General features: G+C 36.2%; 2 protein-coding genes and 1 non-coding gene across 6 annotated transcripts; all 3 read left to right on the top strand.

The window, feature by feature from the left end:
* Positions 1-9,643: 9,643 nt before the first annotated feature.
* On the top strand, positions 9,644-18,220 carry LOC114285749 (RNA-binding (RRM/RBD/RNP motifs) family protein). Of its 4 annotated transcripts, none has more exons than XM_028228852.2 (12): positions 9,644-10,353; positions 11,668-12,221; positions 12,306-12,395; positions 12,501-12,740; positions 13,200-13,421; positions 13,505-13,805; positions 13,886-14,199; positions 14,320-14,429; positions 14,535-14,638; positions 14,731-14,807; positions 14,902-14,995; positions 17,575-18,220. In XM_028228852.2, exons 1-11 carry the CDS (start codon positions 10,014-10,016, stop codon positions 14,992-14,994), a joined length of 2,445 nt encoding a protein of 814 aa, XP_028084653.1. In that variant the 5' UTR covers positions 9,644-10,013; the 3' UTR covers position 14,995; positions 17,575-18,220. The 4 variants fall into 4 exon arrangements, with proteins under 4 accessions (XP_028084653.1, XP_028084660.1, XP_028084647.1 ...); XM_028228859.2 differs by having other exon boundaries at positions 18,021-18,220; XM_028228846.2 differs by lacking the exon at positions 17,575-18,220 and adding an exon at positions 15,095-15,487.
* A 5,588-nt stretch (positions 18,221-23,808) lies between these two features.
* On the top strand, positions 23,809-23,880 carry TRNAW-CCA (transfer RNA tryptophan (anticodon CCA)). The gene has a single exon. It is a non-coding gene; the product is annotated as a tRNA-Trp (tRNA).
* A 9,344-nt stretch (positions 23,881-33,224) lies between these two features.
* On the top strand, positions 33,225-54,679 carry LOC114319834 (protein FAR1-RELATED SEQUENCE 5-like). The gene is made up of 3 exons (XM_082871920.1): positions 33,225-33,365; positions 53,848-54,191; positions 54,334-54,679. The coding sequence occupies exons 1-3, from the start codon at positions 33,225-33,227 to the stop codon at positions 54,677-54,679; spliced, it is 831 nt and encodes a 276-aa protein (XP_082728046.1).
* The last annotated feature ends 17,410 nt before the right edge of the window (positions 54,680-72,089 follow it).

Genomic DNA, 72,089 nt, shown 5'->3' on the forward strand with positions numbered 1-72,089 from the left:
TCTCACGATTCCAACGGCACCTAGCCCGTTCTCAGAACACCCTCCACGCGCCCACACGCGCCGCCTTTACCTTCTGCGCGTCACCAGCTCCGCCACCACTCTCACACGCGCCCGCACGCGCCATCTGTTGCCACTCACCTCCGCCACGCGCCTCCACGCGCCCACACAACCGCGGCTGACGTCAGCCCTGCCACTCCCGTACGCCGCGCCTGCTATCGTGCGCCTTTCGTGCGCCGCTTCACTACATTGCACCCGCGTGCGCCAAAACGGCTATTGTGCGCCGCGCCTGCGCCTGTTTCGCTACCGTGCGCCGCCGCCTTTCTGCTAATGTGCTCCTCCCTGCACTCTGCTAACGTGCGCCGCTGACATCATCGCTGACATCATCTCTGTCCAGCAGCCTTTTCTGGCTATTTTCGACCTTCCGGACTCACTGGTACACTCTGTTTTACCAAATTTTGCTCCTACAGGTCTCTTCCTGTTGCTTTAATCCTACTTAACTAGTATTATGGATCGTCTTGACACCTCCCATCCCATTTCCGTTATTCTGAATGGTTCAAACTATGTTCTGTGGGCCCAAGCCATGTCTTCCTTTCTTAAAGACAAGAAGCTCTGGCGAATTGTCACCGGGGATGTGACTAAACCAGTCAAAGACAGTGCCACTACTGAAACTCCTGTTCTTACTGCTACATATGAAGACCGACTTGAGGAATGGGACAGTAAGAATTACCAAATCATTACCTGGTTTCGTAATACCTCTGTTACCTCTATCAGTCTTCAATTTGGCCGGTTTCAGCTTGACTCTGTAACTACTCCTGCGAAAGACATCTGGGATTTTTTGAAAGAACGATACCAGACTACTGGTCTTGCCCATCAATATCAACTTCAGAACCAACTTCACCGCATGCGTCAAGAATCCACTCAGTCCATTAATGACTTCCTTTCTCAAATATACTCTGTTTGGGATCAGCTTGCTCTTTCAGAACCAACCTGGCATGACCCCGAAGATGCAGTTTTATTTACTAACCATCGCAACCAGCAGAGGTTGGTGCAATTTCTCATGGCTCTTACCCCCTCTTTTGAGCCCGTACGTGCCTCTCTGCTTCATCGCCATCCCTTGCCCACTCTTGAACAAGCCATTTCTGAGTTGCTATCAGAGGAGACTCGTCTAGGTACTCTTCAAACTCATCATGTGGACTCTGTTCTTGCCACTCCTCCGTCCCGGCCATCATTTACCCAGCGGACAACTGCTTGCCTCTATTGTCAGAATCGGGGCCTTCCTTCAACCCATCTCCTGGTCAATTGCCCCGTCAGATCCTGCCGCTACTGCAACAAACTTGGTCCTGGACATCTGCAACAGGATTGTTTTCGCAATCCATCTCGCTCATCCTCCAATAGCCACTCCTCTCGCGGTGGCTCTTCCCGGGGAAGTTTTCATCGTTCCGGCAACCAGTCTCATCACACTGCTACTTCTGCTTCCGGGAATCAGTCTTATCACACTGCTGCTGCTGCTTCCGGGAATCAGTCTCATCACCCTGACACTGCCCCCTCTGTAGGGTTCTCTGAGTCACCTGCTCCATCTACCCCTCACTTTTCTCCAACGGATGTAGAGGCCATGCTCAAACAACTTCTCTCCTCATCTGGTACACCTCCTCCTACTGCTTTGTCTGTCATCCCAGGTAACTCTTCTTGGTATTTTGACTCTGCCTGTTGTAATCATATGACCTCCAGTTCTACTATCTTTTCTTCCTTATCTTCATCTCCTCATATTCCCTCAATACATACTGCTGATGGTTCCCTCATGTCTGTTCGTCATGTTGGTACTGTTTCCACCTCTTCTTTATCTCTACCTCACGTTTATCATATCCCTGCTCTTACCTTAAACCTTATTTCCATTGGTCAATTATGTGAACTTGGTCTAACTGTCACCTTTTCTGCTACTGATTGTTTGGTACAGGACCCTCAGACAGGGCAGACTATTGGGATCGGCCGTAAGCGTGGACGTCTCTATGAACTCATTCACCTTCATGTTCCTGCCTCTCCTCAGATTGCTGCTCCTACATCTACTTCCTTATTATCTCCCTTTCATCTTTGGCATTGTCGCTTAGGGCATATTTCTGTTACTCGTTTAAGGTCTTTGGTTTCTAGTGGACAGTTGGGTCATGTAATTCCCGATAATTTCGATTGTATACCCTGTCAACTTGCCAAACAACCTGCTTTATCATTTAATAAGAGTACTTCTGTTTCTCTTGCCCCTTTTGATCTTATACATTCGGATATTTGGGGGCCCTCCCCTACTACTACTATGGGGGGATCCCGCTATTTTGTTGTTTTTATTGATGATTTTTCCCGGTTTACTTGGCTTTTTCTCATGAAAAATAGGTCTGAACTTAAACACATTTATTATCGATTTGCACAAATGGTTCACACCCAATTCTCCAAAACCATCAAAATTTTTCGCTCTGACAATGCTATGGAATATCGGGATTCAGATTTCCTTTCCTTTCTTCAGCATCATGGTACACTGCCTCATCGTTCTTGTGCTGGCACGTCCCAGCAAAATGGCCGCGCTGAACGGAAACATAGGCATATTCTTGACACTACTCGCGCTCTCCTTCTCTCTTCTTCCTATCCTGAAAACTTTTGGGGAGAAGCTGCTCTCACTGCTGTTTACACTATCAACTGTGCTCCTACCCCTGTCATCCATAATCAAACTCCCTTTGAACGTCTGCATGGCACTCCCCCTCCTTACGCCAATCTCCGGGTTTTTGGCTCTGCTTGTTTTGTTTTACTTCAATCCCATGAACACACCAAGCTTGAACCTCGCTCTCGTCTTTGTTGCTTTCTTGGGTATGGAATTGAACATAAAGGTTTTCGCTGTTGGGATCCTCTCTCTAAACGTCTTCGTATCTCCCGCCATGTCGTTTTCTGGGAACACCAAATGTTTTCCTCGCTATCCTCCTTTCACTTACCCGGACTTTCCACTACTGCACTGTTTACTAATCCTTCCATCGATCTTTTCTCTGCTGAATTTGATACAGGTTCCTCCTCCATCGAGACGCCCTTGCTCACCCCTGATCCTGTCCAGCCTGCTCTACCTGAAGGTCTACCTCTGGTTGCCACACCTCCTTCTCCACCGACTCTTCCTCCCACCGATCCTCCTACGGGTCGACCCCGCCGGGTAACTCAACCTCCTATTCATCTTCGTGATTATATTGTTGGATCTGCTGCCTTCTCTACTTATGAACCTACCTCCTATCGTGAGGCTTGTACTAATCCTCTTTGGCAGCAAGCTATGACTGATGAACTCCATGCCTTGGACAAAGCTCATACTTGGGATCTTGTTGATCTTCCTCCTGGCAAGACTGCGATTGGCTGCAAATGGGTTTACAAAATCAAAACACATTCTGATGGCTCTATTGAACGCTACAAAGCTCGTCTTGTTGCCAAGGGTTTCAACCAAGAATATGGCATTGATTATGAGGAGACATTCTCTCCTGTTGCTCGGCTTACCTCTGTTCGCAGTTTACTTGCTGTTGCTACTGCTCGCCACTGGGGGCTCTTTCAGATGGATGTCAAAAATGCTTTCCTCAATGGTCATCTTCTTGAAGAGGTCTACATGCAACCCCCACCTGGGTCCACTTTTCAACCTCATCAGGTTTGCAAACTACAGCGTGCTCTCTATGGTCTCAAGCAAGCGCCTCGTGCTTGGTTTGCTAAGTTCAGTTCTACCATTCATGACTTCGGATTCACCTCTAGCTCCTATGACTCTGCTCTTTTTATACGGACTACTTCTCATGGTACTACTCTTCTTCTTCTGTATGTGGATGATATGATTATCACTGGTGATGATCAAGCTGGTATTCTCCACCTCAAACAATTTCTCCACCAACAGTTTGAGATGAAGGACCTTGGTACTCTTAACTACTTCTTAGGCCTTGAAGTCTCTCATGATTCTACTGGTTCCTATTTGTCCCAGGCCAAATATGCATCCGATCTTCTGGCTCGAGCTGGTCTTACTGATTGCAAAACTGCCTCTACTCCGGTTGATCCCCAGATTCGTCTCACTCCTCTCGATGGGACTCTTCTCTCTGATGCTACTCTTTATCGCCAGCTCGTCGGCAGTCTTGTCTATCTCACAGTCACTCGTCCTGACATTGCCTATGCTGTTCACATTGTCAGTCAGTACATGTCGGCTCCTCGCACTCCCCACTATACTGCTCTACTCCGTATCCTTCGCTACCTCAAAGGCACTATGTTCCATGGTCTTCACTTCTCGGCTTCTTCCTCTCTTGACCTACGTGCCTTTTCTGATGCTGATTGGGCTGGGGATCCTACGGATCGACGCTCCACCACGGGCTTCTGTTTCTTCTTAGGGGATTCTCTTCTTGCTTGGCGTAGCAAAAAACAATCCCTCACTGCCCGCTCTAGCACCGAAGCTGAATACCGAGCTCTTGCGGATACTACTCAAGAACTTCTCTGGCTTCGCTGGCTCCTTGCTGATATGGGTGTTTCTTCATCTGCTCCTACGCCTCTCTACTGTGACAATCAGAGTGCCATTCAGATTGCTCACAATGATGTTTTTCATGATCGCACCAAACATATTGAGATTGATTGTCATTTTATTCGCCAGCATGTCACCTGTGGAACTGTTCATCTTCTTCCTATTGCTTCAGTCGATCAACCCGCTGATATCTTCACTAAGGCTCATCCTCCTGGCCGCTTCAATGATCTTGTTTCCAAACTCAACTTGGTTGATGCTTTCCCTCCTTGAGTTTGCGGGGGGCTGTTAGAATATTGTATAGTGTTTACTTTCGGTGTTAGAATAGCTTTAGCATAGCTTTAGCAGACTTCATTATATTGTCTTCATTATATTGTTAATTGAGTAGTGTTTGCTTTCGGTGATAATGGTGGTATCCAATGCCCCTTTCTCTCTCTATAAAGAGAGCCTTCATCTCTTTGTAAATCACACAATATAATAAAAAACATTTCAGAGTCTCTCTCTCACTCTATAGCTTCTCTCACTCTCTCAAACTAATCTTTCACTAACAACACATAATATAACATATCTCTTGTTTTTGGCAATACCAGTTAAACAAGCGGACCCATTCCCCTGCATATCCAAGGCTTGCAATAACATGCTATTGTTATATTGTCCTTTAAGTCATATATGGTCATGAGAGGAACTAGAGACTTTCAAACGAATATATTTATTAGTTTTATATTTTTCAAATCATAAGTCATAAGTAGTAGTCTTTGTTGCTTTATTAATAATATAAGGGGGCCCTCGAGTTTGATGCACAAATAAAAACAACAAAGGAGTCACAAATCTCTAGCCGTAGAGCAATTAGTTCGCGTGAGTTACATTCGTTCACTTTTTTTTTGATCAACAAAAGCCCACTTTATTGATGAAGAAGTATAACATACACAGCTTACATCAACAAAGAGAGAAGAGCAAGAAGCATAAGACCCTAAATTGGTGAGGAACCAATAAAGGAAACAAAGAGAAAGATAAAAGAAAGAGTAGAAGACAGAGCAGGATAAGGGGATCCTGAGAAACTACACCCAGTTGTGACTCCAGATACACCTACAACCAACCCCTACAGCCAGACCAACAGCATCATCAAAGGCACAAACCAGTATAACATACACAACCAACTCCAGTTACATTCGTTCACTTAATAAGCAAAACAGATGAAGTATTAGAAAACCCTAAAGAATATGCCTTTTGGGAGGAGAAAAAACAAAGAAAAAATAATGAAAGAGTACCTTCCACAAAGAAAAAGATCAAACCTCTTTATATATATATATATATATTTATGTACATATAAGGCAATTGATGAAATAAAAATTATTGGTCATGCTATCCAAGCAGATCATACAAACAATGATACACAAAATTCCCAAGTAATAAGCAAGTTATATAAAGCAAATATGGTATACTTGCATGTGTTCTGTCATCCCAACCAGAACAAACAAGAATATACATATATATATATATATATATATCAATTTTCATTTTTGCATTGTCTGGAGAGTATGATCTGAGGCCATCCCTTCAAACATCCACTCATTAGGGTTTTGAAAATTAGGGAAAACAAAAAAAATGGTTTTGAAATTAGGGAAAACAAAGGAAAATAGAGAAATTGAGCGAGAGAGAGAGAGAGAGAGAGAGAGAGAGAGAGAGAGGACCCATACTTGATCTCGGGGTTATTTGAAGATAGGCGAACTGGTAATAGCAAAAAAATGGCGATGATGGTGTTGTTAGGTGCGAAAATAGAGAGCAACCATGTGAATAAGAGGAGTAATGGAACACAAATACAAAGATTGAGAGAGGAAGAGAGAGAGAGAGAGAGAGAGAGAAGAGAAACATAGACAAAATACATACCTAACAATGGAGGCCCAAGTACTTCTCGAAGCGCCTCTGATGCTTGCTCGAAGAAGCGACACAGGTGACTGCGATGACGGAGGGGGAGCGACTTTGGTGACTGCAATCGTGTGTCCTATCGACGATGAGATACATGTGAGGAGTGGTGCACGGGAGTGGTGCGTAGTATATACTGTATAAAGAGTTTGAAAAATTCACTCTGCTGATATAGGCCAATTTTCTCTACAAAACTATCTGGTCGGTATTATCCTTCAATTTACTTAAATAACAATCAAAACGACGTCGTTTTATTATCTACGATCAAATTACTTTAGTTGCTGAAAATTTTTCATTCCCGTTTTTTTTTTGGTCTTCCATGTTTGACTTTTGCCGACCAAATTTCAATTTTGGTCGCAGAAAAATTCTATTTTGGCAACTAAAAAATATTAGTCGGCAAAACTCCAAACCTGTGCCAACCGAACTTTAGTTTAGTCGCACAAATGAAAACTTTTTGTGACTAAATAAAAGTTAGTCGGGAAAAATGTAATTTCAGATGGGCCTTTCCAAGATTCTTCAGCCGAGGAATTCACTCCTCCAAATGAAGCCACTGCAACATTAAGCCCACCTCCAATGAAAGTAAACAAAGTCGAGAAGTTAGCAGCGGAGGCTTCACCAGCTCCAATCTCCAACCCAAGAAGATCAAGCGTGGTCAGCTTGTTCCCATACAACGGCGGTGGACCTACTATCAAATTAGTCAAATCGGTGGCTGCTCAATCGATGTGGAGCCCTAGCCCTAGCCCAGCTGCTACTGATGAGTTGCTCTCTGGCTTCACCACCACAAGGCATATAGTCAGATGTGCTGGCAAAGATTGCCGGTGGTGTCGGCGATGGTGGCAAGGACATATAGAGCGGCTTAAGGGATTAAGATCGATGACCTATAGATGGGGAAGAGAAACAAATTCAATTTAGGGCAAAAAAAAGGGGAAATAAGAATATATATATGGTTATTGGTGACCAAAATATTTTTAGCCGGTGAAAATATTTTATAAATTCCTCCAAAATTTGAAATGTCTCCCTTCAAACATTTTAGTTCTTTGGCGACTAAAAATTGTTTTTCTCGCTGAAAATAAATTTTTGGCAATCAAACTTTTAGTTGACAAAAATAAAAAGTAAATTTTTGTTTTTCATTCAGTGACTAAATAATTTTAGTAGCCAAATACAACGACTAAAATATTTTGTAGTCGCTAAACATAAATTTTTGGCGGCCAAAAGCCAAAGATAAAATGTAATTTTTTGTTTTTTATTTGGCGACTGAATAATTTTAGTAGCCAAAACTAGCTATACAACGACTAAAATATTTTTTTAGTTGCCAATTGTGGTATTTTTAGCGACTAATTTTTTTTTTATCGCCAATAATCAATATTCCCCAACTAAAAAATTTTAGCAACTAAATATTGTATTTTTGCTGACAAACATAATTTTTGGTCGCCAATTCTACAACTTTTGCAGACTAAATTTTTTTTAATCGCCAAATTTAATTACCAAAAGTGCATTTTGTTATAGTGATTGTTAGCTACAATTTGTTGCTGCCAAGATTGATATGATGGTTTTGAACATTGCTAAAAATGTTAATGTGGTGTTTAAAGATATTGCTAACCTATGGTATCGACCACATAAAAATGTTTTGTTATGAATATCTTAATTTTTAATAGCTTTTCCTTTTAGTAGCTTTTTTTTGAAATAATGTAAAAATTCAAAGTTCTTGTAATGATAGTACAATGCCTCCTATTAAAATATTCTTTTTAGAACTATTTGAATTTAGCACATAATAAGATTATTTGATTGTATACTGTGTTGTTTATTCTTCTTTAGAAACAAGTTTGGAAATTTGCTAACGAAATATATCTTCATTCTATTGTTGACATAGTCCACATAAACCATGATTATCTATAGCAAATTATTCTATCTATTTTATTTTATGTATATGGTATTTTATCTATTTTAGGATTAGGTCCACATAAATTTTTCTTTCTTATTTTTTATAATAAAAAAAATGTGAGTACTACTTCAATTAGGCAAGTAACAAAGACGTGATAACTATCGATATGCTTCAGCCTGTTTGTCATGTTGGTAGATTTTTATAGGGTATGGCTTCTGTTCAGTCTGTGATTGGACTGGATCGTGCTGTTAGGCCTGTAGGGGTTTACCATTGGTCCTGTTTTGATAATCTGAACCGTTCAATGTGTAGAACTCGTCGAGTACTATATGTTTGTAAAAAATCACGTTGATCGGATATCGATAGCTATATGATCAAATCAGTTTCGTATTAAAAAAATTAGATGGTGAACAAATTAATGGTTGACAAAAACTGTTTTGATCGTATAACTATCGATATCCGATCAACATGATTTTTTTTAATTATATAGTACTCGACGATTTCTACACATTAAACGGTTCAGATTATCAAAACGGGACCTGTAATGAGCCTCCACAGGCCCAATAATACGGTCCAGTCCGATCCCGGACTGGACAGAAGCCATACCCATTTTTATACTCTTTTGTAATTTGTTTAATATAATTAGGATGATGCTAAAATTGTTATCTTCGAAATTTGTTGAGGCTGTTGGTGTGCAAATTATGCTAGTGTTGCATGCTTCAGTTATCAACTCCTACAATTGCTATTTGTCAATTTATACTACAAAATGAATTATTAAGTTATTAACAGTTAATATCTTCCTTTACTCACTCACAATTGCTATTTGTCAATTTATACTACAAAATGAATTATTAAGTTATTAACAGTTAATATCTTGCTTTACTCACTCACAATAACATGCATATATAAAATATAAATTCTTTAAAAATGTTTTTTCTTTTTTTCAATAGTTGAAACTAATAAAATTTCATAAAATATTTAATTTTAAAGAATAATATATATGTTGACCACCACTAATATATTTAAAAAAATTGAGATGACATTTTTGCCCATAATAAAAATCCGAGTTACATTAAAAACTTTAAATAATTTATTAAAATTTTTTATTAAATCGTTCACATAAGTGTGATATCTATACACATAAATTTATGTAACTCTCATTCATATAAGAGTTTTAATAAAAGAATTAATAAATTATTTAGGATCATAATATTTTTCTAAAAGAACAATGATTCATAATTTTAAATTTGAAACTCTAACAACAACATTAATGATATGGTATGAAGTAACCAAAAAAAAGAAAAAAAAATCACATATATCAAAATCATTTATGAATGAGATCTACAACCCTATAAGTAAAGGTCTCGTTAGAACTCCACTTAAAGTACCCTTAACAATTTTTGTTTCTTAAAAACACCCAACCCAAACCTTTTCTAAATATCTTTTAATAAATAAGATAAATAAATACATTTCTGAACTAGGGTTTCGTTCCATAGATCCCCAATCTTCTTTTTCTAGGGTTTTTTCGTCTCTCTCGGATACGCCACCCTTCTCTCTCTCTCTCTATAACTACTGCATCTAATTTCCCTCCAATCCTCCTCCCTTTTCCTCTATTGATTTGGTCCTTTTCTTTAATTGGGTTTCGTTTGATTTGCATCTTCTGTAAAATTTCTTATCTTTTTTGTGTTTTTGATCCGTTGAATATCTGAAACAATGCCTCCGAGAACGGCGAAGAAAACCGCCGCTGGGCCGGGGACGAAGCGAGGCGGTAGAACCACCCGCGGAACTCCCAAGGCGCAGAAGGAGGCGGCCAAAGTCGAGGAGGTTCCAATTGACGTGAAGGAGGAGATCAAGATTCCGGAGATTGTTGAAGAAAAGCCTGTGGAGAGCAAAGTGCCCGAGCCTGATACCGAGCCTGAGGCTGATCCCGAACCTGAACCTGAACCTGAGCCGGAGCCGGAGCCGGAGCCCGTGGCTGATCCTGAGCCTGAGCCTGAGGTTGATCCTAAATCCGAGGTGAAATTGGGGGCGAATGGCCTGGCTTCTTCTAAGAGTAAGTTTTTTTTATTTTGATTAGATCTTGGTATGATTTGAATTCTAGAATTTTGTATTTTGATGTTAACTACAGGGTAGGAATTGGGTGTTTTCAAGGTTGTGTTTTTCTTGATTTGATTGATTGGGTTGTTGAATTGGGGGCAATTATTATGTCTTCCTTGCTGGGTTTGTTTATGATATTCGATTTGCTCGAGTTAAAGATTTGAACCCTATGACAATGATGATAAGGGTGGTTCAAATCTCAATTGAACGGTTCGTATTCCCTTTTCTGTTTGTTTGGTTGGAAGATGATTAAACCGTGGATGGTTTTTGTTTTTGGTTAGCTGTTTAATGTTTTTTGGCCTTAATTAGATTTGATTTGATTTTTAACCAATCTCGGCTTCTGTTTTATCCTAACACTGTGTTTGGATTGAGTGATTTGGAGAGAAAAGAAAAGAAATAGAGAGAAATGTATTTCTCTTCCTTGTTTGGTTATCTTTAAGTGGAGAGAAATGGAGAGAAATAGAGAGAAATGGAGAGAAACTCATTTCTCTCATAACCCTTATTTTCAATCTTCCCAAAAGTGGAGAGATTGGGAGAGAAAAGAAATCCACAAATGTTTATATTTTCATAATACCAATTTTACCCCTATAAAAATAAAAGAAATAAAATGATTGAAAATATAAAAAGGTTATTTTGGTAATATAATATAAAATAATTTCTTTTCTTTTCTCTTAATGAAATCTAACCAAACAAGAAGGAGAGAAATCACAATCATTTCTTTTCTTTTATTTCTTACTTATCCAAACAAAAAGGAGAGAAATTACAATCATTTCTTTTCTTTTCTTTTCTCTTATTACTTAAGTAATCATTTCTTTTCTTTTCTCTCCTAAGTTACCAAACATAGCGTAAAAGGCTTCTGAATTGTTTGTTAAACAATTGAACACAAAAAAATTGCACCATACCATACTATTAAAAAGGGTTCTGTCTTTTCCCCCATGAATTGGTAAACATGGCTGGGTGGATGCTAGTTGCATATACCAGCTGTGATCTCTGGTGGAAAGTATTTCTTAGTAATGGAGCATTGTATGTTATTTCCTTTAACCATATAAGTGAGCACTAATTGCTGACCAAAGCATTCTGAAATTTTTTTTAGTGGTTTAGAACTTTTAATTGTTCTACAGCTCACGACCTAATGAATAAGTAGGTATTGAAGGATATGAAAGATGTTTGTATATGTTTATATTTGATGGTGCTGGAGACCATGTCGGTAATCCAGAATTTCACTTTGTTGACTGGCTGGATGTCTTGATATCTTTTTTTTGCCTGACAGAGGGAGACGAAGTGAAAGAGTCTGTTGATGAATATGAAAAAGGTGAACGGTTGGACTTGGGGGATAATGAACCTGAATCTGAACCTGAACCGGAAGAATACGTTGGTGTAGATTATGATGAGAAGGAAATTGAACAGGAGGATGTTCAGGAAGAGGGAGATGAAGTTGAGGGAGAGGCTGAGGGGGATGTAGGTGAAGAGGAAGAGGGTGATATGGTAGAGGATGAAATGGAAGATGGTCCTGAGGAACTTGAGGGCGAGGATGAGGTGCATGCTGTTGAGGAGCATGCCAATGTGATTGATGCAGAGGAACAAGAACACCATGACGTTTTTAAGGAGAGGCGCAAGCGGAAGGAGTTTGAAGTTTTTGTTGGGGGCTTGGACAAGGATGCTACTGAGGAAGATCTTAGGAAAGTCTTTAGTGAAGTTGGTGAGGTGACAGAGGTCAGACTAATGATGAACTCTCAAACTAAGAAGAACAAAGGATTTGCTTTTTTGCGTTTTGCAACTGTTGAACAAGCAAAACGAGCTTTTACTGAGTTGAAAAATCCAGTGGTATTTCCTTGACCTGGTCATAATTTTCTGGCAAATGATTTTGCTTATATGTTAATAATCACATAATCTTAAAACAAATTCCAGGTCAATGGTAAGCAATGTGGTGTTACTCCTAGTCAAGATAGTGATACCCTGTTTTTGGGCAACATATGCAAGACATGGACAAAGGAAGCTGTAAGTAGATTGGGCAAACTAATATGTCCCTTGAGCATCAGATTATCTCTATTTGGTAATTGAGAGTTCTTTAATTCCTAACTGACTTATTAAATTTGATTCCAGTTGAAAGAGAAGTTGAAACATTTTGGAGTTGATAATATTGAGGATTTGACATTGGTTGAAGACAGTAATAATGAGGGATTGAATAGGGGCTTTGCTTTCTTGGAGTTTTCTGCTCGTTCGGACGCCATGGATGCCTTTAAGCGTCTACAGAAGAGAGATGTTGTGTTTGGAGTTGACAGGCCTGCAAAGGTTTCCTTTGCAGATTCCTTCATTGACCCTGGTGATGAAATCATGGCTCAGGTAATTTCTTGGACTAACTTCTCTGCATGTAATTATAACAACTGCAGTCTGTTTTAGCTCTGTTTAATCCATTTGTGCTAGAAATAACATCTTCCTTGTATTCAAGCTTGCAACCTCATGTTGTTGTATTTTTGGGCAATTTTGTTGTGGATATACTTCTGTCATCATTCTTTGTGGTCAATAAATGGGATCTTGGTATAATGTATGCAATGGCATCTGCAATGAGCAAGAAGAGGGCAAGTTACGGAGACGACTTTATAGATTTGGTTTCCATTCCTTCATGTCTTGTTTTTTGCTCATTCTATGAGCATGCAGGTCTGTTAGGGTTTGAGATTTTATGTGAAGAGCATGCTTGTTCTGCAGTTGTGATTTTTGTGAATCGCACCCTCTGTACCATTCTGGTAGGCACTTTTTGAAATGGTTTTTGTTGATTGCAAACTAAATTTATTTCTGATGTAGGTTAAAACTGTGTTTGTGGATGGTCTGCCTGCTTCATGGGATGAGGACCGTGTTCGGTTACTTCTCAAAAAATATGGAGAGATCGTGAAGATTGAGCTTGCTCGTAATATGCCATCTGCCAAGAGAAAGGATTTTGGTTTTGTTACATTTGGCACCCATGATGCTGCAGTGACATGCGCTAAATGCATTAATAATGAAGAGTTGGGTGAAGGAGAACACAAGGTGGTTCGTCCATCTTAAGTAACTTGAGATTTTTGGTATCAATTATGGATTGATTTTTTTCCTAAAAGCTAGTTATATTTCAGGCTAAAGTGCGGGCCAGATTGTCGAGACCTCTGCAGAGAGGCAAAGGAAAACACGTTGCTCGAGATTTCCGACCTGGACGTGGGGCTGGACGAGGTGTCAGGGCTCCCTGGGGTCGTCCAGTTCCACGCAGCCTTCCTATGCGTGGGGTTAGAGGAATTGGAAGTCGTCTGCCACCTGCTGTTAGTCGTGGGGTGAAGAGACCAGTTACATTTAGAGATAGACGTCCTGTTATGACCATGCCGGTGAGAGGCAGGGCCTTAGCTCCTCCCCCATCAAGGTCTTATGAGAGGAGGCCACCTGGTATGTGTCACTTCTCTATCATGTTCAGTTGGCTACATTTCTTCTGCTGTATGGTTGATTAGTAAACACTCTTTCTGCAGTTCCTTCATACCCCAAGAGTAGCTTGAAGAGGGATTATGGTCGTCGTGATGAGCTTCCTCCTAGGGGCAGAGCTGTTGCTGAGTATCCTTCCAGGGTTCCCGCAGAGAGGCGCCCATCATATAAGGATGACTATTCCTCCCGTGGATCTGGATACTCAGATTTGCCTAGGACTACGTCTCGTAATGCAGCAAGGAGAGCTTATGTAGATGAGGGATATGGGCAAAGGTTTGAAAGGCCACCTCCAAGTTACCGTGAAGGACGCGGTCGTGATTATGACCCTATGTCTGGGTCAAAACGGCCATATAGTGCAATGGTATGTAAATTGCTGCACCATCTGGTATTGTGACACTATAATTGACTCTTTAATTCTTTGTCCTTTTGGGGCCAAAAGCGCAATATCTGAATTGCTTTGGGTATATGTCAATTCTACTAGGATGATGTTCCTCCGCGTTATGCTGATGCTGGAGTACGCCAGTCGAGGGCTCGTTTGGATTATGAACTTAGTGGTAGTGGTTCACAATATGGGGATGCTTACAGTGACAGGTTTTACAAGTTTTCATTATAATTGTTTAATTTACCTCCGGTGTTGGGATCTGTATTGTTGCCTCATCTTACTATGTCTTACTTTCTGTGTCATGGTTGTGTTAGACTTGGGAGGTCTAGTCTGGGATATGGTAGCAGCAGAACTTCTCTCTCCAGTCAGGATTCACATGGGCTTTATAGCAGTCGTCAGGGTATGGGTTATGGTGGAGGTGCGTTTTAAGTTATGACTAAGATGTACATGCAACATGTCACCATTGATATTTGTCCTGTTAAATGCATTTGTGCTCATTTTGTTGTGCAGGCTCTTTCAGTAGTAGTGATGTTGGTGGGATGTACTCATCAAGCTATGGTGGAGATTATGTGTCTCGTGGATCTGATGTATGCTTCTGTGCCCAATCTTCTGCTTATTGCGCCTTTTTGCTGTTTAGAGTCAATACTTAATCTTGCATATATTTCTTTTTTGACATTGCAGGTTGGCGGTAGCTCTTACTCGTCAATGTATTCTGGCCGTGGATTGGGTGGCGGTAGTTACATGGGCAGCGGTGGTTCTGGATCATACTATTGAGGTATGTTTAGGTGTAGTTTTATTTCAATTTGTTTGTAAGGCCACGAGTAGTTAGATGTTTGTTTTGGTTTTATTTGTTGAAGACCTTGGTTGTCATTAGGCATGGCATCCGTATCTTCATCATAAGAGCTGTGCTTGGAAAAAACAAGGGTGCATTGTGGTTACTTGTGAATTTATCTATGGCACAGATTTAAGTTGACAAAGAGGCTGCCATAGGATGTGGATTATTCAAAGGTTATGCACTATGATGCCTACGGATGTGGAGAAGCCTATTGCCAAGCATAATAGCCTCTTTTATGGTTGAGAAGAGGAGAATTTAGCTTTGAGTAAAGGGGTATCTGTTACTTCAGGCCATTGTAGATCTAAAGTTTGGATTCTGTCTACTCTTATTTTGCTGTTGTAAGGAAATCTGAGTTATATTTAGAGATTAAAACAACATATGCTTAGTACGTTCCTTTGTGGTTTTTATGAATGCAAGTTTTTATTCGCTCCATCTCCATGTAATATTTTACCTGATGGACAAAGAGGAGGTATGCGAACCATATGTTTCTATGGGAAGAAATTTATGACAAGCTGCAAGGTGCCTTTAATGTGGTTAAGGAACTTTGAATATGTTGAAATCATTGGATAAGTATCAGCTAAAGAATGCTGAAGGTGTGAAAGTCTGCTGACTAATTCTATATACAGTTTACGACACTTGAAACCAACATCGAAGAACATTCAAGTTAAACAGCAAAGAGAATTGTGAGTTGTTATATCACTTTATCCAGATTAAGTTCAACAAAAGGTTTGTGATGATGTTAATTGCTTGAGTATTTTTTTGGAACTCACTTCATATTCTGTCATAACGACAGAGAGGTTAAGTTGCTATTGGAAATTTAATAATATCAGGAGTGACTACAGTATTTGTTACAAACTCAAGTCATATTCTCCTGTGCACCCACTGTCGCTTTCCACTGGCAGAAGGGTTTTAAATGGACCTTATGTTGGGGCATTGAATCATTATTTAATCTTGTCAGATTAGTCCATTCTGTATGGTATTTATTTGGTCAAAAAAAACCACACTCCATGTGTAAATCGCAACTTGTCAATGGAGGCAAGTTTGTAGTTCTTGGGCAAAGAGGAGAGCCTGGTTTTTATGTATTTGTTACGAACTTTCTCAATCGTCTCTGATCACAGCAATTTGTTTGGATGCCTCTTGTTTGCTGTGGTAACCCTACCGAGTACAGTGCTACTATTTGCTGGGTTCATTTTTTCATGTATATATAATATGCTACATCTATCAGGTGTCCAAACAGTTTGAAGACCTGCCTGTAATACCTCTCGTTGTTCTTGAATGTTTTTGGTATGAGGTCATGGGATTTTTAAGTTTGGTTTTGTTCATTGTTTAGTATTCACTGTGTTGGAAAGAGACATGGACGTAGAAGACAGAATTCATGCTTTCTTCTTTAATTTTTTAAATTTAAAGAAGTAACTTGTTGCAAGGAGCAACGACTTTGCAAGGGGCTTGCTATGATGAAAGGAGTTGTAAATTTTTTGGAATTGAATTGAAGAATGCGAGGAAACATGAACTAGATTGCTAAGTACATTGCAATCTGTTAGTTAAGATGTGTGAGTCACTTGGAGAATGCACACATTGGTATGAAGTTTGTAATCATGCGAAGAAGCTCTAGAATATTTGGAAAATTGGTAAGAAAACCAATTTATTTTGCATAGAAACTGATAGTGAAATGTGATAAATGGAGAAGTGCACTCGTAAATTAGTTGAGATTAGATGTGTAGTGGCACTTTGTAAGAGGTACTGCTAAGTACATAGTAGTAATTGTCCTTGTTTTCTAACTGAGTCCTACTATGGACTGTCGTTAATGTTGTGATGCTAGTTCAAAGCTGTGTTGTATCGGTGTGGTTATTAGAGTCAATTGTTGACTGTCTAGAGCAATTTGAATCAGATTAGTGATTGCTGATGCTTAATGCTCAGTATGTAAGCATTTTTTCCTCTTATTTAGAGGCTTCTACTTTGTTTCTTTAAGCTTCTAGAATGGCTTTGTAGTTATCACTAAACTGGCTGTTACCATTCTTTGGTTTGGCTTACTCAATTAGGATATCATGGTGGAAGGTTTTGGGGACTTTGATGTGCTCCTTCTTGTTTGAGGGGGTTTGCTGTTTTCTCTAATTGTTGTGACTTATGAGGAATGCCCAATGATGGTTGAACCTTTCATGTTGTTTCAAATTAGTAAGCTTTATGGATGGTTTTGACCTTGAATAGCAATGTCCAAATTGGTGCGTCTTCTATTTCTGGACCTTGCACCATGGATATCCATTTCTGTTTTGTTTTTAATTTCTTGAGGAAGTGAAACCTGACAACAATAGGAATATCTTGTTTAGCTTACCAGGCTTGATTGTTTTGAGGATTATCTTTGAGTATGTACCGTTCTGTGTGTCTGCTTTTCATTGGCTTCCGTTGGAGGTAATAGCCTTGTGTATTATATGAGAATTTGCGGATGCATTTGCAAGATAGACTCGCATATATGCATTTTAGAAGATGTTGACTGTGGTGGGTATCTTTGTTTCTTATTTTAGTTTATGTAAGAACATCCTATAGCTATCTAAGGGGGACCTGGAAGGGAGTGCTGCTGTGGGACAGATGAAGCTCAAACACAGGCTAATCGACTGGTGAAGCAGCTTATCACCTGGGGCTAACCCCTTGGCCTCGCATGACATATTTGGGATATGGAAGGTTGCAGTAAATTTCAAAACTACTTGATTAAGCTAGGCTAGTAGTATATCACTGTTTCTAGTACTAAAAGATAGAAAAAACAATAGATGTGCCACTTTTGGCCTCGGTTCACTATCGTTCCATACCTGGTTTTGTGCAATTCTGAAGTGTGGTGGTTCAACTTTTAGGATAGTTTTTTGTTTTCAAACGGACAGTGAATAGTTACTGTTTCACCTTTTCAGGGGAAAATATAAGCTGTGTGATTTTTTATTAGCGTATCTCTTGTATCCTCTTACTCATAATTGTACAGGGATTGAAAGTCCTCGGATGTCTCTGCATTTCATGCTGCAAAGTTCTTGTTTACGTTTGCCTGTTGATATCTGCTCATGTTTGTAGTGTTGCTTTTATATTTTCCTGATGTAATGAGATATTGTGCATGTTACCAGAACAGATTTGACGATAAAAAGGAGGAATTTAAAAAAATGGAAATAGGGATCAACATTTTGTTTTTGTTTGTTTTCCCTGGGTTTGGAAATTGTGATATTGCATCTATATTTCCATTTAACTTGCAATTTAGGAACTTTGAAAAGTGGATTGTTGGAAAATTAGTGAAGAAATGTTGAAAAATACTTGAATAGGTGGTTACATGGGAAGCAAGGTGGGAGTTGAGAGTGATCTGTGTGCAATTCAGAGTTATTAAAAGACATTTTTTATGCATGGCACGGAGTTTCGTGCTTGTGATTGCTTTCTTTTTTTCTTTTTTTGATTTTGTTCATATTTTTTTTGTCTGTTTAATATTTTCAGGTTAAATAAAGAGAGCCATGCAAGTGGCCTTTCATTAATTTAGTCCTTTTTGTGGTTTCTTGATAACCATAATTGCTAACAAAGAATTTAAATAAATGAATTAATAAAAAAATGATGTAATTATATATTTTGATAGCGTAGAACTTGTATGCAAGTAATTGCAATTTGCGCTTAGGGTTAGTATGTTGAAACTTGATTTGATAAACTAATGAGTTTAAAATTATGTTAGAACTTGACTTGTTTACCTAGCGAGTTGATTTTGAACGAGCTTTTAACGATCCGAACATGATTTGAGTATAGTATCTTGATTATTTATTTATTTATTTAATAATGAATATAAGCTTGTCAAGTTGAGTAGCAGGCTATTCAAACTTGATTAGAAAATTTAACAAATTTAAAATCATGTTTAATTTTAGCTTGTTTGTATAATCAATGGATGTAGAATGAGTTTTTAACGAGTTGAACTCGAGTAGTTTGGTTTGTTTAACGGTCATATTTGCTCTGGATCCACCATATAACACTCCTTCAATTGTCAGGTTTTTGTGAAGAAGTTTGTGAGTTATTTGGTTGTGATTTGTTGGTGTATATGTTTAACTTTCTTAAGACTGCTAGGTTGTGGAGTTTCATTTAAACCTTTTTCTAAATATATTTTGGGAAATTTAATGTTTTAGGTATTGATTTAACCAAAAAGTGAGATTTTTCGAAACCTATAATTTATAATTTTTTATTTTAGCTTATTTGAAACTTTAATTAATCACTATGGACATAATAGTTTCAAGCCCTTGATACCAACTATATGAAGGACCTCTACATTCACGGTCATCTCAATTCAATGCAGTCTGTTATTTTGAAGCTTCTGCAGAAGGAAACATATAACTTGAAGGAACTTGTGAATTGCTTATATAACTTGTAACAATATTTGCTACAAGTAATTTACCCTATTAAAATTACCCCGACATACAGCTTTTCATCGAAGTTTAAAAATACTACATGAAATGCAAATGGATGAGCCATTGTGATTACCCACAAGGGTGGAGGTTAACCTTTAGGAGTAATTCGTCAAATTGGTTAGGTCAAAAAAATGACATCTCCTTCATATGCTCCCATTAGAGATATCAATATGCATACGGATGCGTCGTCTTTCTATTTCAAACATCTGCCAATCATATGATTCTGTTTGAAAATAGTTAGAATTCATTTATCCATGTATCATTTTCGGTATGCATAAGAATTCCGCAGAAGCCACATGTTATATCATATTCTACTAAATAGATATTTGTGTTATCGAAAGGGCTTCCACTTCCTCCCACTTCCTCGGTGAATGATTTGGTAGAAGATAGAATTTCTTGAAATTGAGATTTATTATTTTTTAAGTAGGTAACTGGACAAGAAATTTCCTTATCTGTCAAATTTCTAATGAATCAAGATAACCATCCGTTCCAATATAAATAGTTATTATCTATTCCTCTACCGGAAGAAGAGCTGATTGGGATTTGTTTGTTATTATCTATTCTTCTACCGGAAGAAGAGCTGATTGGGATTTGTTTGAGCAATTCACGTATTCGATGATTGATAAAAATTATAGGAAGTGAATAATGTATAACAAAGTGGCCTCTTTAAAACTAAGAACCTCTCTATTAAATTAAAAAAAAAATAAATAAATATAAAAATGTGTACAAACCAAGGTTTAGTTCTCAAACATGATAATACATTTAGCTGAAATATAAAGATACAACCTAGAGCATGGTAAAGAAATTAAAACTTGCATAAGTAGTGTGACTTTTCTTTTATACATCCCAAATCTGGGCAGGGTCAAACTCAACTCAACTCAGACCAAGGAAAGTTAAAAAAAAATATGAACTTCATATGCATCAATTGGAATACAACTTCCAATTATCATAAACAAAACGCAAGCAAAGTCAATTTTTGATACATAGAAATAAAAAATAAAATAAAAAAAGAGAGAAAATTATCACAAAAAACAAATTACATAAATGTGTTGCGGACTTGTAGTGGTGTGGCCGTGAGGGTTAGAGAGAGAGAGAGAGAGAGAGAGAGAGAGAGAGAGAGTACCTTGGAGGTGACGCATGAGTGATTGGATGATGTAGCGGCAACCGATGGTTGGATAAGTTTGAGGGGGTGATTAAAAATTGAGGTGACACAATGTAATGCCTTTTAAGGATTAGGATTGCTGGATTATAGGATTGCTTAATTATGAGAAATATATTAACCAAAAGAGCTCAATTTCTTATTTTGTTTGGAAAGGTATTATGATTGTGATAATGATAGAGCAAAACAAAGAGAGAGCAACAGAGTAATGGAATGACTGAGATAAGAATTAGGGTTTACGACTTCCCATCATTGCTTTTGTAATGAGGGTGTTGTGCAGACACTAATGGGAGGCAGATGTCGGGAGAGAACGAGAGAGGAATCTCTCGTTAAATAGTGACACAGCAAGAGAGAGAGAGAGAGGGGAACAAAACATAAGATTGAGAGTGGGAGAGACAAACCATATGAATGAGATACAGGCCCGGCCCGAGAATTCGAGGCCTAAAACCAAAAATAAACTAATAAATATCACTAGATTATTTGGAGCTTTTCACATTTTTTTTTTTATTCAATCAAAATTTTTTTTTGAAGATAAAGGATAAAAGAGTTGTGTCAAAAGAGTTAGGGTTATGAATTAGATAGGGAGAGAGAGTGGGCCCTTTTAATTTTGAATGAGCCTTACAATTTTTTAATGGGTCAATTTATTTTAAATTAATTTGAATTTTTTTTAATTTTTTTTAGACTTAAAACATACTTAATATATTACAGTAAACTATAATAGGAGGGGCCCTTTTTTTTAGTGTATTTTGAGGGGCCTTAAGCCATGGCCTGATGGGCCTATGTCTAGAGCCGGTCCTAACGAGACATATGCTATTTTGACCATGTTTGATTTACAAGACTAATAGTGAATGTATTAATAATCCTACTAAATTAGTGTGGTATTCATTATTCAATTGGTTTAGTCGGATAAATTATCCCATTGTCCATTGTTTGATTTGCATTGGATAAGAAAATATTTAAATATAAGATTATAATTATATTTATCTTCTTTTCCAATCTTACCTTCCATCAATGTTTCTTCACAATTTTTACTTTATCAAAATTTCTTCATAAATGTGGTTTCGAAAAAAAATTATAAATAAATAAATAAAAGCAAAATAAAAATACAAAACACAAAGGCTATGTTTGTGGTTTGTTTTTTAATTTTTTGAAAAAAATATAAACTAATTTGATAAAATGAATATCAAAAAATATTTTTAAATTTGTAAAAATTATTTTTAGCCTTCTAAAATATAAAATTATATAAAAATAATAAGTGTTTTAGTTTTTAGTCAAGAGTAAAAGAGTTTTTTTAATTTTATTTCCTAATTCAAGATATATAATCTCACTCATACTCCATAACTAATAATCATACAAATTTGTTGGATCAATCCATTAGATTAATAATCGTGAAACAAAATTTCAAAATAAAAACAGAATTATTGTACTTACGAATTAATAATACCAATCTCATATTCTAATTTTGCCAATTAAACAGGCCCTTTGGGTATTGTAAATTAGGGTAGGACAATCATACAAGATTTTATGCTATGGTATTTGTGACACAGAGTACACCGTCGTAAGAGTCCAAAAACAAATAATACTGCGGCACTTCAATAAATAGTTTTGACGAAGGCTAAATCATACCGTAAATGTAAGCAATTTTTACGACTGGTAGGAGTTTTCCATGGCCAAAGATATTTTTTATTGTCATCGCAAAATACTATTTGGTTTGAATTTTCTGAATTAAGATTTTTGAAAATTAAATTTTTTAGTTTTCGTATTTTTTTGTTTTTAGTGAATATTTTAAAATTTTAAACATTTTTTTTTTTTACTTTTTTAGATACACCTTACTTAGATGTATCTAAAAAGTAAAAAATTTGTGAAAAAATATTTTAAAAAATTAATAAATACATAAAAATATAAAAAATATACTAAATTTTAGTATTTTTTTTTTGTATTTTTGGTATTTAGTGAATTTTTAAAAGATTTTTTTTTATATTTTTTTTACTTTTTAGGTATATATGTTAGATGTGTCTAAAAAGTAAAAAAATTACTTAAAATATTACAAAAATTTAGTAAAAATAAAAAATACAAAAAAGAAGAAAGTAAAATTTTCTGAAAAATATTTTTTGAAAAATAAAAACAAGCAAGCTCAATTATTAGCAGTGGGTAGTTTTGTTGTTGCAAATGACGGCTTTTTGCAATGGCATGGATGTTGCAAATAGTTCATTGTGTCTTTGACTTCTTTTCTAAAAGTGTGTTAGTTTTTTTTTTTTTTTTACAATGAAATGTATATTTTATTTTTATTTATTATGTGTTTACACAACATCTATGTTAATTCTAATTGTTTTAGCTTTATTAATTGGGAGATAAATATAATTATGTTAAATTTATGAGACTTATTGTAATATTTCTAAACCTTATGGTCTCTTTAATTTACCCTTAAATTAAAGGAGATCTTATTTTGAAAAAAAAAAAAAAGTGCATAAATCTCAATCTCTCCCTTGGAATGAATTTAACACTTAGAATTTCCATAAAAGAATAATAATCAAAATTGAACGCCTGAGCCAATTTGGTAACATTTATATATGCAAGTTCATGTTTAAGTTTTCAAAAAGTTGTAAATATTAATTAAATTTATTTACTTTTCAATATTTTTTTTCTCCCACTTTTTCTGACAATCATCCATTACTCATCCCTGTCACCGACCACCATCTGCAATGATCTCCTCTGTCAACCACCTCTCTCGGCCTCGGCTACTAATACCTTAAGCAACCGACTGACCACTATCGACAATCACTTTTAACTACCAATTTTTGTGGTCGACAATCATTTTTGGATATGGCCAATCACGTCCCATCAATTGCAACTACCTTCAACGATCGATGATCACCTCCATTTACCATCGCTAATCGTCAACATTCACCTTCCGCGGCTACCTCCTTCACTTGTTTCAAAATAATTTTTTTATTGCAAGTATTTATATAACAAGCATATTTTTTTATTTTAGTTTTTATTAAAAATAAACACAAATATGTGTAATATATTATAGACTATAAACAATAAATTGCAAGTGTTACGAAAATGGCGCTCAAACATTTTGTCAAGTTTATTTCCGTTGTATCAACCAAAAAAACAAAAAACATTTTATCAAGTCTAAACTATTATTATATATAATATAAGTTGACCATAGACGACGTCTAGGATCTGTGGCGCAATGGTAGCGCGTCTGACTCCAGATCAGAAGGTTGCGTGTTCGATTCACGTCAGGTTCAATTTTTTTAAGGAAAATGAGTGAGAGCACTAATTAGTGCTATCGCTAATGATGTAGTAGTGGGTCCTACCAAGAATGTTTTGATTTTTGTGTTGTATTTTTTTTTTTTTTTTTTTTTTTTATTGAGTGCGATGTCATTAGTGGTCTTTTAGAGCTCCAAAATTAATAGTCTCTATCATTGTTGCTTTTTGAATTATTAAAGATTGAGCTCTGATTTTTGCTCTCTAAAATGTAGCGAGGACAAGAAGTGGGGTATGTGAAGTGTGTGTTTATATTTTTATTATTATTATTTTTTTTTGCCACATTATTAGAGCGGTCTTTAGAACTCTAAAATTAAAAATTTCTATCATTGTTATTTTTGAATTATTTTTTGTTTTTTGTTTTGTTTTGTTTTTTTTCCTTTTTCCTTTCTCTGTATTTTGTTGTTAAGGATTTGTATCACTCTCTGTTTTGGTCACTGTAAAATGGAAGAAAACACCAGGTTGAAAAGGGCAGAAGTTGTGCATTTTTCAGATTTTAACAAGAAAACATTCCCAGCATTTTTTTAGAGTTAACAATTATACCATTTTTTTTTTTGATTCAAACAATTATACCATTTGAGAGATGGAAGGGTGAGATTGGATTATTAATCCATCTGGACTAATAGTCCATTATTTAATTCAAAATTTTTACATTGGACTATTAGTCCCAAATTCATTAGACTATTGTGTCCCATAAGGGGAGGTGGGACATAAATGGAGGGATAAGGGAGATATGAGATTATGTGGTGAAATGATCATTTTGACTCTCTATTATTTAATTATGTATTATATTTAGTAAAATTCAATAAATTTAAATGTCTCAATTTAAAAGTAAAATAATTTAATTTAATTTTTAGTGATGTTTTATTTATTTAATTTTTTAAAATAATTTTTTTACTGATGTTTTATCTTAAAATTTGTTTATATTTTATTTAATTTCATTATTTAAATTTTAATTGATGTTTTATTTATTTAATTATTATTATTTTTTAAAATAAATTTATTTAAAATTTTAATTAAAAAAAAAATAAAAAAAATAACAGTCCAGTGGATCTTGGGACTTGGGCTTATGGCTTGAGGCTGGACTCGATTGAGTGTGGGGGTTGGGCTTAGCCCACCGATCTTAATCTTTTTGGGCCAAGCCAGTGTTGTGGGCTGTAGAATTATTATACACATTACACGTGTATAAAATGTGTATAATTCCTCTATAATGATGATGAATTAATCCATCAGTTTTGCAGATTAATATAGAATTCGTTTATGCATTTGTGGGGGTCTTGATGGCAGGAGCCTTTTTTTTTCTCCCTCCATGTGTATGAAAGAAGGCCCTCTCCTTCAGTTTTCAAGACCAAAAAGTTTGCTCTCTTTGTGTTCCAGAATTTTTCCTCCAGTTTTTATATTCTTCATAGTGAGAGAGTGCTGCCTGAGTTTTGTTCGCCGAAGCTACTTAGTAGGTGCCCTGCTGTAGCTAGTCCAACCGTCGTATCTTGGAAGACAAGCATCGAACAACCTCCAGTTCCCAACCGGTGAGGCGGTGAATCTGTTTTAAGGAATCTGTCTAGTGCAGGCTTCGGTTTGCTTTCTTTTTGTCATTTTAGTTTATTATGTAATTTTGTTCAATTGTTACGTTTAGCAAGTTTCATGTTCTGCAATCCGAATTGTTTATGAATCTACTTGTTTGATTTAATTACACCATTGATACAACAAGCTTAATATAGATTATATATATTTTTCATGAAATTGGTTAAATAGATTCTTCTGGAATAGGATGGTACACTGGATTTGCTCTCTCTGTTTCATAATAATAGAAATATGAAAACATGTGTTGCCCGGTTTTGTTTTTTGGTTTTGGTTTCCGTAGCTAGTACATTGATTGCTATATGCATGCTACTGTTTCTAGCTAAATGTGTAGATATTCAATTGAGTTCTATGCATAGGCTGTTGTTTCATATTTATTTAGATGAATAGATTTCTATATTTCGTATGCCATCAAAGCAGATTCATGATTGTAAATTTTACTGTAACTCATGTTGCTATTGCAACACAACAGTGTGTTATTTGTGTATGTAAAGTGCATTCTTCTAGGAAATCAAAATTATTCTACATCAGATGTTCTTATTTATTTATATAAATTTATGCAGTTCATGCTGAGATGTTCTACTTTAGTTCGGCACGTAAATACATTTGCATGCTATTTGGTTCTAGTATGCTTTTAATTTTTTAAAACATGATTCCTAGTATATTGTCCTGACAGTTTATTTTATATATATATATATATATATATATTTGTATAATTCGCATGTGTATTAAGTTCCAAGAATTGTAGAAAAATGTGCATGTTATTTAGTTTTCTAGTTTTTATTTTGGTACATGCTTATTGTTTTCTTGAATATTTGCATGATTTTAATTGTTAGAGTTATTTGCATGTTTAATGTGAACTAAATTCATATGTAACTCATGGCTAGAATTTTAATTAATTATTTAGGAGTTATAAGGCTTTGTAACTTGTATAATAATTATATATATAAGTTTTGACTATTAACTTTTAATTTAATTCCTAGAGTTATAGGTTTATTTTTGTAACTCATCTAGCATTTTAAGGGATTAGTTAATTTTGCGATTAACTTGGTTGCTAGAAGGTTTAACTTGATTTATTGCTTTTACTCCCCCCCCCCCCCCTATTATGTGTTTTGTATTTTTGTTGTGGTTTTTCTGCTAACTCGCTTTACAGGAATACCTAAGCGAAAGAGAATGGGAAAAAAAAAATACAAATCCAAATTCGAAAAAAAAAAAAAAATGGACTACTAACCTTTTTGTTGAACATGAATACCTAAGCATGGACAGAGAATTTTGGACTAAATAGGATTCATATGGATTGACTATTTAACTTATATACAATTGAAGCAATTTTTTTTTGCTTGAGATTTAGTAGTGGTTAAGTGCCAATTTTATTTAAGAAAGTTTTATTTTCTTGTAATTATTGTAGCAATTTTTTTACATTGCTTGTAATTTGGTTAGCAATTTTTAAATTGCATACAAGTTTGGAACTTGGTTTTAACCTAGTTTATCCCTTGGACAACTTAATTCTTAAAATTGTTTCCCACGGATTTGGAGTCAATATGCTCTTGAAAGTTTTGTCAAAGGTTAACTAGGTTTTAAGTGGGATCGGTGTGACTCCTCTAGTCTTCTTGGAAATATTCCTGACCATGTTCGATTCTAGATTAAGTGGTGAGACTAGTTTTGAATTAAATTTCTTACTCTGGGATTTTCTAGTGTTAAGTTTGATTTCAGGAAAAATAGAATAGTGAAATTCTATTGTATTTTTCAGAAATAGAAACTGTCATTAATGTTGCTACTGCTACTGCTACTGCTGCTAATGTTGGTGGGGATCATAATCTCGAGGCAATTGGCTTGCCAACCCCTACTGCTGTGACCTCTGTGGTCAACCTAGTTGTTGTGACCTCTGTGGTCAACCCTATTGCTGCTCTTGTTGTTCCGAGAGGCCTGCTCAACCATCATAAGTGCCCGGAGAAGTTCACGGGAGTGAATTTCAAGAGGTAGCAGCAGAAGATGCTATTCTACCTGACTACTCTTAGCCTTGCAAGGTTTTTGAGTGAGGATCCACTAGCTATAGAGGAGAATGAGCAAGACAAGCAGAAGCTCATGGCTTTAGATGCTTGGAAGCAGTTAGACTTCCTTCGCCAGAACTATGTTCTGAATGGCTTGGCAGATCCACTTTTCAACGTGTTTTATGCCAAGAAGTCGGCAAAGGAGCTGTAGGATGCTTTGGACAAGAAGTACAAGATTGAGGATGCTGGGGAAAAGAAATTTGTCGTCAGTCAATTTCTGGACTTCAAAATGGTGGATTCAAAAACCGCCATTAGTCAGGTCCAAGATTTCCAAGTGATTCTGCACGAGATACATGCAGAGGGAATGTTTTTGAGTGAATCATTTCAGGCAACTGCTTTGATTGAGAAGCTACCTAACAGCTAGAAAGACTTCTAGAACTACTTGAAGCACAAGCGAAATGAGATGACAGTTGAAGTGCTCGTTGTTAGGCTTCGTATTGAGGAAGACAATATGAAGAAAGGAGGGAGTACCTCCACTGTGAAAGCAAATGTGGTTGAGCATGGCGAGTCCTTAGGGGTGAAGAAAAAGCCATCGATAGGAAAAAGCTCAAAGTTGGGGGCTAGAGGGAGAGTCTTTATGAGGCTGGTCTATAAGCCGAAGGAACCTACTTTTAGGTTCAATGGAAAATGCTTTAACTATGGAAGTGATGGGCATCGGGCAACTGATTATGGGAAGAAGAAGAAGAAGCCCTACAAGAAAACCCTCGCTCACATGGCTGAAATGGAGGATCAGTCACAAGATGTAGATGACATGCGTCTGTTAGTTGTCACCTTAAAAGTGAACATGGTAGGGTCTAACCCGAAGGAATGGTGGGTGGACACTAGGGCCACTTGCCACATATGTGTTGAGAATAAGATGTTCTCAACTTTTGAACCGGTTTCAAATGTGGAGAAGTTGTTCATAGGGAATTTTGCGATGTCAATTGTTGAGGGTAAAGGCAAGGTGGTCCTGCAAATGACTTCAGGAAAAGAGCTGACTCTGAACGATGTCCTATATGTGCTGGACATTCGTAAGAACCTTGTCTCGGGGTCACTCTTGAGTAAGCATGGCTTCTGTATGGTTTTGAGTCTGGTATGGTCGTGTTAACCAAAAGCGGGGTCTATGTGGGGAAATGGTATATGTTGGGCGGTATGTTTAAGCTCAATGTAATGACTATTATCCCCACAATTAATGAGAAAGCTTCTTCTTCTTCTTATATGCTTGAGTCCCCTAATTTATGGCATGGTAGATTGGGTCATGTAAATTTTAATTCTTTACGTGGATTAATCAAGTCAGATCACATACCATTTTTCAAGATTAATCCAAATCATAAGTGTGAAACTTGTGTAGAAGCAAAATTGATAAGGACTTCTTTTTATTCTGTTGAAAGAAGTACCGAGTCTTTGGATTTAGTGCACAATGATGTGTGTGACTTGAAAGTCGTACAATCACGTGGTGGCAACAAGTATTTCATCACTTTTGTTGATTATTGCACTAAATATTGCTATGTATATTTGCTGAAAAGCAAAGATGAGGTGATTGATAAATTTGTTCTTTTCAAGAATGAAATTGAGAATCAACTAAGCCGTAAGATCAAGGCTTTAAGAAGTGATCGTAGTGGTGAGTATGAATCCTTGTTTTCTGAGATTTGTGCTCAATTTAGGCTTATCCACCAAACTATAGCGCCTTATTCCCCTCAGTTGAATGGTGTTGTTGAGTGAAAAAATAGGACGTTAAAAGAAATGATGAATGCAACGTTAATAAGTTCTAGGTTGCCATAGAACTTATAGGGGGAAGTAGATGAGCCAAGAAGGAGTAAAAGGGCTAGGATCGCAAAGTTCTTTGGTACGGACTTCTTGACATATATGTTAGAGGGAGAATCTCGAACTTTCCATACAGTTGTGACTTCACTTGAAAGTCCTTTGTGGAAATAAGCAATTAAGAGTGAGATTAACTCCATCTTACAGAACCATACTTGGGAGTTGGTTGATCTACCCCTAGGCGATAAGGCCTTGGAAAGTAATTGGATCTTTAGAAGAAAGATGAAAGCAGATGGATCGATTGATAAGTATAAAGCTAGGCTAGTTATCAAAGGATACAGGTAGCGAGAAGGCCTGGATTACTTTGATACGTATTCACCTGTGACAAGGATTACATCCATTCGCATGGTGATTGCGATAGCAACTTTACTATAATAACCTTCATTCTTGTCTTAGTCATGCTTATATGAATTTACATGACTTGGTCTTGTTAAGCTTGCATCTGCAGACTTTCATTTGAATTGTCTAAGTAAAAGTTCCTGGTTTGTTTTGTGTTATTATGTTTTGCCTAAGTGTTATATGCATGCTTTGTTCCTTATTTTGTGTGTTGAACCTAGGCAATCTATCTTTGCTATCTCACGCCTAGGTCACACCTTTGAACCTCTTACACCTAGGCCGTTGAGCGTCAGTGCCAAGGATCATCTAGGAACCATCTTGATTGACCTCAACCTTTACCTTGGCATCTTAGCAGAGACGTGCATCATCTAGGCTGAGGTGTGCATCACTTAGGCTGAGATGTGTATCATCTAGGCTGAGATGTTTATAATCTAGGCATCTGAGATCTTTGATCTTTGAACCTTGCAACCTTGTTGGGCACCTTAGCTAACACCTAGCAATCATGTTCTTTGACTTGTACAACCTAGGCCAAGGTATGGCACATCCAGTCCGAGTGTTATCCTTCCTAGCCGAGATCAGGGAAACCTTACTTGTTCGAAGCTTTGTTTTGTTCTAGGATCATTGCCTTGTCAAAGTGCCCATGCCACCTTACTTGCTATACACACTTTGACCTACTCTTGTCTTTTCATTCTGGCACATTTTTTAAGAGATTTGATCAAATGATGCCACATGTCCCAGTAGTGGTTTAAGTCAGTTAGTAGTTGAGAAACCCACATCATTTACCATATCTTTGTCTAAGAAGAGAGATAAGCTCTAGGAGAAAAAAGAAGAAGTTCTGAGAGTGAGAACTAGATTTCCAAGCTTGATTATTAGAGTTTGAACCATTGGATTTGTGTTTTGAGGTTATATTCTTGATCTACACTTGTTGTTCTTTATGTTAATCTGATCACATTGCATGGTCTGGCATGATTCATGAGTCATGCATTGATTTAAAGTTTTGTTTTAGAAAGAGAAAGTGATGTTCTTGTGTTCTTAAAGAAAAGCTTTATTTTGATCCAAAAGTTTGTATCAAGTTCCATGTTTTTGTGTTTGTTTTCATGAAATCTTCAAGTATGGGTATCCAGGTCCATGTTTTTGAACTCATATCATAAAATCTCAGATTTTAAATAAGAAGTTATGATTTTTAGCATTCATGTTCTTCAAAGGGAAACCCAGATTTACAGACTTCACCATTTCCCTAAGTGTGGTCATCGAGACCCACTCTTGCCCAGACCTCACACCTAGGCCAAGCATTGTATCTCACCTTGGCCTACCTTGCATGATCACTTGCACCTTAGTCTATCTGGCATATATACCTAGGCTGACCACTGCACACCTAGGCTGACCACAGCACACCTTTAACAGTGCCTTGTAACATCTCAGCAGGTAGCCCCATACCAAGGACAAGAAGACCATATCTCGGCCAAGACCTCTTGAGTTCACCCAACTCAGCCATTTCGGCCCAGCTCATCTCTATGGACCCATTCCGAGACCTGGTTTGTACCCAACATGCTTTTCCAAGAAGAAAAACAGTGATTGGACTCCCAGCACATGTTTTACTTTGCCTTGACTTGGTTTTGGAAAGAAATGCCAAGATCTATTTTACTCATTTGAAGCTTGTTTTGAGAGTGCATTGTATATCCATCTTTGAGCATCTCTTCTTGTCTTCTTGAAATGCATTCAGTGGACTTTGTTGTGTACTTGTAGGTCATGGTTCTTTGTCTTAATGCCTACATCCGAAGAGCTACTATGTGTGGTATTTTTAATAAAGTTATGTTATAATGTTTTGATAAAAGCTTTGCTTTGTTTTGGAAAAGTATTTGATCAAACATGAATGATTATCCCTTAGTTTTTCTATCAAGTATTATGTTTGTTTTGATGACATTCTTGAAAGGTCCTTAGTGCTAAGGGACTCTAACGCAACTAGTACCTTTGTTTGAGATATCTTCTTTGCCACGGATGGGTGGGCTTGTCTAATTGATTCCAGGTCGGTTATTCCTTTGTTTTGTCAATGAATGTCATTCTTTGTATTATGTAAATGTTAGTAAACATCCCAAGAAGCATTGAAAGCCTTTGATTGATGAACTTGGTTCATCCTTTGTTTTTTACAAGCTATGATATGTATTGTTTTGGCAACAAGTCTCGGATATCATTCGTGCAAACCTTTATTACTTATATTATCCACTGAGTTATCAGCGCACCCCTCTCCCTTATATATATATATGTGTGTGTGTGTGTGTGTAGGTGATGAGCAAGAAGGTGGTGTCCCCTAAGCTTTGTTGGAAGATGTGTTTTGCTTTATGTTTTTGTAATCATCTTGAAGATTATGCTTCTTAGCTTGTAGTTCAGCTGTCTTGTATGTTTGGGCTTGAGAAGCCTTTTGATTAAGATATAATTTCAACTTTAATTTATTTGTATCTAAGTTGTGAAACCATGTTAATATGTATGTCATCTCATTCAATCTATGCACATCTCTTATGGACTAATTAGATTTAAATTTATTGCTTCCGCACATGTATGCCCCATATGTATACTCTGTTGTGTGAATCTTTGTAAGTTGTCCTTCGGTAATCTCAGATTACTAGCTATCACGACATTATTCTAATAGGGGCGGAATGGGATCATGACATTTATGTGGCCTGGAGATACATTTGATGGATGTAAAGACAACTTTCATAAATAGAGATTTAGATGAAGAAATCTACGTGGAGCAACTTGAGGGGTTTTCAGCTACACGACAAACAAAGAAAGTCTGTAAGCTTGTTAAATCATTGAATGTATTGAAGCAAGCTCCTAAGCAATGACATGAGAAGTTTGACAACGCTATGTTGTCTAATGGGTTCAAAATGAATGAGTGTGACAAATGCGTATATGTCAAAGACACTAACAGAGGTTATGTCATTTTGTATCTATATGTTAATAACGTACACATTGTTGGTAGTAATAATGAGATGATTAGAACTACCAAAAGATTGTTAAACTCTAAGTTTGACATGAAAGATATGGGCCTTCCAGATGTAATTCTGGGTGTTAAGATTACCAGAACATCTGATGGTATTGTACTTTATCAATCTCACTATGTTGAGAAGATATTTGGAAATTTTGGTAAATCAGATACAAGTGTGTCTAGGACATCGGTAGACTTGAGTCTACACTTGACCAAGAATAATGGTGAGAGTGTCTCTCAGCTAGAATATTCTCTGGTTATTGGGAGTTTGGTGTATTTGATGAGTTGTACAAGGCTCGATATAGCTTTCTCGGTTAGCAGGCTTAGTAGATACACGAGCAATCCTGATGCCACTCATTGGAAGGGTATCGTTCAGGTGCTAAGGTATCTCCATTTCACCAGGGATTATGGGCTGCATTACGCCAGATATCTAGCAATAATAGAAGGCTATAGTGATGCAAATTGGATATCTGATGTTAGGGATTTGAAATCCACTAGTGGTTATGTGTTCATCCTTGAAGGGGCAGCCATGTCCTGGAAATCTTCCAAGCTGACGTATATCTCATGATCAACGATGGAATCGGAGTTTATATCATTCGATAAAGCAACAGAAGAGGCAGAATGGCTTTGCCAATTCGTTGAAGATATTCTACGTTGGTTGAAACCTGTGCCAGCCATTTGTATTCATTGTGATAGCCAATTGGCTATTGGACGGGCATAGAGTAGTATGTATAATGGAAAGTCTAGATATATCCATCGTAGACATAATTCCATACGACAACTACTCTCTAACAGAGTTTTCACTTTAGACGATGTGAAGTCTAAGGACAACATTGCGGATCCGCTAACCAAAGGGTTAAATTGGTTATTAGCAGAGAAGTCATCAGAAGGAATGGGTTTAAGACCTCAGGGTAAGGTGTTACCAGAATGAAAACCCAACCTAGTTATAGCTTGCTTTTCGTGCTCCTTGGAGGGGTTTAGTCTCCTTGGATACGATAGCCTTATAGTTCGAACTTTCATGGTTCTGAATCTGATTTCACAAGTGCAATGTGAAACAGAAAAAAAAAAAAAAAACACAAATGAGAGTCCAAATCTGGAAAATCTTAGAATATCCATTTATCATCAGATATGCCAAAAATGGATTGCATTGCCAGATTATAGAGTCACCACCTAAATATTTTTAGAAAATTTAGAAAACCCGTGACTCGTGCCAAAGGCTACTTGTCCGTTATAACTAAAGTGTCTCGGCTTGGGAATTTAGGTATAAGAGGGGAAGGTCATGAATTGAGCACCCCGCTCACCTGATCAAAGATTGGTCTCTACTAATCATGATGTGATCTTTATGTACATTATATGCTCTTGTTTTGATTATTATGCTAACATTATTATGTGAGGCACATAAGTATAGACTATTTCACCCATTTTAGAATGCTTTGATTTCTTGTTTGTTTGAAAAGAGTTTTGAATATGTACTACTTGAAAAGGTAAGCTCATATGTACATTAATCAAATTCATTCCAACTTAGGGGAAATAGCCTTCGTCCACAGGCATTCGAGAGGTATATCAAATAAGCACTTAGCCTCATGGTAACATGCTTGATATGACAACACAAACACACATGCAATATGCTAAAGCAAGAAATGCTCACCTAGTACTCAACCGAGGCAAGCCAATAGAGAAGAAAATAATTAGAAAAATGCATGCTCTAATATGCAAGTGACTAATGCAACACATACAAAATGCAACTACTAAGTTCGGTTTTTAACATGTCGTATGAATCAATTCAAAGCATGCGGTAGTGCGCACGTATTCAATTAAATAGGAAATGATAACAATATTAGAATGAAGTACCGAACCCAATGCATGCAAAAATGGATATTTAAGCATGGTGATGATATTAAACGAAAAATATGATACTACCATGATAAGCACCTAAATAAAAGAGAGAAAGCAATGGGGATTGGAAGACATACAAAATATTACAAGTGTTTACTAGTTTTCCCTCGCACAAGAGGGTTCGAATAAAATGTCCTAATTAAACTAATTATTACAACGCAATTGAATAAACTAAATTAACTAGCTATTACAAATTCAAATGGAGCCAACTAATTAATTACAACACATACTAAATATTTAAAGCACTAATGTAATCGAATGGGAGGCGAGAAGCCACATGTGTGCAACTGAAAACATCCTCTCAGAAACCTCTATTTGCTGTCAGAATCTGCTCTATTTGCCGTCAGAAATTTATTCTGTTTTGGCCTCAGGTTCTGCTCTGTTCTACCACAAAAATGCTACTACTAGTACAAAAATGGGTGGCTGGCCGACCTTGAGAAGTGATCGGCCGTACAGAATGGTGGTCGGGCTGGCCACTATTTTTGGGAAATGCCCTGCTGCCACAGGTTGAAACAGAGCAAAAACAGAGTATTTCCAAGAGATGTTTATCCTCTCTGCCCTTCCCTATCATGAAGATGATCAAGAGAGGAGTAGATTCGATTCACAAATCATCAATTTTTGCATGTTTGTTGTGTGATGATCTTAGAACCGATAGAATAAAAGATCAATAAAAGGAAATGAAAGACCAACAACACCTCCTCCCTATCATGGAGTTACCTCAAGGGAAGGGGTAGACATTACTTCTCGAATCATTGAATATCACTAAAGAGTATGTAATGAGTCAAGACCTAATAGGTTCAATATAATGTCCGATTGAACCCAACTCAATTTTATTACCTCTTTACCTCTTTTACTCCAATTTGATTGCCTCTTTTATATTACCTTTCCATTTCTTATCTTTTCTTCCTTTTTGTCCAAAAGTGTAGATTATGTCCACTAAGTCCAAATGCGATAAAGATAACAAGCATGACTTGCCTAGATAAATGAGCTTTTCAAGCCCTTTTCTATGAGGGAAATGGCAAAGGAGGAATCAAACTTATTTACGAGCGATAATGAATTTAGAGTCAAGCCCGAAAGGGCGATAATGACCCTAAATCTAAACCCGATAACAAGCTATAATGAAACCTTCATTTATGATTTCCAAGGGTCTATACTTGAAAGCTAGTCCCTTAGAAGTAATGCACCGGCGATAAAGAGAAGTGTCAAACAAGAGATCGTGCTTAGCATGAAAGAGATGTAATACCTTGGCAATGAACCTCCGAAGAGATTAAACCATTAAACATGAAAGGTCTCTTTCTTATGCGTTGAGTAACAATCTTTTGTTTGATTCAACTCTTTATCAAAATAAACAAAGAATGGAGGGAGGTTGCAGAGATGATTACAATAGTATGAACATGTTTGAAAGCTATAAAAAAGTGCAAGAAAAGACTATCAACTCAAATGGATTGAAAGCTATATCCATGGGGACTTACAACAACATATCTACAATATTCAAAGCATATTTTAACACACAAAACAACACTGAAACAGGACAAAAACAGTGCTGAAAATTGAGTTTTTTTAGGTGGAAAAAGTGAGGAAAGATAGGCTAAAGCGAAAAGGTTTCAAACAACCAACAAGCCTAAGGAAGGGTGGTTAGCCCCTCCTCTTTTTTTGTGACTTAAAATCACATTTTTGAGCTAAAATAAACTCTGAAAAATAGTATGAAAAGAAAAGAATAGACATAGGAAAGATGGTACAAAAGCTCAAAGTATACCTCTTTCAAAGAGAGAATTCTTTTCTAGTTCACAAACCACAAGTTGAACAGTCTCAAGAGCTAAAATTTGGATTCAAGAATCTCAGCAAGAGGCCCCAAGTTTAGGCTTAGGAAGTGTATGTATGGTGTATGTGTATTGCAAGAGAGAGAGGTAGTGTGTTAAGCAAGCTATAGGCACTTGGCAAAATTTTCTCACCTGAAACCATGAGGGGTGGTCATGCATTTATAGAAAAACACTGTCTTACATCGAAAATATCTGTATTGAGCCAGCTGGTGCAAGACATGCACATGGGGACAGTTGGCAGCAGAAAATATCTATTGGCCATTGAACATGGCCGGCCAGCCATGAAGGTGGATGGCTGCCCAACCAAAAACGGCCTGCTGGCCACTTGTTTAGCAGCAGGCCTCTGAGTGGTCAGGCTAGAAAAAAAAAAGGTTTTGGTTCAAAGGGGGTACATGGTTTACGTTCTGAAGCTTGAAAACCAAAACCTTTTGCTGAAGAAATTGAATGATTTGACAACGTAACATTTCATCATCGAGTATTCAACATAAGGCGCCCAAGTCTTAAAGATGGTCAAAATAGGGTGCCTACACTAGTTGACTAGAGATCCCAAGATCTAGGTTCAATGAACAACCTAATTGCATGTAACGGTGGTATGTCACTGAGGAGGTTAAACCTCCAACCATTCCTTTTATCAGTGATACTTGCAAGTGTAGAGGTTAAGCTAAGCTTTTAATGACTCTAGTGTGTTGAGCTATTGAACTGAGTCTAGCAGGATACTCAAGTAGAGTAACCTATGTGAGTGTGAAGTGGGGCCGCTTCTATAAGAATTGGCAGGGTCGAATTCTTTAAACCACTCATTGAACCAGGCTAGGTTCCAGGGCCAAACCGGACACAACAGTGAGAACAGAATAATGATTAGAGTAATTCTTATGTGAGGTATGTTGTCTTGGTTTATATAAACAGCAGAACAATTCAAGACTTTGTGTTCACTAGGTAGCCAGTAAATCCGATAGACTTCACTAAGAGGGGTTCAAAGCCAAAAGCTACCTTTTCCAATGCAGGGGTTATTTCATTGCACTCTCTCTTCGAGTCTTTGTTGTTAAGCATTGTCCATTTGTTGGTATTCGGTCAACTTTTATTCATGTGGGAGATTGTTGGAAAATAATGGTTTTGTAGTGACTTTAATGCAATATTAAAGTGGGTGCCAATCCTTAATTGAGGCGGATTAAAGTGGGTTTAGATTCTTTGTAGTGAAATCTTTACACCACAAAAAGAATGACCAAAAAAGCATTAAGATTTGAATGAGAAATTAACTCATTAAGTTGGCCTCATGAAAGAGGTGTTGGGAAAGGTGTAAAACCTTCTATCTCACATTAATTGTAGAGGAGAGCATTGATGGGTATTTAAATCCTATTTTTTGCCTAGGGTGTGAGCCCTTTGGGGCATCCAAATTTTTTGAAGGAAGGGAGTTATGGATGCTTCAAGGATGGGCTTGAGCCAAAACTATGGTCCAAGTTGATTATGAAAAAATTGCCACACGTGCGTGTGCACCACCCGCCTGCTTGAACCGAACCGGACCGGGTCCGAGTCTGGGTCTGGGTCTGGGTTCGTGTTCCGTGGTTCGTAGATCTTGGATCTTGGATCTTTGGGACTTAGGACTTGGGATTTGGGCTTGAGGCTTGAGGGTTGCTGGACTGGATTGAGTGTGGGGGTTGGGCTTGGCCCACTCATCTTAAACTTTTTGGGCCAAGCCAGTGTTGTGGGCTGCAGAATTATTATACACATTACACATGTGTATAAAATGTGTGTAACTCCTCTATAATGATGATGGATTAATCCATCAGTTTTGCAGGTTAATACAGAATTCATTTATGCATTTGTGATGGGCCTTGATGGCATGAGCCTTTTCCTCTCTCCCTCCATTTGTATAAAATGAGGCCCTCTCTTTCAATTTCACGACCAAAAAGTTTGCTCTCTTTGTGTTCCAGAATTTTTTCTCTAGTTTTTATATTCTTCCTAGTGAGATGGTGCTGCCTGAGTTTTATTCGCCGAAGCTACTTAGTAGGGGCCCTGTTGTAACTGGTCCAACCATTGTATCTTGGGAGAGAGACGTCGAACAACGTCCAACATCGAACTGGTGAGGCCGCAAATCTGTTTTAAGGAAACTGTCTAGTGCAGGATTCAGTTTACTTTCTTTTTGTCATTTTAGTTTATCATGTAATTATGTTTAACTGGTATGTTCAGCATATTTCATGTTCTGCAATTCGAATTGTTTATGAATCTATTTTCTTTATTTAATTACACCATTGCTACAACACCGATTTAGTCAAGAATTTGCAAAGAAGGACCTTGGGTATCTTCACTACTTCCTTGGAGTACAAGTAACACAATTTGTAATGCCCCCAAATTATTCAAATTAAAATATTTCTCAAAAACATGTTTAATCCAAAATCTTATTGTGGCCATAATGACATCATCCCAAAAATTTCTCTTTCTCATTGAACTAAGGTTTTAAAAAATACAAGTTCCACGTGCACCTGTTTATGTATAACATACTTGAGGATGAAATAAAATGCCTTAATGGCTTACAAATAAACAAGGCATGGCCTTGAACAACAAAATGGACTCAAAGTCCCAAAACATGTATGCTTGGAGCTTCCATATATTACATCCAAGAGCCATCTTGCTCTATCAACAAAAGAGTTTCCCCTTCCAAGTCATTGAGGCGGTTGCACATCACCAATTCTTGAAATTGTTAGATAGGAATGAGCTAGATGCTCAGTAGAAAACTTTTAACAGAGTATCTAATTATTCAAATATCCAAGTGACATTATCACAACAAAAAACACTTTCCAATTCAATACAAGTTAAAACTTAATCAAAGAAAATTTAGATATTAGGATTTCCATAAAATCACATTTCAACACCCAGAGTCAATACACTGTGAAGTCCCTGAGGAGAGTTCCAATACATATGTATACATAGGTTTATATTCAAAAATATTCCCACATTTGCCGGCTATTAATACGGTAGGAAATGGGCATCCAAAATCATCAATTTTTCCACTTTTACTGACTACAAGACGGCAAGACCAGTGGACGCCCAAAAATATTTCCCCACATTTATCTGGCGATAAGATCAAAACAAGGCAGCTGGGCACCTAGACTTCTCCACGCGAGTACCAACAATACACAACACTTTCTCAAAACCGACTCTTTACCCAGGCTCACACGCTATTTACCTCCCCCCATAACTAATCTTTCCAAGGTTTTCAAATGTTCATGCTTTCAAGAAGATAAAATAATTTCTCATCATTCAAGCAATTAAGACAAAATAAAGTAACAATCCCCAAAATCTTCCAGTAAAATCTCAAGAACATCCCAAATTTCATAATTCTCCCTTGAAATACCACATTAGTATCATAATCAAATCATCAATTTAAAGAATTAAGGATCAATTTCATTTCTTCACAATATTTTTAAATTTTCAAAATTTATTTCATAAAATTTGGGGCTTTTGCTTCTCCAATGTATATAATATAAATGTTCATCTAAAACTTCCATAATCCAAGACTAATGGTAGAAATCTTCAGAAAATTTGTAAACTCAAACATTCATGAATTCATTAATGTCATGTCAATACCACATAAACATCTTCAAATAAAAAAGATACAAGGTCAAAAGTAGTCCTACCTCAAGAATCAAGATCGAGAAGCTAGATTATGTGCTTTTCATAAAATCCCAATTCAATCAGTACAAAGTTTTGTGAATCAAAGTAAAATGGAAGATTTCTAAAGAGATATGGCTAGGGTTTTCGGAGCTAGAGAGAGAGAGAGAGAGAGAGAGAGAGAGAGAGAGAGAGAGAGAGAGAAGAAGAAGAAGAAGAAGAAGAAGAGAGGAAAAGAAGTGAAGAAAATGATCTAAAAAGTCACTTTTATGTAGCTGATATTGCGTAGACCACTCGCGTTGTCTTTTCACCGCTAGAGCGATAAATGAAATCTCTCTATATCTTTGCCAGCAAAACGAGATATTGGGGACCCCTCTCATTCGATCGAGCACTCCTTCGACCTGTAAAGCAAACAACTAGGAGTACCTTATCTCCGCTCGAGTGGTCATTTGGAATGAATTGTCACAATCTCTCTCCCTTAAGGAATTTCGCCCGTGAAATAACGTCAATTCAACACGTAACAACAACAATATGATAACAATAAAACAATCGCCAATTCCCAACAGTTCCAAATAGCGAATGAACAACTTTTAATAGTAAATATAGTAGAAAAGGCACATTAGATTTTGTTTTCTACGCATTAGGGAAAAATAAATCAAAGAGAAAATGTTGCATATTATCGAATAGATCTAGGTATTTCTCTCAGACTTCGGCCTCACGCTCCTAAGTTGCTTCCTTAATTCCATGATAACACCAAAGCACTTTGACTAACGAAATGGCTTTACCCCTTAGGACCTGTTCTCGGGTGTCTAGAACTTTAATTGATCCCTCTTTATAAGATACATCCTCGTCAACTTCAATATCCGTTTAATCTAACATATGGGAAGGGTCAAATTCATACTTACGAAGCATTGACATGTGGAATACGTTGTGGACTCTCGAGAGTTGTGGTGGCAAGGCAAGACAATACTAAACTTCTCTTACCCATTCTATGATGTCAGAAGGACCGATAAACCAAGTAGATAATTTCCCGCCTTAACCAAACCTCATCTGTGACAACCCTATTTTGCATATCATGATTGTATTTATTTAATTATGTGAAATTTGATTTGTAATTGTGCGATATGTGTTTGATTTGGTTGTATCTGTTTGATTTGTGGAATATCTGTTAGGAAATTCGATCTGAATAAAAAATTGAAAGCCTAGATGATTTGAGAAACTAAAATTGACGAGCTTAATTAGCTTAATTTAATATTTAGAATATTATGGAAATTTAATTAAAAATTTAATTCAAATTAAAAATAATTAGAAATAATCAATTAGGCAAATTATGATTAATTAGTCAAAAGTGTAATGAATTAACTAAGCTAATCCTATACTATATACAACTTTAGAAAGGGTTTTCAGCTCATTTTGTATCACTTGTGCTAAGATTTAGAGAGAGAGGGTGAGCAAACTCTAGAGAGAGAGAGAGAGAGAGAGAGAAAATTGAAGAATTGTGAAGAATTGAATAAGAGGCTCAAGAATTTGCTAGAATACAAAAAATTAAAGACTCTAGGTAAGAATTATAGCCTCAATTCTTTTAGATAATCCATCTAAGAGTTGAATTAATGGAATAATTAGAATTATTTGCATGTAACTTATAAGGTTTTGTCAAGAAAATGATTGTAACGATCCCAGTTTTGCCACTTCGCTGAGTATGTTAGAGATCGAGTTGCTCGGTCAGCTTGCAGGGGTCCAGGGGGCAACGCCCCTTAGCGGGTCCTAGGGCAGCGCCCTGGGGGGGATCGAGTTGACCGGTCAGCTTGTGGGGGTCCAGGGGGCAGCGCTCCTTAGCAGGTTCTAAAGCAGCGCCCTGGTGGGGTTAATGGGCAGCGCCCCCGAAGCAAAAATGCAAAAATGCATTAAAAGTTGCTTGTCCACTCGAGTGGCCGTTTATCCGCTCGAGCGGAGAATGTTTGGTTCCAGAAGTTTGACCTATCTGCAAAAGTACTGGGAAGGTGTATTTGACGCTCGAGCGGGGCTTTCCACGCTCGAGCGGACTATGTTATATCAGTTCGTGAATCTGATATTTCAGATCACTTTTGTATATCTCCCTCCCTCTAAAAACCCTTTCCTCTCCCTTCTTTCTACATTTCCCTACGCTAAATTGGATCAAAACCTTGATTTCTCAAGATCCATTAGAGTTCTGCCATAGGTTCTTCATCAAAGTTGGTTAACTTCTCGAGAGCTTCGTTGTGTGCGGTGAAGATCGAGTTTCGACACCGTTGATTTTGGAGGTTTCATCTCATTTCTTCTTCAAAACTTGAAGTAGAGATTTTCTTTGAGTTATATATATTTTTTGCAAGATTTATATAATTTTCGAAATCATCTTTTGATAACCTTGAAAATTGATTGTTGATTCAAGAAGTTGAGCGATTTTGAAAGTGGGTTTGCCTCTTGTTCTTTTAAAATGATCTTATGGGTTTTGATCTTCGTTGATTGAAGAAAAGATGATTTTGAAAAGTTTTCTTTCAAAAGATTTGAGTTGTATAGTTTTGGTGAGAAAACCTAGAATTTGGAGATTTTTTTAAGAAGACTAAAAATCCATGAATGATATTGTTATATTTATTTTGTGTGTCAAAATAAATAGATGTTTGGAAAATTTCTTATTTATATTTATATAAATGATGAATTTCAGTGAATATGAGAATTGTTGTTCATTTTTGAAATTATTGTTCAAAACGTTGAAATAGTCTTGAAATAACTAATTGTTGAGGATACTTGGGAAGAGGGAATTGTGTTATTCCTTGGATGATGAATTTGAATAAAAGTATTTATATCCATCTTGTGAAATTGGCATATCAATTCATTTGATTAAATTTTGAAAGTTGATTTGAAAACTTGCATTGAGAAAAGAATGTTGAGAAACGAGTTTTCATGGAATGACTTTGGGGAAAATACGTTGGTAAATGTTGATAGGTGGTGTAGATGATATTGAATAAGTTGGCCTGAGAGTCCGGGGTGAAAGACCGAAAACCCGCGCGAATAGGTGTCGAGCCTTCCGGTTAATACCGATAAAAATGACAATTTGGTAGTACTTGTATAGTCTACTTGCAGACACCGACCTAGGAATTACCAGAGTCATATTTACCACCCTTGAAATAAATTGTTAAGTTTTGAACAATTGAAATTGCATGATATCATTGAGCATGATGGTTTTCAAAAGATGAAAATGTGATTTATTTTCAAAAAGGGCATAGCATGGCATGTGCATTTCATTTCTTGGAACTTGCATAGAATATATATACTTTGTTAAGAATTTCCTGCAGGATTTTTGTGCAGGAAAAAGATGTGGTGATCGCACCCAACTAGGGGCGTGGAAGGATATGTGTTGGGAGTACAATGCTCTCATTTTGCTGTGACTCTGTGTGTAAGCCAAGGGTTGTGTTTGTGTGGGTTTGAATAACCGTTTTGTGTAACTAGGCTTAAGCCTTGGAAACTTGTAAACCCTTGGGGGTATTTATTTGTTTATTTACTTGTTGGATTAATGTATTGTTGTATGAAGATTGTATCATGTAATGTAAGTTTGAGATTTATATTCGGTTTTCCTTGAAAGAGCCATGATTGTTGTATTATCAATTGGGCTAGAAATTTGGGGCGTTACAATGATGAAATTAAGCTAGGTTCATGATCATGGTTGAAATTCTCATAGTTTTATCATTTTTGTTTTGAAATTTGTCATTCTAACATGCATGGAAGTTTAAACCTTGTATATTTTTAGGAATTTTCTATTAAATTTGTTCTTTATTGCATGTTCGTGTTCTCTAAGGTGATGAGTGTTGGAAATCCTACATGCATGAAGGTTTTGATATCAATTTTGCTAATTGATGATGTTTTGAGTTAATGGTTTCAAAATTGGGTAAGAACTCATGTTTTTCAAAGTATATTCACGTTTTTGAATAAGCCATGCAAGCCCTCAAGTCTTGAAAATGTGTTTGGAAACTCAATCTTACAATTTTGAAAAACAGAATTCGTCCAGACTGCTCGAGCGATGAAGTTACCGCTCGAGCTCACATTTCGATCATCCAGCATTTTTGCAGACTTTGTGTACTGCTCTAGCGAACAAGTCCTCGCTCGAGCCTACTTTTGTAGCATCCAGAATCTTATTTTGTAGACTTAGATACTGAGAGCATGCATTCACCACTCGAGCGACAAAAGCATCGCTTGAGCGAACACTTTATTTTCAGCAAGTTTTTATAACACTCTTATGTACATATTTTCCCTCCCATATTCTTTTAAGAATTCTAAGGCATTGTTTAGACCTCATTAAGGAAATAATAAGCTAGAAACCCACCTAAGAAATTGGTTTAAGTAAAGAGTATTTGTTTGAGTGGTATATTTCAATGTGTATTTGTTATGTGTTTTGTGTGGGTTGGACACCTGAGGTTTAGCAATTGTTCAAGTCCACTGTGAGTAATATCTCTATAAAGATATGTTTGATATGTATTTTGAAAATTGTTACAAGAATGATGTTATGAAATGTTATTTTATACGAATGAATGAAGATCTTTTTTGTAAACGTATTTGTGGCATCCTCTAGTGAGGCTCTGGCTGGGGGATATAATACCATGATCCTTTGAATATTTGAAGTACAGAGATCTCTGATGTTAGACCTGAGTGGTCCCTTCGCTAGACCTTTATAGTCCCTTTGATAGACCTTCATGGTCTCTTTGCTTAGACCTAGATGGTCCTTTTGATTTAGGCCTAAATGGCCTCTATGCTTTACTCTTTTGGATCTTACCACATATAATGTTTTGATAATGGATGTTGTTATGGCAAATGCTTTATTTGAATTTGATAAATGACTCACTTGGATAATATAAGACATGTTTTGCATTATGTGGGACTTCATTCATTAACCTCTTTATTTTTGTATTACTCATTAGGCTTTAGCTCGCCCCCTTCCCCTATATATGTAGGTGAGCATGTGAAAGATCGAGTTTAGAGTTGCCTTGGGAGTTCACCTCCTTTTGAGAAGCCTGCGATGGAGTACCTCCGAGTTGTGGTGTTTGCTTGGATTTTGAAGAGCCAAGTGTTTGTTAAGCTTTTTTGTTTTTATAAACTTTGTTTTGTTTTCTTATGTACATGTCTTTCATAAGGAGTTGAATGCATGAAATTGAAGTTTTAACTTCTTGTTAATATTACAAGCTTTGGATGCAGTGATGATTATGTTTTAAAGTTTATCATTAAGCACATCTCAATGGACTTGTTTTATTATTGAAGTTTGCTTCTTTTTAGCCCCGTTATTTAATATATAATTTGTATTTGTCTTAGAGGCCGTAGATAATCTATGATTATTGGATGGTCATGACCTAAACTTCTAAGGGCAGGTTTGGGTTGTGACATCATCAATCCACTTATAAGAGAGATTTTTGGAAATACATGATCTCCTACCTCAAAAGACAACAGTCTCTGCGTTCGGTCGGCATAACTCTTCTGATGGCTTTGAGTCGTAACTAATTTCTTCCAAATGAGAGCCACAGTTTTGGTGGTCTCGCGAACTAACTCAGGCCCAAGCATAGGTGAATCCCCTACCCCGGCCCAACAAACCAGTGACCTACAAGGATGCTCGTAAAGAGCTTTGAAAGGTGCCATCTTAATGCTAGCCTAATAGCTGTTATTATAAACAAACTCGACTAAAGATAAATATTTCTTCCAAGAGCCCTTGAAGTCTAACACACATGCTCTTAACATGTCTTCCAAAATTTGAATGGTGTGCTGGGATTGCCTATCAATCTGACGGTGGTAGGTGGTGCTAAAGTTCAGTTGAGTACCCAAGGCACTCTAAAGACTCTGCCATAATCTTGCAGTGATGCAAGGATCTCTATCAGAAACTATACTCACCAAAACTCCGTGGAGTTAAATAATTTTATGGATATAAAGTTCGGCTAAGTATTCAACAAAATCCCTCACACTCATGGCAAGGAAGTGGGTTGACTTGGTGAGTCAATCCACAATCACCCATATCGCATCACTACCCCTCTGAGTGCTAGGAAGGCCTGTAATGAAATCTACATTGACATATTCCCATTTCCACTTGGTAATTGGTAAAGGTTGCAATAATCTCGTAGGTTTTGATGTTCGGCCTTGACTTGTTGACAGGTTAAACACTTAGATACAAATATGGCTACATCCTTCTTCATTCCCCTCTATCAAAATTGATGACTAAGATCATGGTATATTTTTGTGCCTCCTGGATGTACTGCAAGGCGAGAATAATAGAATTCCCAAAGGACTTCATCTCTAATAGGCTCAGGTACAAACAACTAGTCAAGATAATGAACACTCGAATCAACATAAATATTCAAATCCTTCTCTTCCTTTCCCTTGCAAATTCTCTCTCGGATAGTCTCCACTTCGGTATCACCCTGTTGTGCCTCTATCACTCGAGTGACAAGTATAGGTTGTGCAATGGTTATGAATAAGGTGGCCTGCTTCGTGAACTCGAGAAGTTGCAAGTCAAATTCACTAAGGTCGCACATCATCTTCCATTGACTCATAGTGAGACTAGCCAAAGTACTAACGGATTTTCTACTCAAAGTATTGGCCACTATATTGGCCTTTCCGGGATGAGAGTGTAATTTAAAGTTGTAATCCTCTATAAATTCTATCCATCTCCGTTGACACAAGTTCAAATCTTTCTAGGAAAATAGGTACTTGAGACTCTTATGATCAAAGAACACTTCAAATTTCTCACTATACAAATAATGTTTCCAAAGTTTCAAGGCAAAAATGACAACGACAAGCTCTAGGTTGTGGATCAAATAATTTCTCTCATGAGTTTTTAATTATCGGGAACCGTATGCCGCTACCCTACCCTCTTGCATCAAAACACACCCTAAGGCTTCCTTAGAAGCATTACAATACACCATATACCCCAAACCACGTTTCGATATAATTAGAATAAGAGCAGTAGTCAATCTAAGCTTCAATTCCCGAAAGGATCTCTCATAAGCTTCACTCCAAATGAATTTCACCCCTTATGAGTCAATCTAGTCAAAGGTATATAAGAGAAATTCCTTACAAAGCGACAATAGTAACTGGCTAGACCCAGGAAACTACGGATTTCAAAGGTGTTTTCAGGTTGATCCCATTTCTATACTGCCTTAATTTTGAAAGAGTATACCGTGACCTCATCCTCAGAAACTACATGACCCAAAAACTTTACTTTCGAAAGCCAAAACTCACACTTTTTGTATTTTGTATACAAACGATGTTCCCTAAGAAGTTGTAAAACAATGTAGAGGTGCCCCTCATGTTCCTCCTCAGAAGGTGAGTAGATGAGAATGTCGTCCACAAAGACAACTACAAACTTATCGAGAAACTGTTGGAAGACTCGATTCATCAAGTCTATGAATGTAGCATGTGCATTGGTCAAACCAAATGGCATGACTAGAAACTCGTAGTGGCCATATCTAGTACGAAAGGCCATTTTTGGAATATCCTCATCCCTTACTCGGAATTGATGATAACTTGACCTCAAATATATTTTTGAAAAACAACATGAACCCTTGAGTTGGTCAAAAATATCATCTATTCTAGGCAATGGATACTGATTCTTAACCGTAACTCTATTCAGTTTGCGATAATCGATGCACAACCTCAACGAATCATCTTTTTTTTGGCGAAAAGAGCTGGAGCTTCCCACGATGAAGTGTTAGGGTGGTAAAGCCCTTTTCTAACAACTCTTGCAATTGTTCTTTCAGAACCACCAACTCAGACAGTGTGAACGTATTTGGGGACATGGAGATAGGTGTCATGCCTGGCACCAAGTCTATGGAAAACTCGACCTTCCGGTGAGGCAGTAACTTGGTAAGGTCGTCCGAAAAGACATCTATGTATTCACAAACCACCCTAGGAAATGTGCCTCGAGTCGAACTACTCTCTTCGACAAAAGACAAGGCAAAAAGAAAATTAAGTTCACCTCAACCCCGAAGGTCACATAACGACGGTGTAGATATATCATAACGGTCACCCAAAAATAGAAGCAATCCTCCGCTGGCATACGAACAGTAACTCTCCTACAATGGCAGTCCATAGTGGCCTGACAAGTAGACAACCAATCCATACCTTATATAATGTCAAAACCCGATATGTCTAACACCACAAAATCAAACAAAAGTTGACTCTTGCCAACCTCCATCTCACAATCACGACATAGTTTGTTCAACACAACTCTACCCCCAACTGGTGACTCTACCATAAGCGGAGAAGCTAACCGATCCACCTCCAACCCCAAAACCAATATGAATGCAGAATATATGAATGAATGTGATGCTCCGATGTCTATTAATACACTAGCCCAACTATTGAAGAAAAAATAAGTACTTCTCACAACGGATGGTACCCTTCTCTGTGGCCTTTGCTCTTCTAGTTCACCTCTCTGAACATAGGCTTGATGCACATATTATATAGACGTGGCCCGTGTATTGCTCTAGATACCTGCCCTGACTAGACCAACTGATGAGGCTGCCTCTGCCACTGACTTATTTGGAAACCTCCTGATAGTTGAGATCCCGATCCACTAGCTGACCCTACTCTTTGTGGGCAAAACTTTTTCAAATGCCCCAATTGACCGCATTGATAACAAGATGGCACCTGACCCCTACCTTGAGACTAACTTTGAGAACGAGCCAACTAAGACTATGATCCAACCTTCTGTCCATACTCTGAAATAGGGGTGCTCGTGGTTCGATTGCGGCCTCAGAACCTCCAATCCACCATCTGTACGAAACTAGGCGAATTGGAGAAAATTAATCCGCAATCTGCTAGATTGACGGATGCAAATTGGACGGATAGATGCGAATCGGTTTGACGATTTACATTTTAACAAATTTTCAACATAATAAAACTTGTCGACATAATTTTTTATTTTGTTTTTTTTTTGGGATAACAAGTAGAAAAATGCAATCAGATTGTTAATTTTTCATTTTATTTTATTTTCATAAGTACCTAGACATTTAAATGTTTCCATGGATTACAACATTTAAAGAACATATTTACTATTGTCTAAAAAAGGTAAATAATGACATTCCTTAATGTTTTCATGGTTGGTGTACTGAGAGTCACTAATTATACTCATCCATCCTTATTATAAAGGAGCTAGAACTTGGGAAACCTCCTCCACCATATGCCTTTATGTTTAAAACAAGTAATGCAAACTCGATTAAAATTGATCCCAAAACATCCAATCTTAAGGAAGGTAGAAAAAAAAAAAAAGAAAAAAAAAAACATGTTTCATCATCATGCCCACCTATGCAACTTCAGAGGTATCAGTAGCAGTATTGGTACTCCTTAAGCACATTTTAGAAGAAAAACCCTCTCAGAACTCCACACCCAAGAGTCACCATAGAAGTCACTTGCACATGAGATGAAAATAGAACAAAGAATGATATCTCTTTCAAAGCAACTGTCTTTCATTGACAATAACAAGCAACAAGACTGTCTCTCTCTTTCTCTCTCTCTCTCTCTCCCTCTCTCTTTCTCTCTCCTTGTGTCCTCTTTTTCTTCGTTTTATCTCTCATTTTTTTTTTCTTGTAGGGTCAAAAGTCTCCACACCATCATAACATACATTATCAAATCAAATACACTCAACACACTTTTCACAAAAATCAAAGTTCACTTCTAGTTCAAGATCAAAAAGGGCTTAATCATACAACCCATACAGTAGAAAGATTAAAAACCACCAAAATTAGATAAACAAGAAATCAAATACCCAGAGATCTATAGTAGCACACTAAACAAAATGAACTAGTAGTAAATTTTAAAAAATGGAACAGAAATTGAGAAACAAGCAAGAGAGATGTGTGTGATTAGGTCTATCTAAAGCCCTTAGTACTGGAAAAAAAATCTGAAGCCCTAAGTATTGAAAAAAAAAAAAACCATAGAACGGAGATTGATCACCTCTATCCACACATTTCTAGCAATTGAACAAACAAATCGTCACAAAAAAATTGAAAAATTTAACCGATCAAGCAATCGGACAAACAAATCATCAAAAAAATTTGAAAATTGGAATCAAAGTCTAACCATCTTGAGAAGAGAAGAGAAGAGAAAAATACCTTCGATTGCCACTACCGCCGATCGTCATTCACGTCGAATAGTGCCACCGATGTGTTAGGGTTTGGAGGAGAGAGAGAGAGAGAGAGAGAGAGAGAGAGAGAGTCGATTAGTTTAGGGTTTGGGTTAGGGGAAAAAGTTGAAATGAAAAGAAAAGGGACGGCTCAGGACACGAAAAAAAAAAAAAAAAGTAAAAAAAACATATGCGGACTGGTTGGGTTGACTCGGTTCTGTGGTGGATCAATAGCCACCCTACCCAAACCCGCCAGAATTAGAAAATAGGATTTGTATCCGTCTACTTGTCATCAAGGATCCATCCAAAATGCAGTGGATCGGTTCGGTTTGGTCAGTTTAAGGAGATCGGTATATCCACTGAGCACCTCTACTCTAAAGCTTTGTGATCCAACTGGCCACACCGATAACAAGCACCAAACTACACTCCCTATCCGAACTTACCAACATATTTACCCTAAAACAATTCAAGATGATTTGTTTCACAAAACAATTCCTTTCTAAAATCAATATTTTCAAATGCTAATTCGAAATCAATGATAATGAAGATGAAATGGAATGGCAATACAACATGTAACATTGCATTATAATTGTTCCATTCTCAATTCCACCACACAATCTTCCATTGTGATTAAATTTTCACATCTCTTCTCAATGTAATTTCACAATATGTATCTTGAGAAATAAATAACAATATCATATTTCATGCATTTTCCATACATTAATCGTCATTTTCAAACTTTTTCTTTTCAAGACAAACAAATAATATGTTATTCATCAAGCTTTAAAATCAATCATTTCTCATTTTTCCATGGAATCACACATTAGATACAAATATAACAGTCGCTCCATCATCTATTCACCATAATACTATTATGAAGCATGAACTTCACAACATCTCAACATTTTCCCCAAATCCTCAATTTCTAGGGTTTTCACAAAATTAGATTTTTTTTTTTGAAAGAATTTTTCCAAAACAACACTCACACTTAACAACATAGCTCATACTCTCAAAACCTTGAAGAAGTATAGAGAAAATATAATTTTAAATCCTCCCCAAAGCTCATGAACCCGAAATCATAATTCAAAAATATAAGAAAATGGTTTCAAACGAGCATAGACTTGCAAATATATATATATATATATATAACTCTAAGAACATCCCTACCTCAAGCTTGGGAGAGAAAGGATAGAAAAGCCCTATAATTCAACATCGATGAACCTTGATTCGATTAGCAAAAACATAGCCCTCATTACCCTCTTCGATTTGGTATAAACCCCTATCAAAATCTTGATAGTTTTTGCTAAATCTTATAGAGAAGTTTGAGTTTGGATGGGTTTGTAGAGAGATGGAGGAGAAAAGATGAATATATATATATAGAGAGAAAGAGAGAGAAAGAGAGAGAGAGAGAGATGAAAAAAAATGAGTCACATTTATGGGCATCATATTTGAGGAAAATGGCTCAAAATTAGAGACAGACATTGAAAAATTGCACGAGCAATTTCAAATTCTGCACAAGAAATCTAAATCCACACGAGCGGTTTGACCTAGAGAAGAACCTAGGATTCCTACCAAATCTGCAGGAGCGGTTACCAAATCTGCACGAGCAGTTTTCTACCCAGAAATTCTCAAATTCCCTAAGTGATTATGCATGAGTGGCTTTGCCAGCCAAAGCCAAAATTTGATTCCACACCTTGATGCATGTTCTTACGCTTGAAACTCAAAATTTTAACCCAAAAATGTTAAGGGAGGTTAAGTAAGAATGGAATTGAAATCTCAACGACTCAACATGATAATCAAAACGCTGAAAGTAAAACAAACCATCTGACTACGCAATACCGGCCGAGTCAAGGATCCGACACATTAGATCCTTACTAAGGCCCTCTCACGTCAGCCATTTCAGAAGTTACGTATCAAATTGGGTCTCTGTCCTCCTTCCCATCCCAATTTGAGGGGGAGTATTGAAGGATACCGATCACTCCAACTGGTAAGCAAGAAATAGGGAATAAAAGGCAAGATTCAAGGGATTCTATTCTAGAAGATTCACGAGACAACTAGCAGAATATTTTCTCTAAATAATTATAGATTTCTGTCAAGGCTATAGTTATGCCTTATCTTCCTGTATTTTCCATACATAGTTGTGAAACTTGCATATAAGTATTGTACACCACAATCATCTTTGAATAAGAAACATAATTTACTTATTCCAAATTTATCTTTTGTTTTTAATATCTCTTTATCTCAAAGTTTTTTAAGAGTCATTGGTTTGATTTATTTGTTTGTTGTCTTAATTTTGTATGTGTGTTTTAAAAATAATAATAAAAAAAATGTTTGTACATTATGTTTAAAAAAAAAAATCAATGCTCTACAATAAGTCATTTACACCAACCCCCCCCCTCCCACAAAAAAAAAAATAAAAAAAAAAAAGACAACAAGTGTTGTTAAATTAACTTTTTTTTTAAAAAAAAAATTAGCGTTTTATAATAAATCAGTTGCTTTCATCATTTTTTTTTTTTTTTAATTTTTGGTTTTCAAAGAAAGTACAAAAGTGTTACATGCAGTTATGCCAAAGGAAGTACAAACTACTATCTTTTGTTTTTCTTTGACGGGAAGTAATCTAAGAGCCGTCAATTTTTACATGCAATTATGGCGGATTCACCTCCTCTCCAGCACTTTATAGTCCAGCTCCCTCCAGCCATTCCACCAGATGGAGACGCGTGGCGACAACGGATCCGACGGGCGAAAAGGGAGCCACGTCTGTGAAGCTCAAGAAACAAACAAAACGACGCCAAGTTCTATCGTTTTGGCTAGATGGAGGTATGTAACGGAAAGTTTTTTTTTTGTTTTTTTTTTTTGAATTACATATCCAGATTTAGATCCCTTCTCCCGCCTTTTTCATAAATTCAGAACCCAATCCCTCCTTCCCTCTCTCTCTCTTTCTCAGAACCCAGTCCCTTATCTATGATTCAGTTTTTTTTCCATTTATAATCAATCGACAGTAGAAGGCTTCGCCATCCTTAGACTCCATCATTTGAAAATCTTTGTTTACCCAAACAATTGTAAACACCAAAGGTTAGATTTGTAGTAGTTTATTTTATTTATTTATTTTTTTTTTTTGGGGTTCAAATCCATTCCAAGTGTATGATGAAATGCCTCAATGAATCATGGACTTGCAAACATGGGTGTGAATCATGGTGAAAATCTGGAAGTTAGATTCTCATATATATATATATATATTTGCTAGTCTGTTTGAGAACCCACCTAAAATCTAGAAGCAATAGTTTTCATGCTTATTTATATATGTTCATTTATAAACGATCATATATAAATCTCATTTATATATTTCACTGAACAGATTAGCAATAGTCTGTCAGTTTGAGAACTCATTAATATATGCTCATTTATATATGATGCTCATAAATCTAGTAATTTTAGAAAACCCACCTAAAATCTGGTATGTATATGATGCTCATATTTCACTGAAAAGATTTTTTTCACTCTTAAGCAGAAACAAATTTGTCATATCAATCAAGGTTAGGCTTTTAGATATTTTTGTAAAGTTTTTCTATTGATTTAGGAGAAGACAATCATTTTTCCACAAATCAAATATTTAGAAAAAGAAAAAATTGATTTAGTATATAGTATGAAACAGAACATTAATGTGTAAAACAGAGCCTCAATATCATTTAAGAACATTAAACCATGTACTGCTTTCACATATTTATTAGATAAAAAATCATGTTTACTGTTTTGCATTTTAGGTATTGGATATATCGAAGATTGATGATTTAACAATTGCTACCCAAATGCATGTTCATGGGGAGGATGATACACAATGTAAATCCATATTAGGTATGGAATTTGACTCTAAACAATCAACTTATGAATTTTATAATTCTTATGGAGGAAGAGTTGGATTTAGTATTAGAAAAGAATATGCTCATAAAAGTAAGACCGGTGAAATTACTTCAAGGACATTTGTTTGTTCTAAGGAGGGTCTTAGAAAATCTGATAAAAGAGATTTAGCTGTAAGGATTCCTAGGGCGGAGACAAGGACCGGTTGTGGTGCATTGATGAGCATTAAATTAATTAGGCAAATTGGGAAGTATAGAGTTATCAATTTTGTAGAAACACATAACTATCCTCTTGTAGTAAGTGCATGTGCTCATATGCTTCCTTCCCAAAGAAAAATTTCCACCTCAATATATTGAAATAGATTTAGCAGATGACTGTGGGATACCTCTTAGGTCATCCTATGAGTTAATGGGTAGAGAGGCAGGTGGAAGGGAATGTGTTGGGTTTTTGAAAAAAGATCAAGAGAATTATTTAAGAACAAAAAGACAAAGAATGTTGGAATTTGGTGAAACAGGGAGCATATTGAAGTATTTTCAAGATCAGACGGTACAAAATCCTTCATTCTTTCATTCTGTGCAGTTGGATACTGAAGAGCAAATAACAAATATTTTTTGGGCAGATGCTAGAATGATAATTGACTACGGTCAATTTGGGGATGTTGTAACATTTGACACAACATACAAGATTAATAGAGAGAGCCGCCCTTTTGCTATTTTCGTTGGCTTCAATAACCACTGAGAGACCATTGTTTTTGGAGCTGCATTGATGTATGATGAAACAACCGATTCGTTTATATGGTTGTTTAAAACTTTTTTAGAAGCAATGTCAAATAAACATCCAAAAACTATTTTCACAGATCAGGATGCAACAATGGCTAAGGCTATTTCATATGTGATGCTTAACACATATCATAGGCTATGCACATGGCATATGATGCAAAATGCTGTAAAACATATGAGTGGCATTTTTAGCGGTCCTGGTGAGGTAAGAAGTGTTTTGGGAAAGTTTATAGATGAGTATGAGGAGGAAGAGGAATTTTTTGCAGCTTGGAATGCTATGTTAGATGAGTTTGATGTTCATGATAATTCATGGCTGCAAAGCATTTTTTATTTAAGGAAAAAATGGGTTAGGGCATATGTTAGGTAGACATGGTCAGCAGGGATGAAGAGCACACAACTTAGTGAGAGCTTAAATGCTGATTTGAAAGAGTACTTGAGATCAGATTACAATTTGATTCAATTTTTCATTCACTTTGAAAGGGTGCTTAATGAGAAGCAATATAAGGAATATGAAGCTGAGTATGAATTGTCATATAAGTTGCCTAGGATAAAAGTCCAAGTTCTGATGTTGACTCAGGCAGGAGATGTTTACACAAAAACTATCTTTGAAGAATTTCAAGATGAATATGTGGGTTCACTTGAGTTATACGTAGCAAATTGTGTTCACAAGGATGATTGTTTGGTTTATATTGTCAACGCATATCGGCAATCTACAATGCGTGAAGTGAAGAAAGACAAAGATGGTAATTTGTCTTGTTCTTGTAGGTTGTTTGAGATGAAAGGAATATTGTGTAGTCATGTTATTAAGGTTTTTAAAGATGAAATGATTATTATGGAAATTCCAAGCCAATATATCCTGAAAAGGTGGACCAAATTAGCAAGAGCTGAAATTGTCCAAGATTACAAAGGGCGCAATATTCAAGCTGACCCTAAGTTGGAACAGAGCAGCAGATACAAGTCATTGTGCTCCCTCTTTACTATGATCTCATCCCAGGCATCTGAATTGGAAGAAACATATGAAGATTGTGTTCAGGAAGGGAAAAAATTGCCCGCATTTGTTCAAAATAGGTTGCGTATATGTATCACCAATGGACCACTAAACTTAAATGATGCTGGCTCTACAATGAGAATGAATGAGGGCAGTGAAAATGTCATTCAAGCGAAGGGACTGAAGAAAAGGATTGACCCCATTCGTGGAAGGCGACAGATTAAAAGTAGCTTGGAAAAGGCATTGGAGACTTCAAGAAAGAAAAAGCAACGCGTTCAGGTATTATTTAATTTTTTTTTGTTTTTTTTTATGATCTTTACATTCTTTAAATTTTTCAATTTATGTTACTTGGTTTCATCTAAGTTCTTATCTTGATAGGATGTACAAGCATCTTCAAATATGCTCCCACATATGATGCCACCATATATTCAAGTACCAACTTCAATGCAGGTAATACTTATTTTTTTGTGTTCTTATCTTTACATTTTTAAATTTATTCGAGTTCTTTTCAAGAAATTTCAATTTCTAGGATGTACATGTATCTTCGAATATACTCCCACATATAAGGCAACCATTAGCTGAAGTACCAAATTCAGTGCCTTGGACATGGAATGGAGAGCCTCAATATGCCAACTTCTGAGCCTTACTTCAAGGATCTACTTTGCTTAACTCATCACGATGCTCGACTAGCACACATTACAATCAGGTATGCAACATGAATTATTGTGGATATCCTTCAATTCTATGCTTTGAACTCATTCTGATTATGTTTTTTACTTCATAGGTTCCCAATCTAAACATTATTTGAAATTCCTCTACACCAATATATCCAGAAATTCTTGGAGACCGATGAAGATTGTTGCAAGTGAAAGATTTTTGTTAATATTAAATTTGGGAATGTTTATTGTGAACATTAAATTTGGGAATGTTTATTGTCAATGTGGATTGTGAATATTTCTATTGCTATACGGTCCATTGAATCGTAGAAGTGATTTTTTTTGGGTGTGAAATTTTATTTTTGGGACAATGAAGAATATCTCGCAAGAGTTGATTTTGTAGATATTATTGTTGATAAGCATATTTGATGAGGCGGGTATGAGATTGTTTATAAGGATGTATTGCAAGACAACACTAATGTGGTTGAGTTGAATTCACTCAGATTGTGCAATTGGATTGTTATAAAATAGATTTGTTATAAAATAGATTGGCTTAGACTAAGGGAAATCTGATTTGTTATAAAATAGATTGGCTTAGACTAAGGGAAGCAGAAAAGCTTCAGAATTTCACACATGGGTCGACCACTTGGATGACCACCTGGTCGACCCCTTGGTTGACCACCCGGTTGACCAACCGGTCGACTAGTGCATGCAAAATTGGCCTGGTTCAAACAGTTCAAAAAGTAAAAAAAAAAAATTTGTCTTTACCGGTCGACCAACCGGTTGACCCACGGCGGTAGGTTCAAACAGTTCAAAAAAGTAAAAAAAAAATAAAAAAAAAATTAAATCATTTATCTATTTTATTTATTATAAGTGTTGAATCATTCCGTTAGTCACCTTCCGTTAACCCAAAACTACTAATTTCGGTTTCATTTTGTTAACTCAGCCACTCCATAGACGTGGCCTCCTTGGTGCCTTCAGATCTACTAAACGCCACGCGTCTCCATCTGGTGGAATGGCTGGAGGGAGATGGATTGTAAAGCGCTGGAGAGGAGGTGAATCTAATTATGGCAAAGGAAGTACAAGCTACTATCTTTTGTTTATTTATTTATTTTTTTTTCATATAAATTCTGTAATTAATTATGAGTCTTGAATTTTTTATACTCTTAGCAATTAAAGATTTTATTTTTTTAGTATAAATTTTGTAATTGTTTGAATTTTTTATATTCCCAGGGATTGTTTATTTTATTTTTTATATAAATTTTGTAATTATTTAAAAGTCTTGAATTTTTAATATTCTCAGTCATAGAGGCTTTTGTTTATTTGTTTTTTTTTTTTGGTACAAATTTTATAATTGTTTAATAATATCACTCTTTTGAGATTGTCACAACCAAGCATAATTTATGTACGTTTATTGAATTGTTAATCCAATCTAATCAAATAAAACGGTTCCACCCCCAAATAAAAAAAAAAAAAAATGGTGGCACATCTCATTGACACAATCTGATGGAGAAATTAATCCACTCAATTGCTCCACCATTATTGTCTTGGGCAATCTTCCCCAATTTGAACATGGGCAATCCGATTGGGTTAACTCTATCTCAGAAGTGTTCAAATCAAGGTGGATCCAAGGGTGAATTTTTAATGTTCTTAGTGATTGTTTATTTATGTTTTTGGTATAAATTCTGTGATGGTTTAAGAGTCTTGAATTTAGAGTCTTGAATTTTTTTATATTCTTAGGTCTCGTTTGGGAACATGCTAATTTAGTAACTTTTTTGCTATTTGGCTAAAATATGAGCTAAAAAAACTAGTATGTTTGGGGATGACTTTTTGGCTTCTTACGAAAAGATGTGCAAAAAATAGAGAGAAAAGAGAATCTTTTGACTTTTTGGTATGAGTTGTTGGCTTTTTTAGTATTTTTTTGACTTTTTGGCTAAACCGATCGCTTCCCAAACGAGGCCTTAGTGATTGAAGTTTTTTTTGTTTTTTTTAAAGAATAAATTGTAATTGTTTAAGAGTCTTCAATGTCATCATATGTATGACAATTTCAATAATTTCTCTACTATAAGTAGTTTAGTTTTGCAGGATGAATCGTGAAAATCTTAATGCTAAAATTCCTAGATTAGCATGAAAGAAAAAATTAATTATCTCACGCCAACATGATTATGATGATACTACATATAGTGAACACCTAAACAAAATTGCAAAACAAGCATGTTGTTTAAGAACATGTGTTGTACGCAATAAACAGTTACACCATGAAACCAATATCCGTAACTTCTCAAGTAAATGAAGATCATATTGTTATGATTATATGTACAAATTTATGCATATTTCTTTAGTTTTTTTTATCAATCAGTCCTAATAATTGAATCTATTATCAATTAGGTCCTAAGTTTTTATCACATGCATCACCAAGTCCGGTTGTATTTTTTTTATCCAGACTTTGCCCTTGTTGTTATACTTTCGTGCGTTTGGTTTTTTTTTTTTTTTCTCCTAGTTTCCCGTTTTATTTTTGAATTTCAAATTGTGAACCTCCGACAATATTTCTTTTGGCCATTTTTCATCTCCAACACATCACCACCGCAACCACCTCCTCAGATCCGATGGCGATGAGAGAAAAAGAGAAAAAAAAAATTGAAGAGAATGAAGGAGAGAGATGAGAAGATATTACTAGAGAATAATTCTCATCATTTTACTCTATCACAAATCAAGCCAAAGAATCAAAAGTCTAATTCAGTGATAAATTTATCATGCAACAAATCAGCCAGAGTTACAGTGATAAATTTATCACTGATGAATTTGTTAAAAAATTTACAAATAGCAGACTTGATTTGAGAGAGAGGGGAATCACAACAAATTTATCACTGAATTAAGTAACAAATTAAGTAACAAATTTATCATTCATAAATTAAGTAACAAATTACGTAAAAAAATTATCATTCATAAATTAAGTAACAAATTTATCAGATCAGTTACTCTTCTGTAGAAGATCAACAACACCTTGCAATGCACCGATTGAATACTTCTCATTCCAAACCGGTGATGGAGGAAGATGGTGGCAACGACGGTGTCGAAGATGGTAGATCGATGATGGAGGATTGCAGTGTTGAAGCTATCAGATGAATGATGGGGGAGGAGCAGCGATGATGGCAATGAAGGAGAAGGACGATGGTGGTTGAGGCGAGTGCGGTTGAGCCGAGCAACATATATGGTGATGGAGAAGGAGGAGATGCTGTGCCAGTGAGAAATATGAGAGTGAGAGAAAGAGAAGAGGGAGAAATATGAGAGTGAGAGAAAGAGAAGAGAGAGAAATAGAGATAGGGATGTGTTTGGGTTTAGGATAAAATGAGGCCTGGTTTGGCTTATACTATATAAGTCAAAAAGCCAAAAAGTTACTCCAAAATCCAAAAAGATATCACTATTCACAAAAAAAAAAAATTTTAAAAATCAATTTTCTTCCCAAAAAGTACAATTTGAATTGATGTAAAGCAGCGGCTGTGCAGCAAAAATGAAATGATTCGGTGTGATTTTCACACACACCGTTGTTTGTCCCATGGGGGTCATTACGGGTCCCGTTTTGATAATCTGAACCGTTCAATGTGTAGAAATCGTCGAGTACTATATGTCTGCAAAAAATCACATTGATCGGATATAGATAAATATATGATCAAATCAGTTATATACAACAAATGGATGGTGTTATAATTAATGATTGAAAAATAAATAAATCTGATCAGATAGCTATCGATATCCGATTAACGTGATTTTTTATAGGTACATAGTGTTCGACGAGTTACACATATTCAACGGTTCAGATTATTAAAATGGGACCCGTGATGACCCCCACGGGTCAAACAAAACCGTCCAGTGCTTTGTACAAAAATTAGCCAATAATTTCCAACTCAAATTACACAGCCGGTTGTACAGCCGGTTGTACGGCTGGGGCCCACTCCTCTCTTATCATCTCTTACACACTTTTTTTATACAATTTTTTAATACACATTTTTTCATAAAAAGTCAAAAAGTTAACCCAAACCTCCATATTTTTTTTTGTCTTTTTTAGTCCAAAAAGACAAAAAGTGCACTTTTTTAGGACACCCCAAACCAGCCCTTACTCAACTAAATATAAGGGGTAAAAATAGAAGATGTGCTAAATTATTTTGAGTCAAGACTTCTTGGAAATTAAGTTTGGTCCAAAAGACCGGCCCGTGACTCCCTATTTCTTTTTATAGGTATATGACAAAATTATTCTTCTAATAGGAATAATTCATTTGCATGGGAATATACAAAAAGAAGTGACTACAGTGACAAACCCGAATATTATCCTATCAAATGGTAAGCTCTAAGATGTTATTATAATTATTGTTTTTTAAATATTGCTACTACAAGTTAATAATTTGGTGTATTCAATACTAAATTTTTTACTTATAACAATTTCGGAAGAACTGGCCACAGAGGCAAGTTCGAATTTCACCCTACCAATTCATTATTTTCAAAATTGCTTTGTGATAATCATTTGAAGATTGACAATTCTTACAACAATCATTGTCATAGGTATTATCATCATTTGAATCACTATTTGATGAAGGGATATTATTGTCTGTTTCATTTAATTGGAAATATTCTTCTGAATCACCAGTTCAGGATCCGGTTCTTTTTCTAATAGCAAGATTGATTTTAATTGGTTTTTGAGCTCATCAGATCTAATTATTGTATTTTCCTTTTAGTAAGATATTTATTTGCATAATAACCTATTTTTTCACATTTTCAATAAGTAGCTATTTTCTTTTCAGAGGTAGATGTGGATGGTTTGGATTTAGATGTATTAATTTTTCGTTTCTTATAATAGGGCTTCTTTTTGTAAATCAAATATTTGTTAAAAGAATAATTTTTTCTTGGAATATTTAGAAAATGGTTTCTATATGACCTTGTTTTCAAGGTTGTCCCAGAATTTCAGGGTAAGACTGTATTATAACCAAACTGGTAACAAAATTGTCCTAATTTCATCCGACCACTTTGCCCCTCATTTTTTAATTGATTTTTGAGTTTAATGTCATTGCATAAGGTTAAACCTTCAGCACATATTTCAGATATTAATTTTCCAAAGATATATTGACTATAAGGAATTGTGCCATTATGTTTAGCATGTATTCTGGTTTTGACCTTTTCAGCAAATAATGTTGGAAGTGCAGCAATAAATATTTATTTTCAAAAATATTGATTAGCATCATGTCTTTGATATAATTTCGAAAGAAATATATCTTTATACCATTTAAAGTGGGTTAATGTTGAATTGATTAACAATTCTTTTGATCTTTCTACAATAATTTGAGTATTGCCTATACAGTGTTGTATAATGGCAGTGACTAGTGTAGTTACTGATAAGCTACAGCAGTCCAAGCTACTAACTCACACAGATCAGTCCAAGCTACCAAATCACACAGATCAGTCCAAGGTCAAGCTATCAGAGTCCAAGCCACCAGATCAAACAGATCAGTCCAAATCCAAGCCATCTGGTGAAGACACTCAAGGGCTGAGCACGTGTAGAAAGTTGAGACAGTTATCATCCACATGTGGTTGTTAGCATTCTGTTAAGTTGTTATCTAAACTCAACTGTGGTTAGTTAGTTAGGATATTGAGTTAGATAGTTATAATTTCTGTATAAAAAGGAAGCTGTAGTTGTATGAGTGAGATATACATTTTGTTTTGAAATGAGAATCTGATATTCAAAATTCCTTTATGGTATCAGAGCACTTGAGCTCCCTCGAGCATTTTCTATCTTCAACAAAAATCCAGTAATGGCAGCAAATCTGCAAGATGCTACTATAAGAAATCTACAAGCAACAATGGCAGATCCAATCTCTGTTCCAGGTTCTGCAGATATCTCCATGTTACCTTCAAATCTCACTCTTCTTATCTCCAATCTCAACTCCTTTGTTCCAATCAAACTTGACTCTACAAACTATATCATTTGGAAGAGTCAGTTTCAGAATATCTTGAGAGCTACAAAGCTATTAGGTTTTGTTGATGGTTCTATATCCTGTCCTTCATCTACAATTCATGATGCACACGGCAATTCTGTTCCAAATCCAGCATTTACACATTGGATCACCATTGATACACATTTATTGAGTTGTCTTACTGCTACACTTTCCCCATCCATCTTCACATCTGTTTTGCACTGTGGAACAAGTACAGAGGTATGGAATACCCTGGCTACTCGATTTACATCTCTCTCTCGATCTCATATTCATCAGCTAAAGAACAAGCTCAATCATTTGACAAAGAAGAATCTCACTATGGAGGATTACTTGAATCAAATTAAGACTGTTTCTGATCAATTGAGTTTGGCTGGTTCACCAATTGAAGATGAAGATTTAGTTTTACTCACCTTAAATGGTTTACCTGATGAATATAATGCTTTCAAGACAACTATTCGTGCAAGATCTGAGCCTATTACTATTTCTGCTTTGTCTGCCCTACTGTGTTCTGAATCTATTCACATTGACACCTCTCTTAAGCACACTCATGCTTCTGATCTGCCTTTTGCTTATGCAACTACTCGAGGAAATTATAGAGGTTTCAGAAGTTCTCAGAGAGGAGGATATCGAGGTTATGGCTCATATAGAGGTCGAACTGGTAACAGATTGTCACAAAACAAAGGTGGAGGCAGAACTTCTCAGTTTCAACAGTTTTCAGCTCCACATCAGTCTTCTGTTCAAAGTAGCAGACCATCTTCTCAGTTCCAATTTCCACATCAGTCCTCTGTTGGTTCTTTGGTCTGTCAAATTTGTGGAAAGTCTAATCATTCAGCTTTGGAATGTTGGCATAGACTTGATACAACATTTCAAGCATCTAAAGCTCATCCCAGGGCTTATGTTGCCTCCTCATCTACCAATGTTATTCCTGATTCTCCTATGCATACAGCAGAAAGTTCTACTTGGTTCTTAGATTCTGCTGCTTCCAATCATTTCACAAATGATCTCAACAACTTGAATACTTACCAACCTTATCTTGGTTCAGATCAAGTCACTGTGGGAAATGGTTCCACTTTACCTATTCTTCATACTGGTAATGGCATTCTTCCTACTCCTACTGTCCCTTTCACACTTAACAATTTATTCCATGTCCCATCTATTTCTTCAAATCTTCTGTCAGTTCACCAATTCATTGTTGATAACAAATGCACCATTACTTTTGATGTTGACTTCTTTGTTATACAGGACAAACTTACCAAGAAGGTTCTGTATAAAGGAGCTTTTTCTCATGGTCTTTACCATCTACCAACTTCAGCTTCATCTTCTCTTCCAGCTTCAACTTCTTCATTGTCTTCTCCACCTGTTTGTCTTCATTGTTCCACTGAAGATTCTGCTCATCATGCTTCTCTTTGGCATTCTAGATTAGGACATCCTTCCTCCAAGAAGTTGAATTGTCTTGTTTCTAAGCATCATTTACCTACTATGGATGCTACTGTTGTTTCAAATAAATTGTGCACACATTGTTGTGTGTCTAAGAGTCATAGGTTGCCATTTAGTCTTTCAACTTCCACTGTAAATCAACCTTTAGCTCTTATCCATTCTGATGTATGGGGCCCTTTTGCTGCCTCTGTTTCAAACTATAAATACTATGTTCTTTTCATTGATGACTTTAGTAAATTTACATGGTTATTTCCTTTGTCTTACAAGAGTGAAGTTTTTTCTAAATTTCTTGATTTTAAGACATTTGTGGAAACACAGTTTCACACCAAACTTCAAATTCTGCGCAGTGATAATGGGGGTGAATATTTGGCTTCTAAATTTCAACATTTTTTAACCACCAGAGGTATTGAGCATCAGCTCACTTGTCCATATACTCCTGCTCAGAATGGAGTAGCTGAGAGGAAGCATAGACACTTGATTGAAACCACTATCACTCTCATGCATCAATCTTCTCTTCCTGTCAAATATTGGTTTGATGCTCTTGCTGCTTCTGTATTTCTGATTAACAGACATCCTACTTCTAAGCTCAACAATTTAACTCCTTATGAAGTACTGTTTAAGCAGGTTCCTGATTATAATTTTTTAAAAGTTTTTGGCTGTAAATGCTATCCTTGGCTTCAACCCCATACTACCCACAAACTTCAGCCAAAATCCATTCCTTGTGTGTTTCTTGGTTACCAACCATCTACAAAGGGGTATAGGTGTCTTGATTTGTTCAGTGGGAAGATCTATATTTCCAGACATGTTCTTTTTGATGAAACTACTTTTCCATTTCAAGATCCTTCTTTAAGTGTTTCTCTTCCTGCTCCTACTTTACCTCAGTTGCATACATTCTTTTGGCCACCAGATTCACTTTCCCTAGCTTCTGCATCTACAGGTCCTGTCTCTGCAGCTCCTCCTTCTGTTTGTCCAGCATCAGCACCTTGTGTTGTTCCATCTACACCAGCACCTTCTGTCTCTGCAGATCCTAATTCTGCATCTGCAGGTCCTGTCTCTGCAGTTCCTACTTCTGTTTGTCCAGCATCAGCACCTCTTGCTGCTGCAACTTTCCCACTCTCTCATTCTACTGCACCAATGACTCTTCCTACTGTTACTTCCATCATTCCTCCTACCACATCAACTCCTATTTCCTCTATCTCTATAGACTTGCCTCTTCTTTCACCTTCTCAGAATCATCATTCCATGCAGACCAGATCTAAGACCAAAGCTGTGTCAACTTGTTTCTTAGCCTCTACTGCTGTTCCTTCTGAGGATATTGAACCAGCTACTTATCAAGAGGCAGCTCACTCTTCTATATGGCAAGCTGCCATGTTGGATGAATTCCAAGCTTTACAAAACCAGGCCACCTGGTCTCTTGTTCCCTTACCTCCTGGTAAATCTGCTATTGGTTCCAAATGGGTGTACAGGATTAAGAAAAATTCAGATGGTACAATTGCAAGATATAAGGCTCGTTTGGTTGCTAAGGGTTTTCTTCAAACAGAAGGAATAGATTTTCATGAGACATTCAGTCCTGTGGCTAAACAACCAACTGTTCGGATTCTTTTAACCTTGGCACTTCATTTCCAATGGCCTATCAAACAGCTTGACATATCAAATGCTTTTCTTCATGGTGTACTTGAGGAAGAAGTCTATATGCATCAGCCTCAAGGCTTCATTGATGTATCATCTCCTCATTTGGTTTGCAAACTGCACAAATCTCTTTATGGTCTGAAACAAGCTCCAAGGGCTTGGTATTCCACCTTTTCCACCTTTCTTCATTCACATGGTTTTCTCTCTAGTCACTGTGATTCTTCTCTGTTTGTTAAGAAATCAGCTTCTTCTATTCTTATCTTACTTATCTATGTTGATGATATTCTTTTAACTGGTAGTGATGTTTCTGAAATTGCTCAACTTGTTCATCACATGCATTCTACTTTTGCCATGAAAGAGCTTGGTTCTATCAATTATTTCCTTGGTATTTCAGTCACTTCTTCTTCTCATGGCTATTTTCTCTCTCAGCACAAATATGCCTCAGAAATCCTTGCCAAAGCTGGCATGACTGACTGTAAATCATATTCCTCACCTATGGCTCTTAACCATGTTGATTCTTCCACTGATCTTCCATTCTCTAATCCTACTCTTTACCGTAGCATTGTGGGTGCTCTTCAATACTTAACTATCACTCGTCCTGATCTTTCCTTTGCTGTGAACTATGCTTGTCAGTTTATGCATCTTCCTCTTGTTAGTCATTTTGCTCATGTTAAACGTCTTCTTAGATACCTCAAAGGTACTCTTCATCTTGGCCTTCATTTTGGTCCTGGTCCTCTTATTCTTCAGGCTTACTCTGATTCTGATTGGGCTGGTAACTCTTATGATCGCCGCTCTACAACTGGATATTGTGTTTTCCTTGGATCAAATTTGATCTCTTGGTCAGCTAAAAAGCAACCAACAGTAGCCCGCTCTTCTACTGAGGCGGAATATCGTGCTTTGGCTCAAACAGCAGCCGAGCTTAGTTGGCTTACTATGCTCCTATCTGATCTTCACATCACTGTTCCTTCTCCTACACTGTGGTGTGATAATATCTCTGCTATTTCTCTTTCATCTAATCCTGTATTCCATGCTCGTACCAAGCATATAGAGGTTGATTATCATTATGTTCGAGAGAAAGTTACTAATAAGCAGCTCAATATTCTTCACATTTCCACATCTGATCAAATTGCCGATATTTTCACTAAACCTCTTTCTCCTCAGCGGTTTCAGTACCTACAGTCCAAGCTTATGGTTCTCCAAGCTCCCCTAAGCTTGAGGGGGCATGATAAGCTACAGCAGTCCAAGCTACTAACTCACACAGATCAGTCCAAGCTACCAAATCACACAGATCAGTCCAAGGTCAAGCTATCAGAGTCCAAGCCACCAGATCAAACAGATCAGTCCAAATCCAAGCCATCTGGTGAAGACACTCAAGGGCTGAGCACGTGTAGAAAGTTGAGACAGTTATCATCCACATGTGGTTGTTAGCATTCTGTTAAGTTGTTATCTAAACTCAACTGTGGTTAGTTAGTTAGGATATTGAGTTAGATAGTTATAATTTCTGTATAAAAAGGAAGCTGTAGTTGTATGAGTGAGATATACATTTTGTTTTGAAATGAGAATCTGATATTCAAAATTCCTTTAGTTACTACATCACTAATATGTTGGTTTCTAGTGGGATCTAATATATTTTTTTTGATCAGCAAAGTGAAACTTTATTAATGGAGAAAGCATTACATGCAAAAGCTTACATCAATAAAGAAGGAAGTGCAAAGAGCATCAACGCTAGCCTTAACAATCCCAACTAGGTTGGCAACGCTGAGGAAGCATAATCATTTGCAAGCACTTGACCCAAGGTTGGTGAGAAACCAATCAAAAGGAACCAAAGGAAAGAGGACAAAAAACAGAACGACAAAACCTGCATCAACAGATCAAAATACCCAGTAGCAGCTGCACAGACCAGACCAATCAAACAGACTAGCAGCATACAGTAGGCCAATCCACTGAACAGACCTTACTCCACAGCAGACCTTAGGCATCAGACCATACAGCATCAGACCTTACACCAGCAGCAGACCTTACTCCACAGCAGCTCAGCTCTTTACCCCAGCAACAACCTTGCACCAAATCAACAACCAATTCATCAAGCTATAGTGGGATCTAATATAGGACAATCATTTGATCTTGTCTTACTGTTGTTAGTATGACTTGTCTTTGATCCCATGTGAGACAATTATCCCACCATCCTTTCAATTGTCCTATAAAATCAGATATTAGCATTTTAGATACAGTGGAATCTGTGATATTTGGACGTTTGGCTAATGCCATGACCATATGTTGACCAGTATGATAGTCATATTTTCCGTCTATATTCCATTCTCTAAGATCGCTTTCGGAAAAAGCATAGGGTGTATCAAAGTGTCTTTCCTCTAATTGTAAGTCCATAGGCGTTGGGCGTTGGACATTGGTAATAATTTTGTGTTCGTGGTTGAGTAGTGATTATGGAGGTTTGACTAATTTGATTGGGATTGTTTGGAGTAAATTATTCATACAAATTGTGCAGCAAATTATCTACTTGAAGTACATTGATTTCCCTTTTATTTTCTTGTTCATTTTCTTTTCCTATTCCTTAGGAGGTTGATGGAGGTTTAGATATTTTTGTCTCAACATTTTACGTTTAAGTTCATAAATTCATCTAAGGGATTGGAGGCAAGGTATGGTAAATTGCGAATTAATGATGGATGTAACTTGATCGGGAGGAATAGACACATATAATTGATTAACACTTTCTATTCTAAAAGTTTGTTCTCCTATGGTTTGTAAATGGATATTAGTATAATTTAATTGTTCATTAATAATGTAGGTCTAATATTATGAGAGGGACAATATTTTGTAAAATACCATTGAAAAAAATGGAATATGTGTATTTAGAGTTCTCAAAGTAACATAATATTTAAAATGTATTAATTGTTGTTGGCTAGTAGTACGAATATTAAAAATAAAAATAAAAATCTGTTTTTAGAATTGTAAGGAATATTATATTCATTTGAAGTGACATATAGTTTATTTGAAATTCCTCTTCAATATTATTGATTGATAAATAATCAATGTCAAAATTTACATCTTCAGTAAAGTGATCATAATTTTGATAAACTGTATGTAGAATTTGGTTAGGTTGTCTCCTTGTTGCCTGAAGGGTTGTATCAACGGACCTTCTAGGAAAAATATATGGTGTTTGAACAGGTGGATGGAATTGGGTAGATTCAGTAGATCTAAAAGACTGATTACTAATTGAACAAGATCTTCGGAATTGTAAGACTACAGATCCATTTGGGTTCTGAATGATTTAATTTGGATTATTTTGTGTGTATTTTGTATCGGTACTGCATCATTGATGACCCATGTCACACCCCAAACCCGAGTATGACTGGCCGTGGCCTACAGGGCCTTATCCTAAGGCACACGTAAGCCTAAACACGAATCCATAATCACATTGAATAAATGTGACGATAGCTTATAAATAAATAACTAATACTCAATCTAGTGATATGTCACAAGTATAAACGGCAAAACTAACCGTAATCAATACTATCCAAACTTATGGATACATATTAAAATAATCTTAAATTAACCTCAATAAAAATAAAAAGAAATGTGTACAAACTTGACATAATAATCTAAAACAAAATAAATGAATGTCCTAGAGGTCCATGCAATTGAGTCTCCGCTACGTTGTGAGTCCACTCTAAGTCTTTCTAGCACCTGAAAATGATAAACAACTAAGTCAGCTAATAGCTCAGTGAGTAGCAGCATGGATAGTAAATACAGTTTTGAAAATAAGGTTCAATTCCAAAATAAGATATATATTACAGAAACTAGATTGACATACACTTTTTATAAATATAATCTGTTTCAAAAATAAGGTTCCACAATTCAACAGTTAAAATACTCATGTCTCTCAAGAACATGATAAACGACATTTTCCACTTAAAACAGATTACAACACGAATACCAATAATTTTCTGGGCACTAAGAATAACAAGTAACATGCTACAAAGTTCTCAAGGCAATAAGCTCGTTGGATCCAATATCGAACCAAAAGTCATCCTCAGGGTGGCAACCCAGGCCTTTTTTCTAAGACGATCCGATTGAAGGTGACCTAGCCTAGCCTAGGTCTTTTCCTTACAATCGTTGAGTACTAGAGTCATCATGGCCCAACCCGAATCTGTTCCTTAGTGGCTAGAGTCACCACACACAGTGAAATAATTTTCCTGGACTAAAATATACATATGGTCCCGATAATCAATACAATTCAGTTTTGCAAAACATGGTAGTTCACCATTATAAACATGAGACCATAACAAATAGTTTACAATATGCCAAGTTTACATATGTTTCAGAAATAATTTAATTCCATTGATAATATAATAATTTATCAAAACAGTTTAATCTTGAAATAACAATTAAATTTTCCAACAGTTCAGGGTAGGGGAACATTTATAAAAATATGTAACATGCAACTACTCACCTGAACACGGTGTAATATAATTCTCGAATAAAGTATGAAAGTCCAACTAGTGCCCTGAACAAAGTATTAAAACTACACGTCACTACTAATTTAAACATACTAAAAGGAATAATAAACTATGTAACCCCAAACTAAAGTGCACTAACACAGCTCAACCCCACTCACCGTTACTCTTAAATAACATGTAAGTTCATATTCTTCAAGGTCTCAAATTACTCATGACATGGGTTTAGATCGAAACTTAATTAAAAGTATCTTTAAGATAAAACATAATTTTAAACAAGTTTGCCTAATCTATTCGCTAACTTTGAAAATTAAAAACTCACTCCACACTGTTCGAAAAATTCCAAAACCCTCCAGATATCAACAAATATATCCTAAGTTTCAAACCCAATTGGTTTTGCTTGATTTGCTTATCAAAATAATTATTTACAATTACTTATATCCAAACAGGTCACTTTCTGCAGCACTTTAAAGAAATTAATGGTTCTCTTGGTATAAATGAGCAATCAATGCAAGGAAAAAAATGTTAAAAACAAAACTCGTAACCGGTTCTAATGACACTGATTTGATAATTTTCAGATTTATACCCAAAGAGAACGACACTTCCGAAGTTACTGTGTTTACACCAGTTTTCTGGACAGATTTGAACACACCAGCTAATATAGATTTTGACTCCCAAAAATTATGAGAAAATTCTAATAGGCAATTCAATATGTAAATAATCTTCTGTAAAAATTTCAATTCAAAATTCATCCGTTTGATATAATTCCTTGATTTTTAAAGTTTGTGATTCTGTATAGAATTTTTAAACTAAGAATTACTCCCATTCCTTACGTAACAGTTTTTCTCCTCAAATTTCTTAACAGTATTTATATATATACAAAATACATACACCTACAACATTTCCATCAATGAATTAAATAATAATAGAGTAAGGATAAAAAACAAAAACAAAAAGAAGAAGAAAGATAGAGACCTACCACACACCAAAAAATCCTTCCTTGTTTGCAACCATTTTTTTCCTTCTTCTTTTCTCTCAAACTCTCTCTCCCTCCCGTGGTTGCTGCTGCTGCCCTATATTGTATTAGGCAACCTAGGGTCCCTATATATATATATATATATCTATACAAAATGTTCTAAATTATTAACTCTTTATATTATTTTATTTTCTAACTCCATTAATTTAAATAAAATATAACTATTATTATATCAAAATATACTTACCAACTTGCCCCCTATTTTTTTAAAATAATAAATCTTGCCTCTAAATTAAAAACTTTCACCATAAATTTAATTTAGGTTTAAAATTAATTAAAAAACCCTCCAATAATATTTAATTTACACATAAAGATTCACAAGCAAAATATATGAGATTTGTAAAATAATTATTATTTAATTATTTATTTTATTTGTATATTCGGGTTCTCACAACTCAAGTGTCATCATTTTTCGAATCTTTTTGATAAAACTTCATCCCATTTTATTACTTTGGGAACTATAATTTCAGACCTAGTTCGGTGCGATTGAAACAATATTGTCGAATCTTTGTTACCAGAGACAATATTTTTAAAGCTCGGGCAAGATGTTGTCGTAGCTTTGTAATAAACTCAATATACTATCATTAAATTTAAGGTAGTTGAATCATATTATATCTCTTAGTTTGGATAGTTAAAGTGAGAGTGTTAGAATAGTTGGATCAGCTAATGATACTTCAAAATTAGAGTAATATTCGAAATAACTGGTCCTTGAACTAAACTTAGTCTTGATAATACCTAAAAGAGAATCATTATAATTATGGTGTCGTGTATCTCGAAGTGAACATACAATTGATTTGTTGAGTTGATTTCGAGTTAGTGGTTTAATACCAACTTGCACTAGTCAAGATGTAAATAATTGAATTTTTGTTTTAATTTTGTAATATTTTTTCTATCTATAATAATTGAAAAGTCTAGCTATTATGAGTAAAAAGTAAATTTTGTTCTACTGTTTTAATTTTATAAGTTTGTCTTAATTCAATTTTTTTTATCATATAATTGATTAATATCTTTCTTTGGCATTGTCCAATTAGATAATCTCTCCTCTAATTGTTCTATTTCGAAATCACTTTGATTAACAACTAGGGTTTACTTTGTTAGGCTTTGGTAATTGACAATCCCGTTTGACAAAACTCATTTTAGTTGTAATTTTATTCGCTCTTATATTTC

This window comes from Camellia sinensis, chromosome 5, assembly GCF_055761805.1.
Source record: "Camellia sinensis isolate YWXY chromosome 5, ASM5576180v1, whole genome shotgun sequence".
Taxonomy (NCBI): Eukaryota; Viridiplantae; Streptophyta; class Magnoliopsida; order Ericales; family Theaceae; genus Camellia; species Camellia sinensis.

What these genes read in the sequence shown, in the direction of transcription:
- LOC114319834 (XM_082871920.1), top strand. Translation starts at nt 33,225, where the DNA reads ATGGAATCGGAGTTTATATCATTCGATAAAGCAACAGAAGAGGCAGAA. An exon ending in GCCAATTGGCTATTGGACGG is followed by an intron (nt 33,366 to 53,847) that starts GCATAGAGTAGT and finishes TTTGCATTTTAG; the next exon opens with GTATTGGATATATCGAAGAT. An exon ending in TTAATTAGGCAAATTGGGAA is followed by an intron (nt 54,192 to 54,333) that starts GTATAGAGTTAT and finishes GATACCTCTTAG; the next exon opens with GTCATCCTATGAGTTAATGG.
- LOC114285749 (XM_028228852.2), top strand. Translation starts at nt 10,014, where the DNA reads ATGCCTCCGAGAACGGCGAAGAAAACCGCCGCTGGGCCGGGGACGAAG. An exon ending in GGGGATGCTTACAGTGACAG is followed by an intron (nt 14,430 to 14,534) that starts GTTTTACAAGTT and finishes TGGTTGTGTTAG; the next exon opens with ACTTGGGAGGTCTAGTCTGG. An exon ending in ATGTGTCTCGTGGATCTGAT is followed by an intron (nt 14,808 to 14,901) that starts GTATGCTTCTGT and finishes TTGACATTGCAG; the next exon opens with GTTGGCGGTAGCTCTTACTC.